This window comes from Miscanthus floridulus, chromosome 6 (assembly GCF_019320115.1).
Source record: "Miscanthus floridulus cultivar M001 chromosome 6, ASM1932011v1, whole genome shotgun sequence".
Taxonomy (NCBI): Eukaryota; Viridiplantae; Streptophyta; class Magnoliopsida; order Poales; family Poaceae; genus Miscanthus; species Miscanthus floridulus.
Window position 1 is genome coordinate 132,738,074 of NC_089585.1, and position 69,972 is coordinate 132,808,045.

At 48.1% G+C, this 69,972-nt stretch overlaps 5 protein-coding genes across 8 annotated transcripts; 1 reads left to right on the forward strand and 4 right to left on the reverse strand.

Moving 5' to 3' along the window:
* Positions 1–5,302: 5,302 nt before the first annotated feature.
* Positions 5,303–7,842, reverse strand: LOC136459688 (peptidyl-prolyl cis-trans isomerase FKBP15-1-like). The gene is made up of 6 exons (XM_066459528.1): positions 7,701–7,842; positions 7,542–7,591; positions 6,544–6,606; positions 6,147–6,237; positions 5,865–5,969; positions 5,303–5,678 (listed from the first exon to the last, which is right to left on the reverse strand). Exons 1-6 carry the CDS (start codon positions 7,765–7,767, stop codon positions 5,587–5,589), a joined length of 468 nt encoding a protein of 155 aa, XP_066315625.1. The 5' UTR covers positions 7,768–7,842; the 3' UTR covers positions 5,303–5,586.
* A 2,198-nt stretch (positions 7,843–10,040) lies between these two features.
* On the reverse strand, positions 10,041–11,176 carry LOC136459689 (uncharacterized). 3 transcript variants are annotated; one of them, XM_066459529.1, is made up of 2 exons: positions 11,135–11,176; positions 10,041–10,905 (listed from the first exon to the last, which is right to left on the reverse strand). In XM_066459529.1, exon 2 carries the CDS (start codon positions 10,893–10,895, stop codon positions 10,257–10,259), a length of 639 nt encoding a protein of 212 aa, XP_066315626.1. In that variant the 5' UTR covers positions 10,896–10,905; positions 11,135–11,176; the 3' UTR covers positions 10,041–10,256. The 3 variants fall into 3 exon arrangements, with proteins under 3 accessions (XP_066315626.1, XP_066315627.1, XP_066315628.1); XM_066459530.1 differs by having other exon boundaries at positions 11,066–11,159; XM_066459531.1 differs by having other exon boundaries at positions 11,122–11,156.
* A 10,413-nt stretch (positions 11,177–21,589) lies between these two features.
* On the reverse strand, positions 21,590–29,718 carry LOC136457020 (AP-4 complex subunit epsilon-like). Its single transcript, XM_066457059.1, has 11 exons — positions 28,923–29,718; positions 28,332–28,517; positions 27,981–28,196; positions 27,778–27,888; positions 27,282–27,479; positions 27,061–27,192; positions 26,375–26,431; positions 26,182–26,298; positions 25,031–25,108; positions 24,268–24,411; positions 21,590–22,989 (listed from the first exon to the last, which is right to left on the reverse strand). Exons 1-11 carry the CDS (start codon positions 29,523–29,525, stop codon positions 21,925–21,927), a joined length of 2,907 nt encoding a protein of 968 aa, XP_066313156.1. The 5' UTR covers positions 29,526–29,718; the 3' UTR covers positions 21,590–21,924.
* Positions 29,719–33,717: 3,999 nt separating this feature from the next.
* On the forward strand, positions 33,718–34,020 carry LOC136461269 (uncharacterized). The gene has a single exon (XM_066460633.1). It carries the CDS (start codon positions 33,718–33,720, stop codon positions 34,018–34,020), a length of 303 nt encoding a protein of 100 aa, XP_066316730.1.
* A 25,139-nt stretch (positions 34,021–59,159) lies between these two features.
* Positions 59,160–64,839, reverse strand: LOC136459690 (uncharacterized). 2 transcript variants are annotated; one of them, XM_066459532.1, is made up of 14 exons: positions 64,680–64,839; positions 64,128–64,390; positions 64,006–64,040; positions 63,850–63,928; positions 63,678–63,756; positions 62,940–63,020; positions 62,735–62,865; positions 62,171–62,224; positions 61,509–61,668; positions 61,030–61,249; positions 60,418–60,525; positions 60,167–60,292; positions 59,941–59,992; positions 59,160–59,661 (listed from the first exon to the last, which is right to left on the reverse strand). In XM_066459532.1, exons 2-14 carry the CDS (start codon positions 64,326–64,328, stop codon positions 59,512–59,514), a joined length of 1,476 nt encoding a protein of 491 aa, XP_066315629.1. In that variant the 5' UTR covers positions 64,329–64,390; positions 64,680–64,839; the 3' UTR covers positions 59,160–59,511. The 2 variants fall into 2 exon arrangements, with proteins under 2 accessions (XP_066315629.1, XP_066315630.1); XM_066459533.1 differs by having other exon boundaries at positions 64,128–64,410; positions 64,680–64,838.
* Positions 64,840–69,972: the final 5,133 nt, after the last annotated feature.

Below are 69,972 nucleotides of genomic sequence, written 5' to 3' on the forward strand. Positions count from 1 at the left end.
CAGTGCTAATTACACGAGCAACAGCAGCAAACTAGACGTAGGGACATTCTGCCCGAACCAGTATAAACCTTATGTCTTTTAGCACATCATCCAGACCTAACACGTAACAAATATAAATTTATTAGTTGGTGTTTACTCGAAACACCGACAGATCTGGAGCCCTTTTGTTTTTGTTTTCGTTTTCGTTTTTGCAAAAAGTATATAGCTAGCGGTCGTCACTGCCAGTATAATAAGTACTTGTATATTGCTTGCTTCAACCATTCCCTCGATTAGCTTTTGTTTAATTAAGCAGGCCAGGCAGCCGATCCAGTGGAAGCTTTTACATCACACGAGTTTGTGGAGGTGTGTGATGCTGATGATGCATCATGCATGCAGCTCATCGGGGCCTCTTCGGCTGGTATTAAAGTCGACTGATAAGCCGACTGAAGCGGTTTTGTTGTGAGAGAAAAATACTGTAAATTCTAGCTGATAAGCCGGCTGATAAGTTCAAGCGAACACATGCCCGTGTCGGCAACATCAGCACTAATTGCGGGGCTAATGAAGAGAAAACAAAGACAGACCACATAAAAAAACATGGAGGAAAAGGTACATTTCTAATTTTATTGTTTAGGCCGGGACTGGAATTCCGGAGGATTTTCGGAACAGTTACAGTACTATGGATGTAGTATCTGCAAGTGTTATTGCTATGACATGCTAGTCAGCCTGTTCGTTTGGCTGATTCGTATCGTTGCTGGTTCGTGAAGAAATACTGCTGGCTGCTTTGTATGAGAAAAAAATACTGTTCCGACTGAAAATTTACAATCGTTTATGATAAGCCATAGCCAAACGAACAGGCTAAGTATCCTTTAGTTGTAAAACTGGTAATACGATCAGATCACGGACGCTGTGATATAACGTGAGCGTGAATGTTTCAACTTGTACGTACAGTACGCGCTTCGTAGAGCAGACTAGCCGTTCATCAAAGGAAACTGCTACCAGGACCAGGAACTCCGAACAGATACCTGTAGACTGTAGTACTGTGGCACTGTGCATTGTCACGCAAGGCCAGGCTGCTTGCTTCCGATTCCTGACCTGACGGATTGCCGGCTGATGCGATGCGTTGCGTCGCGGCGCCTGGCAGAAGCAAGCAGTACAGTACACGCCCGCGCACGAACACGACAATGATTCCGTGCCATGGAGCAGACGAAGTCGCCCAGCATTTAGTTTAGCGATGCCAACGATAGGAATTACTGTAGGGGAAGTCCGAATCAGCGCTCCTCCAAAGCCGGCGGGCAGCCCGGCCTTGTTTAGATTACCCCAAAATTCCAAGTTTTTTCGCTCTCTCTCCATCACATCAATTTTTAGCCACTTGCATGGAGCATTAAATGTAGGTAAAAAAAAAAACTAATTGCACAGTTTAGTTGGAAATCACGAGATGAATCTTTTGAACTTAGTTGGTCCACGATTGGACAATATTTACCAAATAAGACGAAAGTGCTACTATTCATCGGGTTGAAATTTTTCTCAATCTAAACAAGGCCCCAGTAATAAAAACCGCGGGCCGCGTACGGACGGAATCACCGGAGCGCTTGGAGGCGCGCCTCTGAGCTCTGAGTGGCTGGCCGGGGCATCTAATCCCGTGTCAATGATTGCCTCGGCCTCCGCGCCGCGCCCATCAATCCGGCCATTGATGATTAGTTTAATTAATTAATTAAACAAACAACGCCCGGTCGCCCGCACCCGGCGTCTCGTCTCATCGCAGCCATGATCGCAGGCAGTCGCCGAACAAGGCAACGAGCCGAGCCGAGCAGGGGTAAGTGGGCGGGGGTTGGCTTAGTTTATCCCCGCCATGTGGGCCTGCGGCTAATATAATCGATCGCTCGCTCGCAAAAGATAAATAATCCGGCTGGCTGGCTGGCTGGCTCGACCTCTCCATCCATCGTGGTCGTGGCGCCCGGTCAAGATCTAACCACCGCTCGCTAGTCGCTAATCGCCATGGCCACCACCTTCCCCCGCGTCAGAATACTGCCTGCCTGCTAGTATTATGTACCCATTCCCGCCCATCGGATCGCAATTCGCGATCGACGTTCCCCGCCGCGTGGCCCCGGGGCCCCACCCGCTAATCTCCCAACGTACTAGTACTTCTACTACGCCTTCGTGATCGAATCGCCAGTTGATCCGTGGCGTTAGAGCTGCTGGACGCTGTCTTTTCGAGCGATCGCGTCGTCGATCGGTTGCTTACAACTCATCATGGCTGCATTAGTTTACGTAATTATTGGCATAGCCACAGCTATGAGTATATCCTGTTCGTTTGATCGTTTACGTGGTTTATAAACTGACTGATGCTGTTTTGTTGTGAAAAAAACATCATATCACGACTGAGAAGCATGACTGATACGATAAAACGAATAAGGTGTACGTGAACAGCGTGTACGTTTGTTGCTGGTAGTGCGACTCGCCGACTCCACACACACCGTACCGTGAGCGGAGCGCGCTGGACCGCTGGTGCAGTGCGTGTGCGTGTCCGTGCAGTCGTCGTCCTCCTCTCCTATTACTCCAACTCCACTGGTGATGATGTGGAGGGGGGACGAGAAAGCTGCCGCCTTTTTTACCGGTGCCTGCCTCTGCCTGTGGCAGGCATCTTTTTTCCCGCTCGCTGCCTGCTCCTCCTCGGTAACATGGCCTCCAATCATTGAGCTGACGAGGAGGGAGTGGGGAGAGAGAGAGTAGCGAGTACCGCACTCGTAAACACTGCAGCTGATGCTGTTGGCTGTTGCTCTTTGTATCTGTAGCCGTAGCAGTATGCCACAGAGAGAGTTTTAAAAAAATGCTGTCAAGTGACGGTGAGCGCGTGAGTAGGGGATGCGGTAAATTAGGGGCGGAATCACCGTACGGTTCCTCGAGACATGCCGCAGCGGCGAGGTGATGGCGTGATTACTGTACTAATTGGACAGGGATGCCATTGGGGACTTGTTTCGCTGCAGGAGGCAGCGCTGTGGCCGCTGTCGTAGACCGGTCGTAGTAGATAGTAGGGCAGGACCACAGGAGGAGTAACTGTGACTGTGACCCAGCCCCAATCAGTGACTGCTCCTGCTCGGTGCTCGCAGTCGCAGCCTTGCCCTTGGCATAGTCCCGTCCCAGTAAAAACTGAGCAGTGAGCGCAGAGCACTCGGCTCTCGAGCGCCGCTGTAAAAAGCAAAGCAAGCTGCCCTGGGGGCTGGGGCTGGCTGAGCTCCCGCTCCGGCGCTCCCGTCCGGGGTCTGTGAACGCCTGAGCAGCGGCACGACGCGGAGCAGACGCCCAGCAGAGATGCTGTGGCTGTACTGTGTTGCGTACTCCCACGCGGAGTACAGTTCAGTTGAGCAATGAACGCGCAGGGCTTGGACTGTCCTCGAGGGCCAAGGGAACGTCAGTCGGTGATCCTACGCAGCTACGCTAGCTGCAGGTATCGATGAGTAGCGCAACTGTTGCCGTCACTGTAGCGGAAATCCGAGGGGAATTCATGGACCATCCTCCCAGCGTGTAACCGAAGATTATGAACTGCGTTCCTTTCAGCATTTCCTCTGAATCTGGTACGAGTTGGCAATGCAGTGGCACTTACTGCTGCTTTGTAGTAATTTTGAGCGTACTAACAGTTACCAAGACCATCTTTGGCCCTGTTCGCTTGAGCTTATTAGCAGTACCGTTTCAGCAAAATAATAGTATTTTTCTCTCACAACAAATCAGCATCAGCATCGGCCGTTTTCCAGTCAGCCGAACATAGCGTTTTTTTCTTTTAGCTATTCGTTGTCCTGACATTGTAGATGACTCCCCAACAGTTGAGTTGAAATGCAGCGTAACAGCACACAGCAACGGCGAACAGTGCTCAAGTTATACTAGTTGTACCACTACCACCGTACCATATGCATGGCTCCAGAAAAGTGATGAATGAACACAAAAAACACGGAGCAGACATCAGCAGCCCATCAGGACGTAGGCACACAGTGCTGTGCTGCTGTGGTGTGGCGCCTCCCCTAGCGCGAGCTGTGACTCTGTGAGCACGCCACTGCCGCCGCCGTCGGCGGCGAGGCGTGCGTCGCGTCGCTTCCGCGCCATGCATGCAGCCGGCCAGCTGCAAAGCACAGCTCACGAACAGTGTCCGAGGCACGCGATGGGAAACGGCAGGCCTTGTCCGCTTGCCCCAGGTGGCGAAAGCCGAAAGGACGCGACGCCACGGCTAGGCGGACCGGACACCGGAGTCGCGCGGCGTGTTCTTCGTCCCAACCCGCGCCGCGCACTGCTCACCGCTTGCATGAATGCCAACAGTCTCGTCACCCGTGGTCGTGGACGCCAAAGCCATGGACGGAGGGTCGGAGGGAGAAACGTCTGTGCCCATGCGCGCAATAACGTCAAATCCGTGGAGTTCCGGACCCAGGGTGATGGCGCCAACAGCTACCAGCTTTGACTCCCATGTCGCCGTCGTGGACTCGTGACTCGTGTGAAAGCTAAAACGCAATCGCAAAGCGCAAGCAAAGCCTGCAGGTGTGAAGACAGAAGAGACGAGACGGCGGCGTCCGTGTATGCATGCATGACTCTCGGCGTCCTTCACGTAGAAAATTGGTCAAAGCGGATGCCAAAGAGGCAGCCTTTAGAGAACGAACCGACACGAGGCGTCTCGTATCGCGTCCAGACTTTTGTGCCCGTCCATTCAGGCTCGAAAACCTCAACACTTTTTACTTTTTCAGACGTTTCCGTTGTGCTCCATCGGCACGTCAGACGAACATCTCGTTCAGATGGCACTGGACACTGGTCCAGGCACTTGGCGGCACGGACTCCAATCTGCTGTGCATGCGTGCACGGGGCGGTGGCTAAGGTCAAAGATGGGTAGTGTAGCAAAACACCCCCATTTCAACATAGGAGTACGCGCATGATGCGTCAGGCACCCACTCAGACGACAGCAGCCATTGAGCCTTTTGAGTTTTAAAGCCTGTTATCCTCGTCATCGCGTCGGGCGAGAACTGTATCTGAGCGAACGAACAGGCGCGGCTCACGTCGCTGGAGGACGCAACAGAGCAGGGCCATGTTTTTTTTTTGAAGGAAAAGTGCAGGGCCATGTTGCAGCACCCAGCAGCAGACGCAGCAGTTATTCCTTTGCGCCGATGACAAACCGCATGGTATCCCAACACAAGTTGCTCGAGCCCTGCCCGCGCACAGTCAGCTGTTGCCTCTGATTCTGAACCAGTTCACGTCTCAGCTCATGTTTCTGGCTGAGCAGCACGCTGCGTGAGGTCGACACATTCTTCTGCGCACAGCAATCAGCAAAGGCAAAACTACAAATATCATAGAAGCAAAGGCTGGTCTCAACACTCATGACATTTGAAAATTTGCCGAGCCATGGATCGATGCAACAACAGTCCAAACTGGCTGTAATGTTGTAAGACCATGCGGATCAAAAGGAAACTTTTTTTCAGAGCACATAGGCAGCCGGTTACACAGACCATTGGGCAATGACTTGTTTCCGTGACATCTCTGAAACATAAATTGCCATGAAGGAAACAGCAACCCGTTCATCTAATGAACTATGTGACGCTGCTACACCCTGGAGCTGAAACTCTCTAATGCATTGTATTAGAGCTCACTATCAGTTTCTTCCTTTGCACCGCCAGATGTCTTTCCGTTGACGGCGATAAGCTCAGTGTCGAAGATAAGAGTTGCTCCACCTATTGAGTACAAAGGTTCCTGTTAGCTTTATCAAAATTCCTACACAGCTCTATAGTCCATGGGCGAGACTGTAAAATGCGCATCCAGGAGATGAGGTAAAATGGCCATGCTGAAAATGAGAGAATCTACACAAATAATTTCTTCACATGGAACCAGCAAGCAAGCAAACAAATTATCAGCCATACCTGGAATCTTCGGTGGGGAGCCTCGCTCACCATAACCCATCCTTGCAGGTATCTTTAGCTTCCGCTTTTCACCGACGCACATACCTAGCAATCCTTGGTCCCAACCTATAGATGAAAACAACAAAGTCGGTTGGCGGATTTAAGATTGCGTGTGATATAAATGGCATATGCCATTTCATCCATTTTTTGATGACATGTGCTTGTAGCCCAATACAGTTCTAGTATGGACACTGGGCCATAGATAAACATAGAAAGTTTATTGTTATAGGAAAGGACAATAACCTTTTATCACTTGGCCATTTCCAAGAGTAAATTCAAATGGGTCACCTCTGTCGTAGCTAGAATCAAAAACTGATCCATCAGTGAGTGCCCCCTGCAGCATATGAAGCCTTTCAGCTAAATAAATGAGCGAGAGAAAAAAAAGTGACGCTGTAGGTAAAGTACCAAAGAGTGCTTTAATCAAACATGAAAAGGCAAACCATATATGGGACAAGATATTGAATCTACAAAGAGCATACTGCCAAGCAATTAGCACAGTTCTTCTGCATAACTATATTAATTGTGTTAGCTAAGGGATATCGGTAGCACCCATGAGAAAATCCCTTACAGGGCAACATCACTGAAAGATCAATGTGGAAAATACAGCAAGGCTAAAAAGGTATATAGATCAGATACTTACACGATAATGAACTTTAATTTTGTCTCCTTTGTGTGCTTGCAGGGTACATGACTCAGGCTTGTGCTGAAAGGAACACGAGCAAGAGAAAATCAATGCCACACAGAATCAAAAGGGTACCTCTCCTTTCAAAATGTAACAAGAAAACTACAGCCTTTGCTCATTGATAAATCAAATATTTGATAATACTGTAATTTCATAAGAATAAGAAGAACTTGGCCACACGCAATTCTCCAATATCACACTACCTAACTGACTCGTCGGATTGTAACATTATATACTTATTATCACGACCCAGTGATTCTTAGTTTTCTGTTTGAACATTGAAGTGGCAGCCATAATCCAAAAGGACCAAAACAGAGGATATATCCTTTTGAATAAGACCCCAAACAGAGAACTTCAGCAGCATTACAATGGTTATCCCTTAAGAGGTCTGACTGTGAGTCCGTGACTGGAGGCCATAAGTCATCACCCAGCCTGGTCCAGAATCTTGATACAAGGTACTAGTCCAATAAAGTCCTTTTCCAAAGGTAGCAAATAGGGAGGGAAACCATCTTCAACACAGGCTAGCTGTTGAGGAAATTTTAGACTTCTTCTAGTTTGACTGTTTGAGCATCGACTACGAGAATTTAACGAGAAGTGAACAAGGAACAGTACCGCAATCTTCTCCAGTATTCATCTTTGAATGACACAAAATAAAATTCAAGTGAAAATAAGTGCATTCGATGACTCCACAATGTTGCGTTAAAGGGGAAGAAAAGGAACCGATTTTGCAGTTGCAGATCCGCGTAGCTCCTAGAATCATCCAAGCCGACCCCTTTCTGAACTCTGACAACCTTACTAACATATCTCAACTGACGCCCACGAAATCGGAGGCTGCAGACTTTTTATTGCTAAATGAACGAACCAGCTAATCCCAGATCCGCCAGAGTCCGCAAGGGTAACAAACAATTAAACGGGCAGAGAGAGTTGACCCGGTTAGCCGGTTACAGCGCACACACCTTGACGCCGATCTGAAGCTCTGTGACGTCGCCGGACTTCTTGGCCGACGCTGCAGACAAATCGCAAGCAATGATTTCAAAGCACATCAAGGCAAACGAAAAGGATGGCGGACGGCTCAAACGAGGCGATCGAGATTGGAGGTAAAGACACCTCGTTACCTGTCAGGAGGATGGCCGCGGCGGCGACGGCGGCCGCGAGGCAGATCAGCTGCCGCTTCTTCCCCATCTCGCTCCCTCCGGCAGTCCTTCTCCACAGTCGCTGGAACCTTCTTCCCCGTGCCCGTTCGGCTCTTTTGACTCTTTCTTGACTTCCTAGTGCCGTCGTCCGTACGTATTGGATTGGAATTGCTTCTCATTGGGCTCCTGGCCCAGACGCATTGTAAGGCCCATTTCTCCATGCGGGTGGAGTCGTCCACTTTCTTGCTGGGCCTGCCCACATTTCGAGTGGCCTGCAAACTTCTCCATGGCCTGCGAGGCTGCGACACTGGAATGGAATATGGATGGACGAGTGCCCACAGCTTCTACTTGGCCATTACCAGTGAGCTTCGCGAAGGTGCGCGGGGTCAACGGTGCCCACAGCTTCTACTTGGCCATTACCAGTGAGCTTCGCGAAGGGGTATATCAAATATAATCCGTCGTTATCGTAAATATTATGATTCATATTGGCGCACGTCATTTTTGTGATTTGAGAACCGGGTAAGCAAGCTACTAGGGTTCAACCGTTCAACTGGTTCAAGTAGACAATGCTAGCTGATTGTGCATCCACGTGGAGTCCAACTAAAATAAACCCATTTGGCCACTCGTTAGATCATCACTTGGGGAACAAAAAGCGCCATGTATTATTCATTCAAGGAACGATAGATGACAAAACACACCCCTGAAAACACACCACACACCATAAATGTCTTTGTTTTTTTCAGTCCCCATAAGAATTTTAGTCGGGAAGGTCCACCATCCGATGTGACAAGTTCAAAATTAACCATTTCATCGTGCACGTATCCACCCGAATCCAATCATTTTTACCAATGGTAATGGTGTCACTGCAGGGCAAGTTAGTTGAGTAAGTTAGCTTGGTCCAATACTTAGGGTTTGTTTGGTAGGGTTCCTCTCCAGCTTCGGCTTTGGCTTCTCCGGAGGAGCCCTACCAAACGTTTCGTAGGGTGAGCTATTTTTCAGTGAAAACAGAGAAACAGTATTATGTGTTTATTCCTTTGAATTTGGGTCCTCTTGAGGGAGCCCTACCAAACACCCCCCTTAAGGCATATTTGGTTTGAGAAACAGTATTATGTGTTTATTCCTTTGAATTTGGGTGGAATCACCACATTCTTTATGCCTATAATAATTACTGTTAAATTATGAGGGGTTGGGTGGTTCTAGATCAACCCATCCATTCCCTGAACAAAAAAAAAAAGGCAAGGATGGGTAAGAAGAGGATGGTCCACATCATTTCTCACCAAAACCTCCCCTTAAAGTATGTTTATCCACAGCGTTGTGGCAACAAGTTTTGCAGCAGCAAAAAATAGAATCATACACTTTACTTTTTTAGGACCAGTCATTTTAGTGGAAGCCTCAGAAAGGTATAGTTACACATATCGGAAGTATCCTGACTTTGAGAAGAGGACTTGGGTGAAGGGACCGTGTGGCAAGCGCGGAGAGCACCCTCTCTGCTTCTCAAACATAATTCAGAAACGAGTGGGTAGAAGGGTTGGTTTTGGTTCACTATTAAATTTGAGCTTTTGCAACAATTTCATCAATCTTGATATCTGCCAACTATTTTTTCGAAAGTGTTTATAGGAGTGAGGTGTGTATGCATGTATTTAAAGGGATGCGTATGCGTGCATATATTCAAAGGTGTTTGTACTGTGTTTCAAAGAAAAAACTCACGGTTATAACATCGGTTGTGGTTTTTTAATCCTCTAAAAATTAAAATTACCATATATGTGAGCAGTACCATGCAAGACGTTTATATATAAGTAGTACAATACATTTTTACACTATCTATAAAGAAAGTAGTATAGCGCACTTGTTGCCTTACACTATCTCATCTACAAGCACACAATCATACATACATATACATATACATATACATATACATATACATATACATATACATATACATATACATATACATATACATATACATATACATATACATATACCATATATGCATTCCGTAGACACGTTACACATGTATACATTAATAAATACATACGGGTTCATCACTTCATCTCCATCACAGCGGAAACCAAAATACGACACTGAATGGCACACTCGGAATATATATATACTAATTTATGATAAAGTCAATACATATTTACGATAGTTGGGTTACTAACACATGAGGATATTTATCGTAACATTATAATAAATCATATAGTAAGGAGTTACTATAATCTCATAAATTAGCATAGTAATTATCGTAACTCAAAGCAGCTACAAAAATAAGTTATTTTATAGCCAATTGTAGAACAATAGTGTATATATATATTAATGACACACTTTGATGCAACAAACTGCTCCAGGTGAGCTCTAGCTAATTATATTAATGGCACACTTATTAACAGGGTAGTATGTAGTACGCGGGTGAAGAAGGTGTAGTGTAATTGCACGCAGATAGAGATAGTAGACCTGTCGTCGAGGTCGAGAGAGATGCCCGCGAGCATAGATACATGCATGTTGCAAGCATGGCACGCCGGCCGTATGTGTATATGCGCTTCAGTCCCTGTCGTTGAAACCGAACTTGCGGTCGAAGAAGTGGCCGACGGCATGGAACGCCGGGCCGAAGAACCCGCCGCCTCTCCTCCTCTGCTGGTGGTCGTCGTTGTTGTTATCGTTGTCGTACCCACCACCAGGCACGCCGTACACGTGCACCTCCCTGGTGCTGATAAACATGGGCGACCTGGTGCCGTCCTGGGGAGCCCAGAAGGCGGCGGGAGCGTTGTTGTACGGTGCGTAGCCGCCGTTGCCGCCGTAGGGAGCGCCGTTGCCGTAGCCGCCACCGCCGTACGGAGAGCTGTTCCCGTAGCCGCCGCCGCCGGCGGCGCCATAGTAGGGCGTGCCGCCGCTGTAGTGGTTGCCGCCGCCGCCGCCGTTGTAGTTGCCGTTCCGCCTGTTGTAGCGGTTGTCGTCGGCCTCGTTGTTGTTGCCGGCGTACTTGGGGTAGTCGTCCTCGGCGTCGGCGTCGGCGTCGGCGTCCTTCTTGCTGCCGCTGCCCTTCTTCAGCCTCGAGGACCCGCGTTTCTTGCCGCCGGTTGCTTCATACTGCTGCCCGCCACCGTATCCGCCGTATGGCTGGTCGTCGTTGCCGTTGCCGTTGTCCTGCCCGCCGGCGAAGTATGATCTGCTGTTCGACATCCCTTCCGTTCTGGTACAGTACAAGAGAGTTGATCAAAAAAAGCGAGAGGATACCACGACACAGCAACTGAAACATGCAACACTGCTGCTTCTGCTTGCACGTTAATTTGATCGACATACAGCTATAGCTAAGCTAAAGATAGATATTTGGAGACTCGAGATATACACACAGTGAAAAGTGAAAATGGGAGAGAGGAAAAGAAGAGGCTTTGATTGGGGCACACACGCGGCGTTCGTACCGGCAGGTGGAGGCACACAATAGGACCGTGAGCAGCTAGCTGCCTTTGCAACGAGCAGCGAGAGCAAGCAGCCTTAATAAAGGACTCCAAGTCCACGTCTACTCAGTTCGGGTCAAGGGAAAAAACGCACCCTTTTTTCGCAGACATCCGTCAGCAGTGCATGCGTCCCCAGCTGTTTCGTCACCTGCATATATTAAACATTTTTTGCATAGCTATAAAGAAATGGTTCAAATTAATTTCTGATCCGGATAAGAGGAGTATCATCACAAGCAAGTTTATTCACAACACTCCTGAAGAGCGGAAATTTATGAGAGCTTAAACAAGTGGCCTACACCTAACACCTCGTGGCAGCCTACTGTCATCTGTCCCCGTACGCAATAAGTAGATACGTATCGAGGGGAACTCTGCAAGAAATTTCGCTCGTCGTAGTAACCAGGAGTGATCAGCCTTGACTAGCAGCTAGACAGAACCCGTCTTGACGAACTATTTACCAGAAGAAGCATGGGTGTGCCTGACCTAGCTACACCTTCCTCGCAATAGAGACATGCAAACTCAGTTTACATGCACTTGCACAACTGGTGTGCACATTTCCCAACACAGAGCACGTGGGCCCCCAACCTAAGACAAACGGCCTGTTCGCTGGTTGGTTTCTGGGCTGGTTTGGGCTGGCTGGTGCTAGTTTGTTGTGAGAGGAAAACACTGTTGACTGGCTGGTTTAGGCTGGCTGAAACCAACAAGCGAACAGGCTGAAAATGAAGACTAAAACCAAACGTAATGAAGACAGAATGCTCTATAGAAACTTTGCACCTTATGCAATCAAAGACATGTGTTGAATTGTTTTGATTAAATCCAAAACGAAACAAAAATCTAGACTCCTATCCGCGCTAAAAATACTCGGTAAAAAAAACACTCGACAAACAAGACGTTTTGCCGAGTGTCAAAACAAAAACACTCGGCAAAGAGGTTGTTTGTCGAGTGTTAAAAAAATACACTCGACAAACAAAAATAAAATCTTTTTCTGAAAAAGAAGAAGAAAAAATAAAAAAAACTTTGCCGAGTGCTCAGATCTAAAACACTCGGCAAAAAAGTAGAAGAAAAAAATTTAAAAAAACTTTGCCGAGTGCCCTATCTGGGACACTCGGCAAACAACAAAAATATCTACTTAACCTAACCGCGTCCACCACCCGACTCGCCCTCCCGTCCCCACCCCTTCTCTCTCCTCCCGCCCCCTCCTCCCTCTCGGCGCCGGTGCGGCCCCGCCCTCCCCTCCTCCCTCTCCGACGCCGACGCGGCTTGCCCTCCCCTCCTCCCTCGCCGGAGCGGCCCGCCCTCCCCTCCTCCCTCGCTGGCGCGGCCCGCCCTCCCCTCTCCCGGATCCATCTGCGTCGCCCCCCTCCCGGCCCTCCCTCTCCAGATCCGACGGCACCGCCCCCCTCTCGGCCCTCCCTCTCCAGATCCGACGGTGACGGGCGTGGTGGTGGTGGCGGAGGGAGGAGCGGCGGATCCGGTGACGTGCTTGTCGGCGTTCGCAGCTCCACGAGGAAGGAACGGACGACGCGCAACGCTGGCGAGGACGGGCTTGGGCGAGGCTCGTCGAGGTGGATGGCACGGCGGTGGAGGCTCGACACCGCGACTTCCTGGTGACGGCGAGCAGAGGTGGCCGCGGCGAGGGCGTCGCAGCTCAGCGGCGTGGCGGAGTAGGAGCCCGCGATGGTCGCGGATGGCGACGTCGCTGTGGCGAGCGGCTCGAGGAGGCGGCTTTGCTGGTAGCGCGGTGGTGGTGCGCGCGTGGTGGGGCCCTCCGTTCTTCTCCGGCGTGCTTTTTTTATTTTTTTTATTTTGAAAAAAAGTTTACCTAGTGTTTTTTGGGCACTCGGCAACTTCTTTGCCGAGTGCCCGACAGAAAACACTCGACAAACTAGTGTTTGCCATTAACAAGCTTGTCGAGTGTCGTTTGCCGAGTGTAACACTCGGCAAACCCTTTGCCTAGTGTTTTTGGGGCTTCGTCGAGTGTCTCTGGCACTCGACAAATATCCTGTATCCGGTAATGATGTCTTGGTCCACACGTATATCCAAACGAAATTATAGTAATTCGCCCATCCTCAACACGACCCATGTTTGTTTACGAAGATGGATAGGCATCGTCTATCTGTGTGTCCATCATCATCCCGGCAGCTATAGCATCAGTCTTGCTAGTGACATATATATGGTTTAGGGCATGTTCGCTTGGAGGAATTCTGGAGGAATTTGGATGGTTTGGAGGAATGCTGGAGGAATATGTGAGAGGAAAACACTGTTCTAAATGAAAAAAACGGATTAAGCCGGGTTTAAGGGCACGCGAACGGGGCCTTAAAGTTTAGCTAAAGCGCACTAGCACATAAGTTAGCATTGTGAATCAATCGATACTACATCTATCATCTAGTATGCTTTATCCACACACGCAAAAAAAAAAAAAAAACTACCATACCAAATGTATTCTGTCCTTATACAGGTCATCTGCCAAAATTAGCACTAGTCATTCTCAAGAGAGCTAGCTCGAATTTAAGCACCAATTAATATATCCCAAAGTTAAAACTAAACATACTTGTCTAACATACGATGCCGTCTTAGGATTATAAGATGGATCACCATGATGGATTGTATGCCAAATTATTACCCGGCCGGCCGATCGATAGCGGCAGGTAAGAGGATAAGATGATGAGTTGTTACGGCACCTGAGACTCAATTCCTCAATCTTGTGTCTGACTATTCACCCTCTCATCGATTGCAATGTGTTAATTAGAATAGTAGCGGTCGAAATAAAGCTACCACCCACGCGCGTTCATTTTTCAAATCTATGTACATATATCAACGTTATTATTGTTAACAGCGATGGATTTCACTGTCGCGGCTGATCCGATCTTCCCTGACATGCATGCATAGTATATTAGTAGAGTACTGAGCAGTCACCTGAGGGGTTTCCCCCCCCCCCCCCCCCCCCCCCCCCCCCCTCGATCGTCTTTCCAAACAACCACACCGTACCTTTAATTACTTTATTACGTTGAATATATGAATATACACTTCACCATGACTCCATGGCTCGCCATGCTTCGTCGATCGCGTAGACGCGTACGTAAGCATGCACGTCGTATGGGTTGAGTGACGAGTCGTCACTGAGAACGACGGCTCCGAAGATGAACGCGCACCTAGGTACTACTCACAACTTTGCGCTGAGTAGTATTTTCTAGAGTTGTCTTAGGTTAACTTTTTAAACTTTGATCAAATTTTTAGAAAAATTTATCAAAATTTATGACATTAAATTAGTATCATTAGATATGTCAAAGAATATATTTTTATAATGTGTGTTATAAATGTTGTTACTCTTTTTTACAGAGTTAGTTAAAATTAAGATAGTTTGACTTGTAAGGATTGAATTGATTTATCTGGGGGGGAGTAACAAATAAATAAGCAGCGTAGCCAACTTTATTTGTTTTGCAGAATAGATACGGTCAGTTGAACTGCGTGGCTGATCAATAAACAGCATATAGCCGGCAGGATACGGATCACGACGAAAGCCATACTAGCATAGCCGGCAGCATATAGACCAGTCAGCCAGTGACCGTGGATTCATTTTATTTGCTGAGCTACGATATACGTATATAATAATCTGACATGTCACCATACTAGCTTGAATTAATAACTAATTTTAATTTGCAGGCTAGACCTGTATATATATTGGTGCTGTTAAAATAAACTGGCTTCCAAATCGTTCACCTTCGCGTGGCACGTACTACATATCGTTCTCCGGATGCATGCTGGATGTGGTTGCTGCCAATCTATATACGAGCCCGGTTTGTATCTGCTGCATCTAAAAGTACACTAATTTACAATGGACAATAATCGATGAGACTTTCATTTGATTGGTCATGTTCGCTTCTCTTATAATTCGTCTTTTTTAGCTTGTTTTTTTAGTTGGAACAGTGTTTTTCTCTCAAAAAAATCAACCGAAACAGTATTTCAACTTGTTTTTTCAGTGAAGCGAACGAAGCCATTATAAGTCAGCATGGAAGTTTCGGTAGCCCAGTCAGCACCGAAGGGGTCTCTAGGTTTTGAGCCACAGCCCACAGACAAGTGGAGAAAGCACGGGTGATGCTGACAACCTGACGTGATGGTAATTAACCGCAACAAATACACGCTTAGCATTATATACTACTATACCACTACGCAGTGGCGGAGCTTGCATGAATGTGTAGGGGGGCTAATTCAAAGCTATGCTGCTACAGTAATTGCCAATAGTAGTATAGATAATTGGAATTCTGTGAAAAAACTTTGTTTTTTCAAGTTCTATCTATATAGACTGCAATGAACAATTGAAATTGTAACACCCTAGGTGTTTAGGCTTCCACTAAATTGCATGTCACTTCATAAACATGTGCATTATCCATGTCATCATGCCATTATCATTGAAACATACATATGCAACATTTTAAATTGTATGTGTTTCATGCTTGATTGCTTAGAGTGGTAGTGGTGCAACATATGAATGCAACATGAATTTCTCATATCTTGAAGCATGGCAACATGGTAGTAATGTGACAAGTATAGGATAACAACAAGGTCATGCAACATGTGAAACGTTGTACTGAAACATATGAATGAATTGCTTGTTTTTAATTTCTGTATCACATGTGATCATTAGAAGTGGTATAACAATTTTTGTAAAATGGTTGATCATGGTCTATTACACCTTAACTACACTTAGGTTACTTGTTGGGACATTGTTCATGTAGGTCAAAATGACAAAATTGCCCTTGCATGGAAGTTTGACTTGAAATGAACCCTAGAGTGCCACTGTTTGACTGATCCAAAAGTCCAACTTAGAGACTTTGCATGGCTGTGCACTCTTTACAAAAGTTGTAGCTAATTTATCAAGGAACAAAAGTTGTTTTATGACCAACTCATGAAAATAGCTAGAACATGCTCTAACATGGCCCACAAGTCAGAAATACATGCTGATTTCACACTTAGAAAAATATTCTAAGTCATGGTACATTTCAGTTGCATCGAGCCCACTTTGGCTTCATGTAACTTCGGATCCACGGCGTTTTAGGTGTTGGTCATTGAAAAGAATTTGTAGAGGGAAGGTAGGTCTACAACTTTGATGTTCAATTCCTCCACTAACTCGTCACGGATTAGGAGCAAATCATCGTCGAATACTCGCTGTCAGGCGGTTCAAGTCGACTGAATCGAAGCTACAGTACCACCGTTTTCAGAAAACGTCGGACGCGTGTGTGCCGCGCGTCGACGGCCGGCTGACCGCGCTGGCCACGCGCCGTGCGCATTCTGGCATCGCAGCCGCGTCTTAGCACCCCGCGCGCCTGTCCGACGCACTCGCCCGTCCCATTTCGCATTTCCTCGCCTCCCACCACACGCAGCGTCGAGAGCTCAGCCGTCCGCCATTGCCGACCGCGCATTGTCATCGTCGTGCGCGCTCGCCACCGCAAAAGTGCGTTGCCCAGTTCACCCAGAGCTGCGCCGTGATCTCCTCCACCTCCTCCACCTCTCAGTCGGGGAGATCGTGCCTTGGTAAGGGCGTATTCACCGTTCTCCCCACCGCAGCCATGGCGGGAGCTCGCCGGAGTTGGCGCTCCACGCGGCCAGCTGTCCTCGCGCCGTTCCCATCCCCTCCTCTGCCTCGCGCTAGGTCATAGGAACACCACCGAAGCTCGTAGAGTCACCGTTAGGGGCTGTGTCGCCGTCAGTTCGCCGGAGCCGGCCGTGCCGTGGCCGTGCGCCGCCGTGTCAGTCGCCAACCCCTCTAGCCGCTACCCTAGCACCGATTGAGGTCACCACTAGATGCGCATGGTCAAGGCGAACGTCGTAGCGTAGATGGTTTCGCCGGAGAAGCTACCGACGGCGAGTTGCGCCGTCGTCGTCCTCCGCTCCCCTGTCTGTCTCGCTGACAAGTGGGGCCCGTTCGTCAGTCTCCGACGCGGAGGCGGGAGCCAGCCTGGGCCGCGCCGAGTGTCTGGGCCGCTTGCGCCGCGTCTTGGGCCGCGCCTGGGTGCTCGCGGGCCGCCGTGATTCTTCGGGCTGGCCCAGTAGCTGTGTAGGATTTTCCTATTTTGTGTTGTTTTATTATTTCACAGATTTATGTACATATTCAAAAATATGTAGCTCCTAGATGGTAGATCCAAATGATGTGGTTCTAATTTTGTTGAGTTCCTAGTAATGTCTAGTATTTAATAAAAATATCATATGAACACATGTTTTAGAAATTTTTGATGAATTAAATAGGACTTTGAAATGTGTTTTTTTAGATGCATGCAAACTTGTTTGAATTTTATCTTGAGTTTCTGTGGTCCAAAAATTATGAAATTTTGTGAGTAATCTGTTATTGCTTATTAGAAGCTCTGGTTAAAATTTCAGAGCTAGTGCATGTGTAGTTTTTAAGTTATAGAATTTCCTTTTATTAATGGGTGGATCTTGTGTGAATTTTCATAATTTTTCTATAGATCCCGTGAAGGTAAAATTTAATGAGTGCTATTCTTATACTATAAGGATGCTAGGAAAAATGAGAAATCTGTTGCTTGACACTTTTTAATAAGGTTTCCTAATTATGCTAGAAATAGACATGTCATCTGTTATTTTAGATACAGCAAGTTTTACTTGCCCAATGACTTTGAAATTTTTATGGTAGTCTATGTGCAGCATGAAATAGCTACTGTAATTTTTGTAGATTTTTATGAATAGTTTTGCTATATATTGCTTAAATCACCTAATTAACTAAATAAATTAGAAAAGGATATTAAATAAATTATTTAGAAGTTGGCACTATACTTTCTGATGTTTCTTAGGTATGAAAAACAAGTTGGTAAACTTGGATTGATCAAATTATGCTTTTGCATCATCATTAAATAATTAAGTTAGCAACCCTGTCATTGCGGGACAGATTCTAGGTCTACTGGAATTTGATTTGGTTAACTTAAGAATCATGCTTTGATGTTTACAAATGAATTGTAGAGAATTTTATAATCTTTCCAGAATGTCCTCATGCAGGTCATTTGGATTTATAGAACTCTGGTTATGATTGAATTAAGTAACTACTTGTTTGCATATGAAGCTTTAACTGTTATTTTAAGTATGTCTTTACTATTTCTAAGTGTGGTAATGTTCCTAGGTGTTAGGCCTTTAACTGAAGATGAGCATCTTTATCTTAGGTTATGCAAGTTAGGTAAGTTGATCTTGTTCTTCAATTTAAGTTAAAACACATGTTTTAAAGTGATTTGAATAGAGCTACTCTTAATCGGTAAACGAGTGTCCAGTGATGTTTCTGTTAAACATTCACCGTGATTCATTCATCATAAGCATCATGTCATTCCTTATGCATCCATGATATTTATCTTGTGCATCGGCATGCAATAGGTGTATCGGAAGGAGTGACCCTGCTGGAATTCGAGGAACCGAGCGAGCAGCAACAGCCGACACCGGAGAATCAGGAGGAGCAGCCTTCAGGAGAAGTGCCAGACGAGGTCGCCGTTGAGTGCCCGGACCACCGTCCTTGCAACTTTGTGAAAGGCAAGCCCCGGAGCATATTAAGCCTCCTAATTTCCAAAATGCAGTTACAGTATTATTGTTACATATATATTGTTGCATTAAGTTTAGGTGTTGGATGCAAACCATTGCTGCATTGGTTACCCAATCCTTGTCTAGATATTGTTACCCTGAATCCTATGTAGCTCAGGCTCGAGTAGTGCTTAGCCCTGCTTAAACGCGGTAGAAGTCGGGTGATTTTCTGTCACCTGCGAGATATAGGAAGATACATGTGGCACGGTTGGCTATATTTGCTATCGTGGAAAAGAACCAGTCTTAATTTGAAATAAAGACCGGACGGAGGCTTGCCGGTTTGCAGTGACTCCGTCTGTGTCACTTAAGGACTGATTCTTGGAGCCTTTCCTGTTCATGTTGAACGCATGCCTCTCTCTTAGTTGGCCGGGTCTGGAGACCGACCACGAAGCCGAGTAGCTCACCTCAGGCCGGGAGTCGATAAGTATAAAGTGCGCCTCAGAAGGGAGCCGTAGGCGTGAGTCCAAGGGCAGGTGATTTAAAAGTCCTGATCGTCCTGGCAGAAGGGTAATCCCTGAGAGTGCTGGCGCTGATCGAACCCGCGAATTTGGTTCATGAGTTGTCCCAAAGGTGACCCACGGCTACCCTTGCTAAGTATGCCAGGGTGAGAGTTAGGAATACCCCCTCAGCTGAGTTGTAATTCGATTCGAGTCGCCGTCTCTCCCGGTTAGTGAGAACTTGACGGGCTTATCTCCAATGTAGATACACTTAATAACATAATGGTTCGGAAATGATGATACGATGATGATAGCCTTATTATACCTGCTATGGTTAATATTGTTTGCTCCTAATAAGTGAGTGCTTCTAGTACAGGTGCTAATCTAGTGGACAGGTAAATAATGATAAGCTTGATGCTAAGTTTAAATTGGTTACTATAATCATAAGCTCTTTTATGCAACTGTGTCAAGCTAGCCCACCTGAAAAGCCTCGCATGATCCTTGGTGTCTTTTATTGCTGGTTTTGACGGGTAAGTCTAGCTGAGTACCTTCTCGTACTCAGGGTTTATCTCCCACCTGTTGCAGATGACCAGTTCTACTTTGGTTGCTGTAAGTACTGCCTTCTCCCAGCTGGGGATGAAGACTAGACCGTTGGGCACGGTCTCTACTAGTTCTCGTACCTGATAATGCTTTTGTGGGACATGACTCAGGCTTGGCAATGTAATTGAAAACTATGATGTTTGTACCAAACTATGTTGCTTCCGCACACTCAAACTTGGTTTGTAATATTTTATTTGAACTCTGATGGATGTAATCCGAATGCTACTTGTGAAATGTTGTAACGGGTGATGTGTTGTGTTGAATCATTACGATCTTGGTTTGTATGTCGAGAGTTGGTTGAAATCCTTCGTGATTTCCGGACTACCGGGATTATGGGAGCTTAAGTATAGGAATTTGATCGCTTCGGTGATTGTTTTTGTACTTACGTTATTATGATTTGGTCGGTTCTGTTACAGAAATTCTGTCAAAGAAGAATGAACAATGTGTGGATTTACATATTTGTAAGCTGTGATCCATTCATCAGCAACATCAAGCATGGTACGAGAGAGGCATGAATTAATTACATGCATGCAGTGACATGCAAACCTCCGAGTGATACAGCCGGAACAAGAGAGGCCAGGACCCAGTTTGACCCCACATAGCTCTGTCCGTGCTTCTAACCGCGGGCTAACGGGCTATTTGACACGGCTCCGGTAGCAGAAGTGACGAGAAGCTGTAGCAAACACCACAAAAAGCTAAACTATTTTTTTTTGTACGGAAGAGGAGTGACCAATACCTGAGTAAGGGTACGTACGTACCTCAGCCAGAGGTATAACGACACATATTTCAAATCCCCGAAAGGTCACAAGAAACAAGGCGCACTAAATGGGCGGACACTAAGCCTTGGGGCGAGGACTCCATGTGCCACGAGTCTCCTAGAGTAACTCGATGGCAAGGACTCAGTTGTGCCCAAGTCACGCAAGCCATCGAGTCGCGAGGCATAACTAGGAAGTTTATTAGTCTATGTTTATTAGAATCCTACGCCTGACTACCCTTTAAAGGTTTGTCCATACTCTGATCCCATCCCACAGCATACATCCTCATTTTTTTTTAGCAGGCAAGGGAGGGCCGGAGCCCTCTATGGCCAATACATGGCTCCGCCGGTGCCACTACGGAGTACTATACTGGATCATACACACTACTTGACTGGGAATGGGATGCAAGTCAAGCAGGGTACGTCACGGGTGATTGCAGATACGGATTGCTTGGGGATTTGTTCTTGAAAGCCGGATTGCTGGGCCGGCCTGGGTGTCGGCCCATGGTAGCAGTGAGGCCCGTGACTGCGCGAGCAGGCTGTTCCTAAGGGCTTTTCAATCATGCAAGGAAATAGCGGTCACCGCCGGCTATCCGATGACGCAAGAAACGAGATGAAGTGATGCCGTTAGATCGCCACAGCAGACGCCCAAGAAAAAACAACGATCTCAAATAGCTAGGCTCTGCAATAAACAGAACCAGCAAAGAATAGATCACCTTTTCGGCTTTTTTATGAGCAAAATAATGGATACCCCATGGCCCTACTCAGCTGCAAACAGAAGAAGGTTTGAATGAATTCGAAAAGAGAAAACAATTGCTATGCTTCTCAACAGCTAAAAGTTGCAAACATCCGGCAACGGTTTTCATCAGCTAAAACAACAAGGCGACCAACAACCTTACACATTTACCATTTTATATTTTTATTCCACCCAGTTCCAGAGAATGACACCGATTATTATTATTATTATTATTCTACTTTCCAGTGCCCAGCTACTGTAGTGTATATCAATCATCAAATATGGGGCTCTCTAAAAGCACAGATGAGCAGGCCCATCCCAGCTGAACAAAAAAGCGCCAGCACACGCTTCTGGACCACGATCTCATGTACAAATTACACATCATGTAAACACATGTACACCAGTCTCAGCACAAAATTACAAGTGGTTAAAGGAAAAATACCCGCAACCATCCACTCTCAACAGCGCAGCCCCCTCCCAATTGGAAGGAGATAGGTCGTGTCCTGTGACTCTCAAACAAATATAGCCCTTGTGACCCTTTTCCTGCGCTGATCAAACAGAGAGATCATCGCTGTTTCATTGATGGAACCATGTCGGAGATGAACTCCATTTACCCAAAGAGGCCACACAGAGCATATGGTGTGTCCTACTGTCCTCTTTAGCCTAGAAGGTCCTTGAAAAGATTGGGATTGTTCCCTGTTGGTGTCACGCCTACTTGCCGTGCAGTCGCATTCTTTTGCAAGGCATCTTGAAGGCTTGGACTCTTCTTTGAAGCCACTGCAGTTGCTCCTTTGTGGGAGCTTGAATTAACATCGCCTAGAGTGGGATCGATGGATCCACTAGCCACTCCAGTTGGTACATCATCTGAGAAGATTGACATAAGATTTGGTGCTTTGGAAGTGCTGGTAGCCGGAGTTCCAGAAAGCACCGGAGCAGCCGATGCTGGTCCAAGAAGCCCCTCTAACTGTGAGAAAGGATCAGCTGATGGAGGATTTGATGAAACTGGCTCATCACCCAGATCCAGCAGATCAGGCGGTGGTGCAGCAGGGATTACTTGCTCCTTAACTGGCTGGGCAGTCACATGAGTGGTAGCTACTTTCTCAGTTGAGGGACTGTCCTTTGCTGTCTTTCTAGAAGCTTGTGCTTTCCTATCAGCTTTAGCTGCTGCCGAGCCAAAAAGTGAAGCAGCCAGCCGTTGCTTTTCTGCTGAAACTTTCATGCCCTGCTGTCTCTTAGAACCATATGAGGACTCCCGTGGCTGCGAACTTGACCCTCCCCCATCAGAATGAGAGGCCCCATTGGTTGTTTGTTGACTAGACGTCGAGCTTGAGGGTGTAGAAGAGGAATATGTTGGCCTTCCCCATTTCTTTTGGACCCCATCAAGGCGAAGTTTGACACCAAACTCACCAGAAACCGCATCACCTGGTGGTTGAGACTTTGATGTTTGATGGTCTTCCTTATAGTAGCCTGGCTCTGTAGCTGGAACTAGGTCAGTAATTGGTGCGGACATGCTACTTTGTGAAGTTGCTAGTGGCAACGAAGGTTTAGGCATCTCATAGGCCTCAAATCTAAGAGTATGGGCAGATGTTTCCTGTTGTTCTTGGCTTCTGTAGCTGCCAATACTTATAACACCAGAGCGTTCACTCTCTGGAATGTAAGGGGACGCACCATTTTCCAAGGCTTGCTGCACATAACTGTTTAGAAATGAGAGGTTTCTGTCGACCTGCAATACAAACATAAATTTACAAGATTGTTACTCTTTATTATAAAAAATAGAAGGGAAGATCCACGTGATGAAAACTCACAATAACCACATTTGGTCACTTGGAATCTCAACCTTTTAACCTTGCAATTAAGGATTTTAGGGATATATGAGGACCGGGCTGTGACGTTGGGAAAAGATAAGAGGACTTGAATGTGGACTGGTTAGGACTAACCTCACCACTCATATCCCTAAGTCCAAACACCCCCCTCAATTGAAAAAGAAACTGTGACAATAGCTTAAGGGAGGTCTTAGGAGAAAGATGGGACCATGGAATGGGGCCATAGAACATTGAGCTAGAAAACAATATTTCGTTTTTGGAAAATGCATCAGTGGTTCTTAGGGCCTGTTTGGTGGTGTGGCAGAGCTCCAGCTTCAAGGAATCCAAGTATTTGTTGCTCCAAGAAATCTTGGGTCTGGAGGAGGTACATCGAGCGCATTTAATTTATATGAATCATTTTTCTACATTTAGGCTAAATATAATATAAATATTTAAACCACTTTATCTTAGTCAACAAACTACAAATCCAACCTGGATCTTGGAGCTAGAGCTGTGCCAAACAGGACTTGTAGGAGTGTCACGTAGGCCCCCAAATGAATAATTCGCATTTCTAGGTCCCCACATTAGCTAATTGGTTCATTCAAGGTCCAAACCACTCTAGTCAGTGATTGTGGCTGGCCTACTTGACATTCATGTCACCCTTTTTTTTTGTCATCTAGTGTGGAACCTACATGCTAGATCCCTAGCATCATCTTCCTAATTGTATAATGCATGCCAAATAGGAACACATATGTTGATTAATGACATTTGGAGGTTGAGCGACACAATTAATAAGTATAGTGATGTAAATCTGCAAATTAAGATTTAAGACCCCCCCCCCCCCCCCCCCCCCCCCCCCGACACACACACGCACACAAGTTTGAGGATCACCGGTGCACTTTACCCTTTTGTTTCTCTCCCCTAACTGAAAAAAGAACAATTATAAAGCTCTCCTAACAGATTAGATTTAGCAATAACCAATTCAACTCTACCTCTCTAGCCAAAAACAAAATCCCTTAAGTGCCATAAAATGGTCACACACTTAGAAATGTAGGTCCGTACCACGCGTGTGAGAAATGTGTAAAATGAAATTCCTGCTCTAGGCGGAACATGAAAAGATATGCCCCAACATTCACATCTCGAAGTAAGCCTAGATAGTAGAAAAATCAGGTTCATTTAGAAGGATGACATAACACTACCTCAATATCTTCACAGCTTGCATCTGCAGGCATAACACTTTCAACAGCATTTTTGTCCAAGCCTAATAAAGCCTGTAGCTCGTATGCCCGTTGCTGCAAGTCTGTTGAATGTGAAGCTGACAATTCATCTACCAATGTTTGACACTGCAAGAACAGAGAATATTTATAGATATTTAAAGTAGAAACTAAAAAACGCTACCAAATCCACAATAAGTTCTGCTTTTGTGACTTCATAGTACAATTATGCTTGAAGAAAGTTTATTAATGATTTCCTCAGTGGGGCCTCCTTGCCATGGAAATTATATTTACATCATATACGTGTGATTCCTATCATATACATTTTACATATATGCACGTGGTTCCCTGACAGAATATAATGATATAAATAAATTATTTTAGTAAACATTGTCATGAAATCATATGTGATGCAAGCATCCGAGGATATATAAAGAGCTGAATTCTCGTGATTGCTTTATATAGTCGGCCATCCAACTTTGCAATGCTTGATATTACTGCCCGTTTTTAACCAAAATAGCAGTGTTTGCAAAAGCTATGAACCAAACAGGAGACTAGAATAAGAAAATGGCAGTCCATGAGAACAGAACTAATCTTATTTATAATTTCATGAGAAACATGATGCTCTTTCTGTGAATGTGAAGACACATGTAATGAAACAGCGTGGCTTGAAACAGACTAAAGCTCATTAAATTGATAAGGATAGTGACCGAACTATGAAAAAAGAAAGTCGCAGATGTTCATTTACCTCAGGCAGCAAATCAATCTTCCTTCCAAGAGCGATTTCAAACGCAAATATCTTCAGAATTGCTGAGATTGCATACGCCTTAAATAAGCAAAATCAAATAAACAATAACACCGCACATCAATAATGGCATACAAAGAGGCATATCAACAACAGAACATAAACTTCCAGAAAAAACAATCAGTAATAGCCAGTGTCCAATGCATAATATAAAACATTTCCACTTCTCTGGTATAAAGACACTAGATGATTTTTTCACATGTGAAGGAAAAACATTCAGTCATGTACAGTGTGGTCGGTAACATCAATATATGCTTGTATGTAGGGAAAAAACATATACTGCCCCGGTCACAAAAAAAATGCAATTCTAGCTCTGGTTAGAAAACTATCTTAAGTTTGACTAAGTTTATAGAAAATAGTATCGGCATGAATGACTTCAAACAGGTATACTATGAAAATATATTTCATGACGAATCTAATGGTACTTATATAAATTTGGTCAAACTTGAGATACTCTGACTTAGCACTATTCTAGAATTGCATCCTTTTTGGAACCGATTATATGTTAAATTGGGCAGAGTTTCGACTTGGCATTGGTGATACCAAAGTCCACACAGTCCCACTAAATAGTTGATCGATAGATTGAACTCCATACCAAGTTTCAGATTATCCAACAATGTGTCATGTGCTGTACTGTACTCTTCAAATTGCAGAAAAAGAGAGCATCTCCACCAAATATCCTATCTCAACTCCCATACCTATAATTTGTAAGTCCTAAAAACCCTTTCTCCTAATTCCTAAATAAAGGAGACAACACCCCCTCCCCTGTCCCTAAATAAATATAGGAGACAAGTTTTAGATAATCTACTACAACAGTATTCTCTTATATCCTAAATTGATCTTAAGGTGCTCTCCTAAAACAACTTATAGGAGATGTAATATAAGAGATCTGGTGGAGTAACCAAAAAAATCTCCAGGGACAATTACAGATTATCAAACCAAACACAAGTTTTATAACAACCCCAGAACTGAATGGCAGAGTACCTTAACTAGAACCTATTGACTATTGTCATATTTCAGCATAGAGCATGCAAGATATAAGGAGGCCAAGTCAAGTGATCAATGAAACATGAGCTACGCTACAAAAAGCATACCTTGACAGTGTCATCAGTGAGGTGGGCCTCTGCCACATCACACAACTTCCCAATAATATAAGAAGCAGAATATTTTCCATCTGCTGTTCCATATTCCCCCAAAACCCAGCATATTATCTGAACATAAAATGAACCAACATAAAATATCGCAGAAACTACAATTTAGAATAGAAAGGACAAGGAAAATAACTACCTGCAGGAACGAAGAAGGAAGCTTTGGCTCTCCGACAATGCGGAGATAGGAATCTACCTGTTTAAGCACAAAAGAAGTGTTTTCTTTAGTAGTAAAAAAAAATGTTATTGGCACTGGCAGATCAAGCAGAGAAGACATGGAAAAAAGAGGTTCAATTGTGGCTATATAAAACATTGTTTACATACTCTAGAATAGAGTTGAACAATAGCATGAATTGAAGCATGAAAAAAGGCGTACCCAGTGCAGAGAGCTCCCGCTCTGTGCGGGGTCTGGGGAAGGGTGTTAGTGGCAAGCCTTACCCTCGCCTGTGCAATGCGAGGAGACCGCGACTCGAACCCGGGACCTTCCAGTCACAGGCGGTAAGACTCTACCGCTTGCACCAGGCCCGCCCTTCGAAGCATGAAAGATTGGAAATTTCCCTCAACAGTCAAGTTAGAAATCAGGAGCTATCCACTTTGGGCCAGCTTTACATAAGTTTCCCAATTCAACCTATCTCCGTACGGTCATTGGTCAACTAAAGTGAATTTATCAAGCTAAATCGAGGTAAGTCCTTTTGTTTTCGAAATTTCAAGAGAAATTGACCAACTGGGGGATAAAATTATGATTGAAGGTGTATTTATCCACAGTAATCATGTCTGGCGTTAAGAAAGTGGCTACAATGAAAGTTTGGTGCTGAGAGTACATACAGCCGACGATCTTAGCTGACTGTCAGCACCTTCATCCTCCTCTCCAAAGCCTTCAGCAATTAGCCGCATCAAATTGTGCGCCACTCTGATGTTGACAAGATCTCCAGCATGCTCAAAGACTTTGTTCATGGTCTGTAAGAAAATAGAGGAAGAAAAGGTTCAGCTCTCAAGAAGCAACAAAAGATGCTTGACAACATTTAGGCCAGTACTCATGTAATTACCTGGATGAACCACTGATTGCTAGGCGCAAATTGCTCTGCAAGTTCAACACAACGTGATGCAATTTCTGTCTTGTAATGATGATCAGTTATGTTGATCATGTACTCAATCATCCTATCAACAATCACTTCAACATTTGTTGAGTTTGTCATCTTATAAAGAAGCTCAAAGGTCTTGCGCTTCAAAGTATCATCTGGGTCCTATTCACAGGATTACACAGTGAGAAATCAAGAGTGGTACTGACAAAACACAGTAACAAAAAAATGTTAAATCACTGATACAAAGAAATATGTATACTAAGGTTGGACATAATAAACTGAAAAAAAAACATTCCTTGTGTTAAGTTCTGAAACTAGAACATGACTACAATAAAATGGCTGTCTTCTTCTCTTGCATTGAAGAACATGTTACAGGGATGAACGCTATGGATGGCAGCAACATATCACAGAATCAATGTTTATCATACATTTTTAGTGCTTCACATGGCACATCCCTCACCTCTAAGCAATCAATGACAGCCAGCTGGTGCTCTTCTGCAATATCTGGATTTATTTTTATTAGCCGGCCAAGAGCATCAATGCCCATGTACTTAAGATTATGACTATCACTCTGCAATCAACGAAAGGGATGAATAAGTTGGTTAGCCTCCAAAAAACACAACATGCCATTTGTTTTTCCCATAACAAAGATCATGTGCAAACCTTCAGAAACTTTGATGTTGTTTCAGCTGCAGCCTCTAGCATCTTAGGGTTTGGGAAAATGGATGAAATACAGCATATGCATTCATACAGTATAGCATTGCCAATGTTGCTCGCAGTGTCACCCTTCCTGAATATGTCACCCAATACAGTGTACATATGCCCACTTGCTTGTTTATCACCACTACCAAGCACAGCAAGTATCTTCAGTAGTTTTATCTGCAGATGACAGAAACGAAATCTAAGGCAGATAGCTTGGTGACAACTGAAGGCTTAAACCCATAGAAGAAGCATAACTCGCACTGGCAACCTAGCAACCTAACAAATAAATAATGTTTAATTTAACTCACATACCTGAATAAACGGTGCGGGCATTTGGTGATAATCATAGGAAGTCGGAAGCCTCCTCTCCGCAACTTGTTTGAGGATGTTAACAAAACTAACAACTAAATCCTTGTACGAATTTGGTTCCCCCAAAATCAGGTCATAGAGGGGGCATAGAGTTGCACCCATCACCCCTGGATCATTATCACAGAGCCTCTGTATAGCAACAAATAAATTTAGAACCTCATTGCTCCGTGCAGAGATTAAAATAAGAAAAGTTATTCTTTTTTTTGAAGATAAGAAAAGTTATTCTATCTTGCAAGAATTTAAGAACATAAGTAAATGTACTGCACATGCAAAAATTTCATTTTGGGAAGTCCATGCATATTCGGTCCAAATTTGCAACCTGTGAGTGACATCCTAAACATCAAGGAATGTGAAAAGGGACATTTCTAAATGCATACTAACATTCATCTTGAACAGAATTGGCAGTAGGGTGCCTTTGAGACAAAATTGTAGCTTATGCATGATCATTATGAGCTATTCAATATCGGTTTCGGTCAGTTATTATATTAAAATATGGACTTAGCACCATAAAAATGAAGGGGAAAAGTGCCGGACCTTGCGGAAGTTGGAGACAAGGTGGGAGACGGAGGAGGGGGATCGCTGGTAGAACCGGTGCAGTGCCATGACGGCCTTCTTCCTCACAGCCTCCTTCGGGTGCGCGAGCAGCTCTACGACCTGGGGCAGCACGGCAGGGATGGCCTCCTCACCGATGAGGCGGCACGCGGCGGTGAGCGCTGCGCAGACGACGAGGTAGTTGTCCGACCTGAGGTCCTTCTGGATGGTGTTGACCACGAGGATGACAAGGTCGTGGCGCTCGTCGAGGAAGAGCGCGACGGCGAGGTAGCCGGTTCGCTTGAGCGGGAGCGACTCGTCGTGGGTCATCTTGACGGCATGGATGTGGCCGAAGGAGGCATCGTGGCCGAGCATCTCGGCGTAGACGAGGCGGAGGAGGAGCTCCTTCATCTTGCGGCGTGGCACGTCGGGGTCCGCGAGGCGGCGCTTGAGGTGCTCGAGCTCGCGCGCGATGATGCGGTCCTCCTCCGCCTTGGAGCGCGCCTCGCCGATGGACTTGACGAGGTCGAGGAACTCCTTGGACTGCCCCCACCCGCCCTGCGACCCCATCGCCAGCTCCCGGCCGATCGTCCGCAGCTGCTCCATTGCCGGCGCCCGCTCCGGGTTCCTCGGCAGTGCGCGCGTGTGGCTCGACCGCCGCCGGCGACGACAGAGGCGTCCGGTTGGAGTGGGAGAGTGGAGAGGTGGAGGAGATCTGGATCGGCGAGTGGGGGACAGGCGGGGAGGTGGGTTTGCTTGGAGATCGGGATCGGGATTAGCGACGGACGGGAGGGCCTTCTTTTTTCCTCTCTTTTTTCCCGTCGTTTTACTGAAATCTGTTCTGATTTGCAAGGGCACAAAAACCTTGTTGTCTTTCACTCCTCGATCAGAATCTGCACGAAATATTTAAACCGTGTACTAAACTCTGTTTCAAAATGATTCAACAGTTTGGTTTTTATTGTTCACACTCTCACTGATGATATTTACTTACTTTATATTAATTAAGTGGAAAGTATCCTTAGATTTGGTATCCAAAATACTATAGTGCGTGGCATTATATTTGTGCAAACAAAGTTCTTAGTAATATTGTAAATTGGGTGTCAATAGTAATGCACTAGTATACTAATTTGATTTTTTATAATATATGATAATTTTAGCATATTAATGTAATTACTGGCTTAGTTACTGAAAGGGGGGAAATGAGACGGAGCTTAGAGAGGATGGTTTTGAGAGGAGGGAAGACTAGTGGCAGCGGGGACTCAACGATGGGAGACAACGGATCTAATATAATAGCGTCACTAAAATGTCTACGTGTGACATTCATTCGGTGTAAATGAAATAATTTTTATCCGTTCGTTGTTACATAGGCCTCTTCTCCATGTTATTCTTGTTAAATAGCCAATGGATTATATACCTAAACGATACATTAGTCAATAAGCTCTGTGTTTAAACTTGTGTAAAAGGTAGGTTTTAACCTATTTTTTTAATTGCAGTATAGACGCAGACACTCTTACATGTACGCACACTCATCGGTCACCAGTCACCCTCGTGAACGCACGCATACACAACCTATCTGTCGGGTACCATAGAAAGGGGTCCCCTAAGCAAGAACCGAAAAAATCGCTTAGATCTTGTAAAAATCGAAGCCAAGAGACGACTACCGGCAAACCCCCCACCTTATCTGAGGCCCGGCTGGACCACCCGGCCCACCTCGAACAATATCCGGGCTCACCCGAAGCGGGCTCGGCCCAGAACGAAACCACGAGGCCTCGGACGAGGTACCGATTCTCCGCCTCACCCGAGGCCCCGCGCGCAAGGCCTCGGACGAGGTACCGATTCTCCGACTCGCCCGAGGCCCCGCGCGCAAGGCCTCGGACGAGGTACCGATTCTCCGCCTCGCCCGAGGCCCCGCACGCAATGCCTCGGACGAGGTGTCGATTCTCCGACTCGCCCGAGGCCCCGCGCCACAAGGCCTCAGACGAGGTACCGATTCTCCGCCTCACCCGAGGCCCCACGCACAAGGCCTCGGACGAGGTACCGATTCTCCGACTCGCCCGAGCCCCGCGCCGCAAGGCCTCGGACGAGGTACCGATTCTCCGACTCGCCCGAGCCCCGCGCCGCAAGGCCTCGGACGAGGTACCAATTCTCCGACTCGCCCGAGGCCCCGCGCCACAAGGCCTCGGACGAGGTACCGATTCTCCGACTTGCCCGAGGCCCCGCGCGCAAGGCCTCGGACGAGGTACCGATTCTCCAACTCGCCCGAGGCCCCACACCACGAGGCCTCGGACGAGCACCCAGTTACCGACTCGCTCGAGGCCGGCTTGGTATCAACCCCGTCACTACCGCCTTGACCGACTTCTCTGACGGGACGTCACATCCAACTAACACGTCCAACCACTCCCGCGACGTCAGCCAAACGACGGCACGATACAGCGAAGCGGCCGACGAGACGGGAGTCACATCGACCGGACTTGACTTTCCATGCCACGTTGTCCTTGGAGCAGGGGTTAGGCAGCACGGGCGTCAGCCGTGGGCACAGTGCCGAGCACAGCGGCCAGTAACCCCTGCCCCGCCGAGGATTCGGCGCTTTCGGGAAAATGGAATGCCTATTTTCTATTGCGCCGGATGCAAATTCTTGGTGGTTGGCACATTTGAGCAAGGTTGAAGAAGTTAGAATTGAAATGGAGTTGGTCGAAATGATGCTGGCGTCGGTCTACTGACCGGACACTGGGTCACGCAGTGACCGGACGCTAAAAGGCTGCGTCCGGTCAAACTGACGGGTCTGCACAGTACCGAGGGTATTGCACCGAACGCTGGTCTGTGTCCGGTCAAGGTGGACCGGACGTGTCCGGTCGAAAAATATGCCTCGGGGAGCTTACTGGAAACGACCGGACGCTGGGGCTTCAGCGTCCGGTCAGTTTTACCGGAGCGTCCGGTCAGCTTCGTAGCCGTTGAAATTTGACGAACAACGTTTGAAGCTGGTGACGCGTGGCGTCCATCGGGCGACCGGACGCTGAGGGCCAGCGTCCGGTCAGTATGACCGGAGCGTCCGGTCAGAGCGCGTTTTGCCCAGTGAAGGGGTATAGCGGCTCTATTTGATGGGGGCTCTATTTATAGCCCCATGGCCGGCTCAAGGGATCTCTCTTGCACATTTTCATTGACATAACAACCTTGTGAGCTTAGCCAAAGTCCTCTCACTCATCTCCATCATTGATTCATCATCTTTGTGAGATTGGGAAAGAATCCAAGTGCATTGCTTGAGTGATTGCATCTAGAGGCACTTGGTATTCGTGTTGCGCTGCTGATTTCTCTTGTTACTCTTGGTGGTTGCCACCACCTAGATGGCTCGGTGCAGCGGTGGAGGATCGGCACGAGTTGGTGATTGTTCGTGGCCGTCTCCGGTGATTGTGAGGGGAGTTGTACCTTCCCCGGCGGAGCGCCGAAAGGTAACTCTAGTAAATTGCTCGTGTCATTGAGTTACCTCACTTGTGGGTCGGTTCTTGCGGTGTCCAATCGTGTGGACGAGGTTTGTGAAACACCTCTTAGCCGCCGAACCACCAAGTGTTGGTCGACACAACGGGGACGTAGCGTGTTGGCAAGCACGTGAACCTCGGGAGAAAATCGATTGTCTCTCTTCTTTGGCATTCTCCCGGTGATTGGCTATATATTCATCTTGTGATTGGTTCATCCCCTACACGTCGGTATAATCACTCTACTCACTCATTTACATTCTTGCAAACTAGTTGATACAAGCTCTTTAGTGTAATTAGAATTGAGAGCTTGCTTTATTATTTACATTTATCTAGTTGAGCTCTTTAGAGTAGCAAGGTTGAGAGCTCTTAGTGAGTAATTATATAGCAAGTTTATGTGCCTAAGTATTCATAGCAACTAGAATTGTTGGATAGGTGGCTTGCAACCCTTGTAGAGCTAGAGCAAGTTTGCATTACGTTATTTGTCATACTAATCAAATTGCTCTAGTTGATTTATAGATTTTTAAATAGGCTATTCACCCCCTCTCTAGCCATATTAGGACCTTTCACCAGGGGAAGCAGGAGGTCCTCGAGGCTGATCTAGTCATGGCCACAGATCGCAAGAATCCTCGAGGCCCCGCCAGAGGTCCTGGGCTCTTCGACGACATGCTTAAGAAGCCCTGCCCTTACCACCAGGGCCCGGTGAAGCACACCCTCGAAGAGTGCACCATGCTCCGGCATTACTACGCCAAGCCCGGGCTCCCCAACGACGATGCCAAGAAGAAGGGCGCCGGCGATAGGGACAACAACAAGGACGACGGGTTCCCCGAGGTGCACAACGCCTTCATGATCTTTGGCGGGCCTTCAGAGTGTCTCATGGCACGACAGTGAAAGAAGGAGCGTCAGGAGGTCTTCTCGGTTAAGTGGCCACTCCCTAGTACCTCGACTGGTCTCGAGAGGCGATCACCTTTGATCGAGATGACCACCCCGATTATGTCCCAAACCCCAAGAAGTACCCACTCGTCGTCGACCTGATCATCGGCAACACCCGGCTCACCAAGGTGTTGATGGACGGATGCAGCGGTCTCAACATCCTCTACGTCAACACCCTGGAGCTCTTAGAGCTCGACCAGTCATAGCTCTGAGGCAATGTCACGCCCTTCCACGGCATCATGCCAGGGAAACGCACGTGACCCCTTGGGCGCATCGACTTGCCCGTCTGCTTCGGCACTCCCTCCAACTACCGCAAGGAGGTCCTCACCTTTGAGGTGGTTGGGTTCAAGGGGTCCTATCACGCCATCCTAGGGCACCCGTGCTACGCCAAGTTCATGGCGATCCCCAACTACACCTATCTCAAGCTCAAGATGCTGGGCCCCAATGGCGTTATCACTGTCGAGTCCACGTACGAGCATGCATACAACTGTGACATTGAATGCATCGAGTACGCTGAGGCTCTCGTGGAGGCCGAGACCCTCATCGTCAACCTCGACCAACTTGGTAGTGAGGCGCTCGACTCCAAGCATCGTGCCGGGACTTTCGAACCCACAGAGGCCATCAAGCTTGTCCTGGTCGACCCCACCTGCCCCAACAACCGAGCGCTGAGGATCAGCGCCACCCTCAACAGCAAATAGGAAGTCGTGCTCGTTGACTTTCTCCGTGCGAATGCCGATGTATTCGCGTGGAGTCCCTCAGACATGCTGGGCATACCGAGGGAGGTCGCCAAGCGCGCCTTAGACATCCGGGCCGGGTCCAGATCGGTGAAGCAGCGCCTACGCTGATTCGACGAGGAAAAGCGCAAGGCCGTCGGTGAGGAGGTGCAGAAGCTTTTGGCGATCGGATTCATCAAGGATGTGTCCCATCCAAAGTGGTTAGCTAATCCTATATTAGTTAAGAAGAAAAATGGGAAGTGGAGGATGTGTGTAGACTACACCGGTTTGAATAAAGCATGTCTAAAAGTCCCATTCCTATTACCTCAAATTGACCAAATCATTGACTCCACTGCAGGATGCAAAACCCTTACTTTCCTTGATGCGTATTCTGGTTACCATAAAATCAAGATGAAAGAATCTGACCAGCTCGCGACTTCTTTCATCACCCCATTTGGCATGTACTACTATGTGACTATGCCATTCGGCCTCAGAAATGCAGGGGCCTCATACCAGCGGTGCATGACCCAGGTCTTTGGTGAGCACATCGAGCGAACCGTCGAGGCCTATGTGGACGACATCGTGGTCAAGTCCAGGAAGGCCAGTGATCTCATCGATGACTTGGAGATAGCCTTCAAATGCCTCAGGGAGAAGGGCATCAAGCTCAACCCCGAGAAATGTGTCTTCGGGGTCCCCCCAGGCATGCTCTTAGGATTCATAGTCTCGGAGCGCGGCATCGAGGCCAACCCAGAGAAGGTTTTGGCCGTGACCAACATGGGACCAATCTAAGATCTCAAGGGAGTGCACAGGGTTATAGGATGCCTTGCGGCCCTAAGCCGCTTCATCTCGCCCCTTGGCGAAAAAGGCTTGCCTCTGTACCGCCTCTTGAGAAAATCCAAACGCTTTTCTTGGACCCCCGAGGCCGAAGAAGCCCTCACTAAGCTCAAGGCACTGCTCACCAATCCTCCCGTCCTGGTATCGCCGACCAAGGGTGAGGCCCTCCTACTCTACGTCGCCGCAACGACCCAAGTGGTCAGTGTGGCCATAGTGGCCGAGAGGCAGGAAGAGGGGCATGCTCTACCCGTCCAACGACCTATTTACTTCATCAGCAAGGTGCTCTCCAAGACTAAGACACACTACCCCCATATCTAGAAGCTGATCTACGCCATAGTCTTGGCTCAACGCAAGCTGCGTCACTACTTTGAGTCCCACCCGGTGACCGTGGTGTCGTCTTTCCCTCTGGGAGAGATAATCCAAAACCAGGAGGCCTCGGGTAGAATAGCCAAGTGGGCCGTCGAACTCATGGGGGAAGCCCTGTCTTTTGCGCCTTGAAAAGCAATTAAATCCTAGGTCTTGGCCGATTTTGTGGCTGAGTGGACCAACACCCAGCTGCCACCTGCTCAAATCCAGGCGGAATGCTGGACCATGTACTTTGACGGGTCCCTGATGAAGACTGGGGTAGGCACGGGATTGCTCTTCATCTCGCCCCTCGGAGTACACATGCACTACATGGTGCGGCTCCACTTCGCTGCCTCGAACAACGTGGCCGAGTACGAGGCCCTCATCAACGGCTTACAAGTCACCATCGAACTTGGAGTACGACGTCTCGACATACGGGGCGATTCATAGCTCATCGTCAATCAAGTGATGAAGGAGTTGAACTGCCATGACCCCAAAATGGAGGCGTACTGTAAGCTGGTACATCACCTAGAAGACAAGTTCGACGGCCTTAAACTCAACCACATTACGCGAAAGTTCAATGAGGTCGCGGATGAACTGGCAAAGATGGCGTCAGCATGGGCCCCGGTCCCCCCAAACATCTTCGCCAGAGACCTCCACAAGCCTTCCATCGACTACGCCTCGGCGGCAGAAGAGGGCCCACCGCAGGGCCCGAGGCCCCCTCTGTCACCGAGACCCCTATGACCGAGCCCGAGGCCATGGAAATCAACACGAAGCCTCCCGAGGCCGACCAGGGCATGGACTGGCGAGTCCCGTTCCTTGATTGCCTCGTTCGAGGAGAGCTTCCTACAGACAGGACCGAATCCCGATGGCTTACGCGATGAGCCAAAACTTACGTCCTCAGCAACGGCGAGTTGTATAGGCGAAGCCCATCTGGCATCCTCCAATGGTGCATCACCACCGAGGCAGGCCAAGCCCTACTTTGGGACTTGCATGCGGGAGCCTATGAGCACCATGCAGCGCCTCGGACGCTTGTCGGAAATGCCTTCCGCCAAGGGTTCTACTGGCCAACGGTAGTTGCTGACGCCACCAAGCTGGTACGCTCCTACGAGGGATGCCAGTACTACGCACGGTAGACGCACCTCCTGGCCCAAGCCCTCCAAACCATCCCCATTACATGGCCATTCGCCGTGTGGGGGCTAGACATGGTTGGGCCTATGCAGAAGGCCCTCGGGGGCTATACCCATTTGCTGGTAGCGATCGACAAGTTCTCCAAGTGGATCGAGGCTCGTCCGATCACTCGAATCAAATCCAAGCAAGCGGTGCTGTTCTTCACTGATATCATCCACAGGTTCGGGGTTCCAAACACCATCATCACCGACAATGGGACACAATTCACCAGCCACAAGTTCCTGAAGTTCTACGACGACCACCACATCCATGTGGCTTGGTCGGCCGTAGGACACCCTAGGACAAACGGCCAAGTAGAATATGCCAATGGCATGATCCTACAAGGTCTCAAGCCAAGAATATACAACCGGTTGAAGAAATTTGGTAAGAAATGGCTTGCCGAACTCCCATCAGTCATCTGGAGCCTGAGGAACACTCTAAGCCGAGCCACAGGGTTCACACCGTTCTTCCTAGTCTGTGGAGCCGAGGCCATCCTGAAAGGATCAAGATGCCCAAGAGGGGGGGTGAATTGGGCTAATTCTAAATTTTCTTGCAATAATCAAATCCTACGGATAGCCCAATTAACCCCTTGTGCCTAGAAAAGTGTTTATATCAAACTAATGCACAACAACCTCGCAACCTATGTTCCAAACTTACTCTAGCAAGCAATTCTATGGATGTAAAACAAGTATTGAATTGCTCAAAGTAAATACTCAAAGTAAGTGCTCAAAGTAAATAGAGAGAGAAAGGAACGCGGCGATGTTTTGCCGAGGTATCGGAGAGTCGCCACTCCCCACTAGTCCTCGTTGGAGCACCCGCGCAAGGGTGTAGCTCCCCCTTGATCCTCGCAAGGATCAAGTGCTCTCTACGGGTTGATTCTTCGACACTCCATCGCGGCGAATCACCCAAAGCCGCTCACAACTTGAGTTGGGTCACCCACAAGCTCCGCCGGGTGATCACCAAACTCCCAATCACCACCAAGCCATCTAGGTGATGGCGATCACCAAGAGTAACAAGCACGAACTCTCACTTGACCACGCGAAGCCTAATGAGAAGATGGATGCACACTTGTCTACTCTTGATTCACTAATGAGGTTTCACTCTTGGATTCTCAAATCACAAACACTTCACTAGGACCTTGCTCTTCTTGGCACTCACAAACGTGTTTCTCAGCTGTTGGAATGAGCAAAAGTAACTCCACTCACGAGTGGAGCTTCTATTTATAAGGCAGCCTGAAAAACGAACCGTTATGAGCTTCTGCGGGGTGACCGGACGCTCCGATCGTTTTGACCGAACGCTCCGGTCAGTTCAACCCGCGCTACAGTTTTCACGTGATGACCAGACGCAGTCAGCGTCCGGTCAGTACCGACCGGACGTGTCCGGTCACTCTTGGATGCTTACTGTAAACGACCAGACGCTGGATACTCAGGGTCCGGTCACCACTGACCGGACGCGTCCGGTCGTACTTCCTCAAGTCTGGACCCTTACTGGAGTCGACCGGACGCTGGCCCTCAGCGTCCGGTCACACGACCTTCCAGCGTCCGGTCAGTCTAGACTTGTTCTCCTCAGTCAAATGAACTGACCGGACCCTGCGGCCAGCGTCCGGTCGCACCGGAGCCAGCGTCCGGTCAGTATTTGACCCTCCATTCACTTCCAACTTTCGATCATATGTGAATGAAGTTTGCTCCAAAGGATCTTAGGCATTCATAGGAGCTACCTAGAGCTAGTTTTTAACAAGTGTGCACCACACCTAACTCACTAGCCTGAACTAGGTCAAGCTACCCGTCCATACCCCCCTTAATAGTATGGCCAAAGGAAAAACAAAGTCCTAAACTTACTCTAAGTGTCACTCCAACTTCAATTGACACTTACACCTAGTTATCCTTAACCTTGTCGTCCATCCTTTGAAAACCGAAACGATTTCCATCGTAGGGGCATGACAACCTCGATTGCCCAATCGATCTCCATTACCATGACCTAACTTAATTGCCTCTGCAAAACACACGTTAGTCATAGTAATCTTGTATTGACATTAATCACCGAAATCCACTTAGGGGCCTAGATGCTTTCACATCCTCCCCACTGACTTAGAGTATGGTTCCCCGAGGCTACAGGCCTACAACGAGCAAAGCAACCGCACTACCCGCGAGGATGCCCTCGACCAACTAGAGGAAGCCCGAGACATTGCACTGCTGCACTCGGCCAAGTACCAGCAAGCCCTACAACGCTATCAAGCACGGCGCGTTCGAAGCCGAGACCTGAAAGTGGGCGACCTGGTGCTGAGACTGAGGCAGAGCAATAAGGGCCACCACAAGTTGACCCTGCCATGGGAAGGGCTGTACATCGTCGCCCAAGTGCTAAAGCCTGGGACCTACAAGCTAGCCAACGAGAAGGGTGAAATCCTCACCAACGCTTGGAACATAGAACAGCTACGTCGCTTCTACCCTTAAATTCCCAAGCATTCTATACATTGTTTCTCAAAATACAATAAAGAAGCATTCTTTAGTTGTTCTAATTTTTCGAGAAACCCCCCATGGGGGATCGGCGTCACGATAACGCTATAAGGGAGACTCGACTCTGCCTCTATAGAGGTGCCCACCGTGGGGCTCGAATAAGACTCAGCTCTACCTCTGCAGAACTGAGCCTCCCTCGGGGGCTAGAAGGGGGGACCCCCCTAAGTCCCACACACCGTTTTTAGTCATTTTTTGAAAAAAAAATTCTACGCCAAACTCTCTCGCATACTCAGACAAATCGATTGTAAAAAAACTAAGGACCGAAAGTCTGCCTCAGGGCCAAAAGGTGAAGCAAACTGACGTCTGTCGTAGGATCGGACGAGGCGACAGACGAGGGGAGCCTCTGAGTAGTCACTGCGACTGGAGCTGCTGTAGATGGACCGGCGGTATGCATATGAGGTGGAGTAGGCATGCCGGTCAACTCGCTGAAGGATGCTCCAAGACTCCTGGAGACTGATGTCTCAGGCACGAATAGCGAGGAGGACTGCTCTGGTGTGAAGCCCGTCTGAAATGGAGTGAACTACGGGGCTACCACGGGTGAGGCTAACCACTGGGACACCTGTATAGGAGGTGAAGCAAACTGAGCTGGAGGTTGTCCCTTACTCTGGAGCCCACTGGGCTGTACTGCTAGAGTCGTCGAAGTGGTAGGAGGCTGTGCAAGCTGGGGTGAAGGCTGTGGCAGTGGGACCCCAATGGCTGTCACTACATGCTGCATGAATCCCATGAGCTGCTGCTGCATAAGTAACTGCTGGTGCTGAAGGAGCTGCTGCTGCCGCTGGAACTCGTCCTGACGAGCCTGAAACTGTGCGAAGTTGGCAGCTGTCTCCTGTGCCTATCGTGTCTGATCCTGCTGCATCCGCTCAAGAATAGCAATGAGAGTGGGGTCTGTCTGCGGAGCAGGTGGAGCAAAACTAGAGCTACCAGCCTCTGCATCATGTCTGCGTGGAGGCATCTGAGGAATAGGCAGGTAGTCATCGTCAGAACTATCACTGTACTCGCTCACCTCCTGCTGTGCCTCTAGCTCCTCCTCCTCAGTGGCTACAATCCCTCTGATGATCTCATCCTGCTGAGCTGCGGACTCTGGCATGTCGGGACGATAGCTAGGCTGTCTGGGTGCCTGAGGAGTGGTGTGTCTGATCCTCTGTGACAGGTTGTAAGCTGGGAACTCTGTGGTGGCACCTATATACTCATCCATCATACCAGGGGGCTTATCAAGCACTACTCTGCGGATAAGAAACGTGATCCAGTGAGCATAGGGAAGCTGCCTGCGACCCTTGAATCCCTCAGCTATAGTATCCTCTATCTCTGAAAGAAGGAGGTCCCAAATATCAAATACTGTCTGCTGCATCAGGGCATTAAGAAGCCAGAGCTGTAAGCGAGTCAGGCCCTCTCTATATCCCAACCTAGGAAGCAGTGTCCTCCTGATAATGGCCCCTAGCACTCTCGCTGTAGGAGTCAAGTCACTGGGGTTCCTGCTCGACCCCTCTCCAAAAGGCTCCTTGAAGCAATGTCGCACTAAATCTGTAGGAGGCACCAACCCTCCATGAGGACGCCTGGGAGGCTCCTACTGTCCATAACAGACCTCATGCATCTTTACAGGCTACTCCTGTAGCCTCAGTATCTCTCTGACCCTGCCACTCGTCACTCTGTAGTCTTTGCCCCTGAAAGCAAAGTGAATAAACCTGTGATGTGGATCGATGTAGAGTGAAGCATAAAACTGATGGACCCAAGATGGTACATATATGCCCGTCCGTCCAATCAAATCTGTTAGTCCTGGCAAATATGATAAGTATGGCCGAATGCTCTCTCCGGCTGCTGCCACAATAGACTCTATCTGATAGACTCTCTGAGATCTGAACACTGCCCCACTGTTGAGATAAGCATTGTAGAAATCCTCCTGCAGTGGCGTGTAGAAACCCTTAGCTGCCCTCTCATCCCTCCTCGGAGGAAACCAAACCTCAAACTCAACAAATCGCAGCTGCTGAACCTGCCTGGCGGTAGCGGCCCTCAAGTCAAGGTGTACCACTGGAGGTGGACCCTGTGGTCTAGGTGGAGGACGAGATCCCCTCCGCTGTGTCGGCGGCCTCGGCGAGACTGGTACACGGGTCCGTCCAGAGCGGCGAAGCTGGGGTGCCGGCTCTGTCTCCTCGGCCTCCTGGGTCTGCTGAGCCTGCTCACTCTCCTGAGTCTGCTGAACTGGCTCCTGTGCTGCTGATGGACCCTCCTCAATGGCAACTCGTCATCCTGCAAACGTGGCAGTCCTAGCTGGACTCCCGTGACGACGCTCAACATCCTCAATCGCAGCTCTCAGTGCTGGTGAAACCAGCTGATCTGCAATGACAACTCCGCTGCGGGCACCACCTCTCTCGGCACGCTCTGCAGCCTCTACAACAGCCGCTGCTCTCGCTGTCTCTGTGTTGGGGTACTTCCGCTTCTTGGATGTCACCTGCTTGGTTGACTTGCCCTTCGATCCGGCTGGCTGGTGAGGCGGGGGCCTCCGATCATCATCACCTAGGCCACCACCAACATTCTTGGTGCAGGCCATCTGAACTGATAAGATGGTGAACTGACGCTAATGAGGATCAACAGACAAACTGAGCCTCTCGAGGCTTGGCCTCGATCCTTACTCGTGAGCTTGGCTCCGAGTTGACTGCCAACTGCCACAAGAACCACAACGGAACCGACCCACTGCACGACAGAATAGATGGATATACAAATAAATACCATATTGCTAATAGATGCGAAACCCTAATAGAGAAAGCAATGTAGATGCGAAATTGAATCGAATGGCTTTCTACCTGACGATCAGCGATCCGTGAAAAGATGAGATGTCACGCGGGGGAACCACGGAACCGGCAGGGGCTAGGGTTACACAGAGCAATGATGAACTGGTGGCCCTAGTATTTGTGAAATTAGTGCATTGTATTGCAAATTGATCTACGCAATTTGAAATTGAAACAAAAGGGCTAGCCTTACCGAGAGGAGATGGGGCTAGGGCACACGGCACTTTGTGGTGAAGAGAGGGCTGATCGCACGGTGGCACACGAGGAGGCACGACGGTGCTACGAGATGTGCTAGCGCGGGTGAGCAATGGCGCGAGGTGGCCGGCGCGGCGAGGCAGTAGCACGACGGTGCGGTCGCAAGGAGGCCGGCACAGGGTCGCGGTGGCGCGGCGAGGTAGGGGCACGGCGGCGCTCGGCTGGCGAGCTGAGGAGGCGCAAGAGGCAGCGGCGCTGGCTAGGGCAAAATGGGATGAGGGCGAACAAAGGTACGGCTTGCGGTTAAATAGTTCCCCAAACGCGATAGAAAAGGAAACGGAAAAGAGTCCTGAAAACGCGCGAGATCCACTAACCGGACGCTCCGGTGGTAGCGACCAGACGCTACCACCCAGCATCTGGTCGATTCCAGAGAGGTCCAAATCCTCTAGAATCAGGACCGGACGCGTCCGGTGGTCCATGCCCGGACGCAGGCAGGGTCCGGTCAGTACAGCTTGGTCGTCCTTCGATCGACCGGACGCTGAACCCTTCCTGACTGGACGCACAGACGCAGCGTCCGGTCACTCCTTCACCAGCAGTTCACCTCCTGTGAACTGACCGGACGCTGGACAGCAGCGTCCGGTGCAGCGTCCGGTGCACCTTTTCCAGCAAATCTTCAAACTTCCTTCGCGCTGCCTGTTCCCAATCAAGTCCCAACTTGAATAAGATCCAAATAAACACCAATTGGGACTGATGTGAGTGACCTCTCTCAAACCCTCATATTTTTCAAAATATTTTGCCTTAGGCTATAATTCTTTTTAAGAAAATAGGCAACAAGAGGGCAAATGGAACAAAACGACAAAGACAATCATTCATGCATATGTAATACTTGTAAGTAAATCTAGTTGCTTATCAAGTTTGATCCAAGGTTAAGCTTCTTCACACGCTTTTGGGCGGTTATCTTAACCATGTTAGACAAGCCCTATATGCATTGCCACAAATTTAAACATGTTGTATATGACAATGAATGCAAGGGACAACACAAGCTCAATTTTTTAGTGAAGTTACTAAAATCAAGTACATTGAGCTCATTCCGCAATCTACAAAATGTAGCCTCATCTAGCGGTTTTGTGAAGATATCCGCTAATTGATCTTCGGATCTTACACCTTCTAGTGATATATCATTTTTAGCCACATGATCTCTTAGAAAGTGATGGCGGATATCTATATGCTTGGTGCGAGAGTGTTGAACCGGATTATTTGCAAGTTTTACCGCACTTTCATTGTCGCACAAAAGAGGTACTTTCTCTAGAACTACTCCATAGTCTAGCAGAGTTTGTTTCATGTATAATATTTGTGCGCAACAAGCACCCGCGGTAATGTATTCCGCTTCGGCGGTGGACAAAGCCACACTATTTTGTTTCTTAGAGGACCAAGACACAAGTGATCTAACAAGCAAATGGCACCCTCCGGATGTGCTTTTTCTATCAACTTTGCATCCGGTGTAATCCGAATCGGAATAGCCAATTAATTCAAATAAAGCTCCTTTGGGATACCAAAGACCAATGCTTGGTGTGTGCTTAAGATACCTAAGGATTCTTTTTACGGCAATTAAATGTGTTTCCTTAGGACTAGCTTGAAATCTAGCACACATACACACACTAAACATGATGTCGGGCCTAGATGCGGTTAAATATAACAAGCTACCAATCATAGAACGGTAGAGAGTTTGATCAACCGGGTTACCTCCCTCATCTAGGTCGAGATGTCCATTTGTAGGCATTGGTGTCTTGATTGGCTTACATTCATCAATCTTAAATCTCTTGAGAAGATCTTTTGTGTATTTCTCTTGAGAGATGAAGATGCCTTCTTTCATTTGCTTGACTTGAAAACCAAGAAAGAATGTAAGCTCACCAATCATTGACATCTCGAACTCCTTCGACATCAATTCACCAAATTCTTTGCATGAGTCTTCATTTGATGATCCAAAGATGATATCATCAATATATACTTGACAAATGAAGATATGCCCATCAAGCTTCTTGGTGAATAGTGTGGTATCGACCTTCCCAATGGTGAAGCCCTTCTCAATGAGGAAGTCCCAAAGGCGCTCATACCAAGCTCTTGGGGCTTGCTTAAGCCCATATAATGCCTTGGACAACCTATAAACATGATTAGGATATCTAGGGTCTTCAAACCCAGGAGGTTGATCAACATAGACTAGTTTATTTATAAAGCCATTTAAAAATGCACTTTTCACATCCATTTGATATAGTTTCATTTCATAATGTGATGCATATGCAAGAAGGATACGGATGGCTTCTAATCTTGCAACCGGTGCAAAGGTCTCTCCAAAATCTAAACCTTCAACTTGAGAGAACCCCTTTGCAACTAGTCTTGCCTTGTTCCTCACAACAACACCTTGATCATCTTGCTTGTTGTGGAACACCCACTTCGTTCCAATGACTCTTGCACCTTTTGGTCGCTCTTTAAGATTCCAAACTTCATTGCGAGTGAAGTTGTTCAACTCTTCATGCATGGCATTGATCCAATCCGGATCTTTAAGAGCTTCTTCTACCTTGGTAGGCTCATAGCAAGAGACAAAAGAGTGATGAGCAATAAATGAAGTAAGTTTTTGAGATCGAGTCATTACACCCTTTGATGGACTCCCTACGATGAGATCTTGTGGATAATCTTGTAGGAGAGGTGTGTTTCTTCTATTGACCACTTGAGGAGGAGGTTGTGGAGCATCAACATCTTATGCTTGTACCACCATTTGCTCATGAGAGATATGAGTATCTTCATTTTCCACTCTCTCATCTTTTTCACCATCTTGTGGTACATTTGATGAGGAAGGTTGGTTAATGACTTGTACATCATCTTCATCATCTTTTGGCTTGATGTCTCCCACTGGAATATTCTTCATAACCTCCCTTAATGGTTCATCACCTACATCATCAAGATTCTCATGTGCTCCTTGGGAGCCGTTAGATTCATCAAATTCCACATCATATGTTTCTTCAACCAAGCCGGTGGCATGATTAAATACTCTATATGCTTTGGACTTCAATGAGTAACCAACAAGAAAACCTATATCACAACGTCTTTGAAACTTCCCTAGGTGTTGCCGCTTCTTGTAGATGTAGCACTTGCAACCAAACACCCTAAAGAAGGAGACGTCCGGCTTCTTCCCATTGAGCAACTCATACGGTGTCTTGACAAGGAACTTTTGAAGAAATAGGCGGTTGGATGCATAACATGCGGTGTTGATTGCTTCCGCCCATAGAGCTTTGGGGGTGTTGTACTCATCTAGCATTGTCCTTGCAAGGGTGATCAAAGTCCGGTTCTTCCTCTCAACTACACCATTTTGTTGAGGAGTATAGGTTGCGGAGACTTCATGTTTGATTCCAACTTCATCACAATAAGCTTCTATGTTTGTGTTGTCAAATTCTTTGCCATTGTCACTTCTTATCTTCTTGAGCTTCACTTCAAATTCATTTTGAGCTCTCTTGGCAAACTTCTTGAAACAAGATGCAACTTCGGATTTGTCATGAAGGAAGAACACCCATGTATACCTTGAATAGTCATCCACAATCACAAGACAATAGAGATTTCCTCCCAAACTCTTGTATGTTGTTGGTCCAAATAAATCCATGTGTAGGAGTTCTAGCACTCTTGTGGTTGACATGAAAGCTTTGGTTGGATGAGTGTTTGCAACTTGCTTGCCGGCTTGACATGCACTACAAAGCTTGTCCTTCTCAAACTTCACATCCTTCAACCCTCTCACCAAATCATTCTTCATAAGCTTCTTGAGTGAGCTCATCCCAACATGAGCAAGTCTTCTATGCCAAAGCCACCCAAGTGTTGTTTTGGTGAATAGGCAAGTCTTCAAGTTTGCATCTTCGGAGGTGAAGTCAACTAGGTATAAATTGTTGTATCTAAATCCATTGAATATCACCTGTTTGTCATCTACTTTGGATACAACAACTTCCTTCTCGGTGAATAAGCATTGGAAGCCAAGATCACACAATTGCCCAACGGATAGCAAGTTGAAACTCAATGAGGCAACATAAAGCACATTGGAGATGGAATGATCATTTGATATTGCCACTTTGCCCAATCCTTTAACCTTGCCCTTTGAATTATCTCCAAATGTTATTTTCTCTTGTCCATCTACCTCTTCATCTAGTGAGGTGAACATACGAGGATCACCGGTCATATGTTGAGTGCAACCACTATCAATAACCCAATGACTTCCACCGGTCTTGTAGTTCACCTACACACAAGAGATTCAAGCTTTAGGGATCCAAACTTGTTGAGGGCCCTTCACCTTCTCAACAAGTGACTTAGCCACCCAAATCTTCTTCGGCCTACTCTTATTGGGGGGTCCTAAGAACATGACTTTCATCTTTCCACTAGAATCTTTTCTAAGCATGTAGTGAGCATTGAAAGCAAAAGGTCTAGCATGCTTGGGCAAGGGTTGTGGTGGTGGGGTTTGACACTCATGAGCAAAGTGGCCTTCTTGTCCACACTCAAAACATCTCTCTGGCTTTAGCTTTGGCTTTGATAGTTGGTGTTGAGCTTGAGCCTTCTTCTTCTCTACACTTGCCATATATCCAATGCCACTTCTATCCATCTTCATGACGGTATTCATGAGTAGCTCACTTTGGAGATGCTTGCCTCTAGCAAACTTGCTCAATCCCACCTTGAGATGCTCTTTCTCCATCTTGAGCTTCTTGTTTTCTTCCGTGAGAATGTCATTGTTCTTCTCTTCCTTGAGTTTCTTATTTTCTTCTTTGAGCTTCTCATTCTCAAGGATCAACTTTTTGTCATGATCAAGAGTTTCTAGCACAATGGTGTTGTGACTTTTCATCTCTTCAAGATCTTTCATGAGCTTCTCATGGTCACTCTTGAGCTTGACATACTCATCATAGTCATTGCACTCAACCACTTGCTTGCCTTTGCTACTAGATCCATGCTCAATGCTCTCATTAATTAAATCATCACATGAGGTAGCTATATCAATCTTAACAACATGGTTAGTAGCAACATGTGGCTCATTTGGTAAGAATTCTTGTGCAATAACAAGGGTATCATAATTGATCTTTAGAGTTGTATATTCATCTTTTAGCTTGTTGTGACTAATGATAAGCTCATTGTGCACCCACTCAAGTTTATCATGTTTATCTTTAAGCTCTTTCTTGGAGGATTTGAGCTCCTTGAGTTTGGATGATATAGAATCATTTGTTTCTTTGAGCTCATCATTTGCCTTTTCTAATGTATCACACTTAGCTAAGAGTGAATCATTTTTAGCATCAAGTTTTTCATTTGTAGCTCTACTCTTTCTAATGATCTTAGTGTATTTTCTCAATATTTTGACAAGATCATCATATGTGGGTGAATCATCATCGCTATCACTATCATCATCACTAGCTTGCTCATCATCACTACTATCATCACTCTTAGTTACCTTGCGTTCACCCTTGGCCATAAGGCATAGGTGTGTAGAGGATGATGGCGATGGTGGCGGTGAGGATGCAAGATCAATAGCAATGGCGGCCATCTTCTCATTGTCACTCTCATCATCGGATGATCCACTTGATGAATCAATGTCCGTGAGCCAATCACTGACAATATAGGCCTTGCCACTCTTCTTCTTCTTGTAGAAGTCTCTCTTTTTGCCATCTCTTTTCTTGTATGGCTTGTTCTTTTTCTTTTCATCTTCATCACTTGAATCATCTTTCTTGCCCTTGTTCTTGAACTTGTCTTTCTTGGGCTTTGTGCATTGATGAGCTAGGTGGCCAAGTTCACCACAATTGTAGCAATCCATCTCGGAGATTGGCTTTCTTCTTGAGCTAGTGAAGAACTTCTTCTTCTTGCCGTCAAACTTGATGCCACTCTTGATTAGCTTCTTTAGCATCTTGGCGGTCTTTTTCACCATGAGAGCAAGACTTTCTTCATCATCTTCATCACTTGAGCTCTCATACTCAAGTCTTGCCTTGCCCTTATCTTAGCTAGCTTTGAATGCTAAGTCCTTCTCTTTCTTCTTTGTAGAGGATGAGCCATCTTGTGGCGTGATGTGCATGTACATCTCATGAGCATTGATCTTTCCCAAGATTTGTGTCGGTGTAGCGGCGGAAAGATCACCTTGATGTAGCACGGTCACAATGTGCCCATATTTTTCAATGGGGAGGACACTCAAGATCTTTCTCACAACGTTGGATGGTGACATTTGAGTAAGTCCAAGCCCATTGACTTCCTCTACAAGAACATTCAAACGAGAATACATTTCATTAGCACTTTCTTTGGGAAGCATCTCAAAAGAATTTAGCTTTTTAATCACAAGATGATAGCGTTCCTCACGCTCACTCTTGGTTCCCTCATGGAGCGCACAAACGTCCGACCATAGTGCATGGGCGTCTTTGTGGTTCCTTACACGATTGAACACATCTTTGCAAAGGCCTCTAAAGATGGTGTTGCGAGCCTTTGCATTCCATTTTTCATAGTTTATTTCATCGCCTTGAAGTTGTGCGGCATTCTTAGGTGTTGGGAACCCTTGAGAGGCGGCTCTAAGAATTCCAACATCTAGAGCTTCTAGGTAAGCCTCCATGCGAATTTTCCAATATGGAAAATCATCCCCCTCGAAGATAGGAGGAGGTCCATCCCCGTGAGACATCTTGCTCTAAGCGGTTAGGCTTAAAAACGTGAGCACGAGGCTCTGATACCAATTGAAAGGATCAAGATGCCCAAGAGGGGGGGGTGAATTGGGCTAATTCTAAATTTTCTTGCAATAATCAAATCCTATGGATAGCCCAATTAACCCCTTGTGCCTAGAAAAGTGTTTATATCAAACTAATGCACAATAACCTCGCAACCTATGTTCCAAACTTACTCTAGCAAGCAATTCTATGGATGTAAAACAAGTATTGAATTGCTCAAAGTAAATACTCAAAGTAAGTGCTCAAAGTAAATAGAGAGAGAAAGGAACGCGGCGATGTTTTGCCGAGGTATCGGAGAGTCGCCACTCCCCACTAGTCCTCGTTGGAGCACCCGCGCAAGGGTGTAGCTCCCCCTTGATCCTCGCAAGGATCAAGTGCTCTCTACGGGTTGATTCTTCGACACTCCGTCACGGCGAATCACCCAAAGCCGCTCACAACTTGAGTTGGGTCACCCACAAGCTCCGCCAGGTGATCACCAAACTCCCAATCACCACCAAGCCGTCTAGGTGATGGCGATCACCAAGAGTAACAAGCACGAACTCTCACTTGACCACGCGAAGCCTAATGAGAAGATGGATGCACACTTGTCTACTCTTGATTCACTAATGAGGTTTCACTCTTGGATTCTCAAATCACAAACACCTCACTAGGACCTTGCTCTTCTTGGCACTCACAAACGTGTTTCTCAGCTGTTGGAATGAGCAAAAGTAACTCCACTCACGAGTGGAGCTTCTATTTATAAGGCAGCCTGAAAAACGAACCGTTATGAGCTTCTGCGGGGTGACCGGACGCTCCGATCGTTTTGACCGGACACTCCGGTCAGTTCAACCCGCGCAACAATTTTCACGTGATGACCAGACGCAGTCAGCGTTCGGTCAGTACCGATCGGACGCGTCCGGTCGCTCTTGGATGCTTACTGTAAACGACCGGACGCTGGATACTCAGGGTCCGGTCACCACTGACCGGACACGTCCGGTCGTACTTCCTCAAGTCTAGACCCTTACTGGAGTCGACCGGACGCTGGCCCTCAGCGTCCGGTCACATGACCTTCCAGTGTCCGGTCAATCCAGACTTGTTCTCCTCAGTCAAATGAACTGACCGGACCCTGCGGCCAGCGTCCGGTCGCACCAGAGCCAGCGTCCGGTCAGTATTTGACCCTCCATTCACTTCCAACTTTCGATCATATGTGAATGAAGTTTGCTCCAAAGGATCTTAGGCATTCATAGGAGCTACCTAGAGCTAGTTTTTAACAAGTGTGCACCACACCTAACTCACTAGCCTGAACTAGGTCAAGCTACCCGTCCATACCCCCCTTAATAGTATGGCCAAAGGAAAAACAAAGTCCTAAACTTACTCTAAGTGTCACTCCAACTTCAATTGACACTTACACCTAGTTATCCTTAACCTTGTCGTCCATCCTTTGAAAACCGAAACGATTTCCATCGTAGGGGCATGACAACCTCGATTGCCCAATCGATCTCCATTACCATGACCTAACTTAATTGCCTCTGCAAAACACACGTTAGTCATAGTAATCTTGTATTGACATTAATCACCGAAATCCACTTAGGGGCCTAGATGCTTTCACATCCTCCCCACTGACTTAGAGTATGGTTCCCCGAGGCTACAGGCCTACAACGAGCAAAGCAACCGCACTACCCGCGAGGATGCCCTCGACCAACTAGAGGAAGCCCGAGACATTGCACTGCTGCACTCGGCCAAGTACCAGCAAGCCCTACAACGCTATCAAGCACGGCGCGTTCGAAGCCGAGACCTGAAAGTGGGCGACCTGGTGCTGAGACTGAGGCAGAGCAATAAGGGCCACCACAAGTTGACCCTGCCATGGGAAGGGCTGTACATCGTCGCCCAAGTGCTAAAGCCTGGGACCTACAAGCTAGCCAACGAGAAGGGCGAAATCCTCACCAATGCTTGGAACATAGAACAGCTACGTCGCTTCTACCCTTAAATTCCCAAGCATTCTATACATTGTTTCTCAAAATACAATAAAGAAGCATTCTTTAGTTGTTCTAATTTTTCGAGAAACCCCCCATGGGGGATCGGCGTCACGATAACGCTATAAGGGAGACTCGACTCTGCCTCTATAGAGGTGCCCACCGTGGGGCTCGAATAAGACTCAGCTCTGCCTCTGCAGAACTGAGCCTCCCTCGGGGGCTAGAAGGGGGGACCCCCCTAAGTCCCACACACCATTTTTAGTCATTTTTTGAAAAAAATTTCTACACCAAACTCTCTCGCGTACTCAGACAAATCGATTGTAAAAAAACTAAGGACCGAAAGTCTGCCTCAGGGCCGTGAGATGGCCTACGCCTCTAGGCTACGGCAACTCCCTCACCACCTTTTGCCCGAAGGGCAGCTTAGGCTCCGAGGAAGTTTTTTGCAAGAGATATGTTCAAAGACGAGACAGAGGGCAGAGGCTCGGAAATACAATAAAAACGATTAAAAAGCATATACACACAAGCACTTTAAAAGGCCTCGACGGCCACAAGCATCATGGCACAATGATGTAAGTCCTAATCTATTTACATGGCCCCTTTGGCCTAGGTCAAAACTCAGGGTCACCAGCGTCGGCGGTTGGCGTAGGAGGAACCACCTCCTCTTCGAACAACCTAGCCAGTGCCGTGCCAGGGGCCTCAGCCGCCTCCACCAGCTTCATGACCTCCTCCTCGGCCTTCTCGTCATCATCAGCCATGACGTAACCGTCGCTGATGGCCTCGAGGTCAATGTCGGTGTAGTGCGAGGAGACGACGACCAGGGCACGATTGACGCCCGTATGCAGCGCCCCTCGGAGCCGCTCGTGGACTCGGCCACTCAACGCGATCAAGCGGCTCCCGAGGGAGCTGCCCGACTCACCCCTCCGACCTCCAGGGCCTCGCAGGTAGTATGGATGGCGCTCTACAGCGCGTTGTGCTCCCGGATCTCGGCCTCGAGCACCGCCTGCACTGCGACGGAGGCCTCAGCTGCCCGGGAGGCCTCCTTCTTCAACCCTACGCCAAGACAAGCGGGATAGGGTTAAGCACGAAAGAAAACAAGCTAAATAGGGGTGCAAGTCTATGAGACTCACCCTCGGCTTTCTCCCTCCAGTTTTGGACCTTGACCCGAGAGGCCTCGGCCGCCCTGGAAGCCTCCCTCTCTAGCTCTGCGTCACATCGGGGAGTTAGGGGTTGAACGCAAGAAGAACAAATAAAATAAGGGGTGCGGCTCAACAGGACTCACCCTTGGCCTTTTCCTTCCAGGCTAAGGCCTCGACCCGGGAGGCCTCGGCCACCTTGACACCCTCTGCTAGAGCACCTTTCGTTAGTAGGTGCGCACCCTGCTCTGCCTCCAACTGCTCGGCGATGGCCTTGGCAGAGGCCGCCTCTTGTTAGGCCCGGGACCTAAAGGTGTCCCGCTCGCCGGCCACCCGGGTCAGCTCCTCCTCTAGCTCCTTGATCTGCACTACCAAAGGGGCAGCCTGCTCCTGAGCCATGGCCGCCTCGGCCTTCATGTCAGCATAGTGAAGGCAGAGGTCCTCCACCTCCGCGCTCCATGCCGATAGAAGCTCATTAGCATTGGCGAGCAGGTCCTTCTGCTGCCGGAGCTAGTCCCAGGCGTCTCTCTCCCGCCGGAGGAACATCGACTTCCCGAGGGACCGGGCCTCGAGCTCTAGGATAGGTAGAACAAACGTCAAGCGCTACGAGAAAACTCAGGAAAAAGACGACACGGCACGAGAAAAGAAAGCACGTACCTAGGCAACACCGGGCAGGTCGTCAGCCACGACGGACAGCGCTGTCCGCAGCGACTGCTCTGCCAGATGGTGGAATTGCTCGAAGGAGCCCTAGTGCCCCCCCTCGGCCGCGTCCTCGAGGGCGAACAGAGGCTCCCCCTCAGGGTCGTCCCGGCTCCGCCACAAGACACACGGGCTATCCTACCCGCGGGGCTCGGGTCATACCCGGACGAGGGCCGAGCTCCCCTCGCCAGAAGTTAGAGCTGGCTGCTCCGCGGTGCTGGCCGCCTCGGCGTCCGCCACCTCCTTCCCCCGGGAAGTATCGTCGGAGGAGATTGAATGAACCTCCACCTCCTGGGCGCTCTCCTACGACGGCGGTACCGAAGCTTGCCCCGCCTCCGTCTCTGCATCCTAGGCCGCCGGCTCTGCCACGCCCAAGCCGGCCTCCACCACCTCGGCCTCGGTGGTCCTAGGAGCTCTAGCCTCTGCCACCTCAGCCTTGGTGGTCCTAGGAGCCCCGTTGTCTACCACCTTGGCTTCGGAAGCCCTGGAAGCCCCGGCCTCTGCCACCTCAACCTCAGAGGTCCTAGGGGCCTCAGCCTCATGGGGCATAGGCGCCTCCTCCCTCGCCTGCTTCGTAGCCACCTCAGTAGCCTCTCCTTAGGCGACTGGCTCCTTCGGGTCGGCCCTGGCCGATGCCACGCCACGTTGTATGGCAGCCTGCGCGTCCACCACCCATCGGGCGGTGGAGCTAGTGCTCACCTTGAGCACCTTATGTGGCGCCAGGGCGGGCGCCTCCGCCTGACGCTTCTGGCTGAAGACAAAACACTCACGAGGTCAGCGTACGACCAAAGAACGAGTAGGAGATGCTGCAAACTCCACTGACAAAACACTTACCTCGAACGGGGAAGCAATAGCTTCCACACCACGTCCCTCGTCCTCGACAATGGCGGCGGCGGCGGCGATGGCACGGCCCCCGTGTCCGCTAGTACCGGCTGGCCCTCGCCGAGCTCCAACACCCCCTCGACCCTCTGCGGAGGTGGTTGAGTCGCCCTCGCCGACACCCGCTCCACCTCCACCGCCGAGCCCATCGGGCTGACGGCGCGCTTCCCCAACACCCGTATCTCGGGCGTGTCGGCCTCGGCCCTGGGGCGGGCGATCGCTAGCCTCAAGGCGCCCTCTCCTCCTCCTCCTGGAGATGCCAGGACGGTCACCGACGCCCTAGGCGCCGTCTCCCTGACGTCAGGGAGGTGGTCCAGGGGACCCCACCCCGCCTCGCTCTCGTCGTCGTCGCTCAAAAAATCCATCGATGACGATGACGAAGATGGCTCCTCCGGGAGACTGTCGTGCCTCTGTTGTCGGCGACGTTTCTCTAGTTCATCGCGCTCGAGGCTCTTCCTCTTGCGCCTTGCCTCCTCGGCGTCCTTTCACTCCTTGTACGCCTTGGCACGCGCCCTGTTCTCCGCTCGTCACTCTGCGTCCTCGGAAACGGGTGGCAGGGAGGCTCGCACATCCCTCATCCCCTGTAGGAACGACAAACACAAATAAGGGAACAAATTAAAAACATAAGGAGCAAGGAGGCCTCGAGGGCCACAGCGACGTGTGACTCACCAGAGAGATGTACCCCCGCGACGGGCGTATTGGGAACGGGGTCAGATCACTGCTCCTCTGCCGCCCCTCCACCGTCTCTCTCACCCGACGCAGAATCTCCTCGTCGGAAAGGGCGACGGCGGACAACCGGATGCCGTCGATCGGCTCATCCGGTTCATCTCGGATAGGCGTTGCTACCGAGCCATTAGCGGCAGCACCCTCCGGCGGTGGAAGGCCACCACGACCATGACCGTCGTAAGGCTGTGGCTGCGCAGCCTCTCCAGCGCCTTTAGGAGCGGCTGTAGCTTGGGCTGATCAGCCAACGGGACGTCGTACCTCCACCTCTCCGGCTGGCTCTCCACAACCCACCTGGTATAGGGGGAAGCCCACCGTCATCATTGCAGAGGTAGAACCAGCTGTTGTACCAGCGGTGATTGGACGACGAGAGCTGGGCCAGGATGTAGAAGGGCTGCCGGTCCTGGCGCACTTGGAGAGTGCAGCCACCGGCCCTCAACGCCTTCCGCGTGCCCGTCGTGCCCGCCGGCTTGGTGTTGAGCCCCGCCCGAAAGAAGTTGAGCCACAGCTCCTAGTGGGGGGCGATGCCCAGGTACCCCTCGCAGACGGTGACAAAGATGGCCGCCTACGCGATAGAGATTGGGATTGAAGTTGTGGAGCTCCACGCCGTAGTAATGCGGGAGCGCCCGCATAAACCGTTCTGCCGACAAGCCGAGGCCGCGCTCGTGGAAGGCCATGAAGCTCACAATGTAGCCATCACGTGGCCTCGGCTCCGGCTCCCCCCCGGAGCAATCCACTCTGGTCTGTTGGGGTCGGTGACCGGGCAGAGGAGACCGTCGTCGACGAGTGACTGCAACGTCGCCATAGACACGTTAGACGAACCCCAAGGATCTGCCTGGAGGACAACAGCGCCGCCGGCCATGGGTGCGGTGGAGAATGTGGCTACGGCGATAAGGCATGCTCTCGCTATCTCTCTCTCTCTCTCTCTCTCTCTCTCCTTTTCTCCCCCTTCTCCCTTCTTCTCCCCGGTGCTCTCTTCCTCTGTTCTTAGCAACCGCTCGAGGGTAGAAAGGGCGAACATAGGCAAGGTAAGGAGGGGTGTGCGCGGCTCGTCATGTATTTATGAGGGAAGGAAGAGGGCAAAATGGATGGGCGACAAAACCGGGGAAGTTTCCCTCAGATCTAGCGTAGTTAATCCGGATCTGACCAAACCACCCACGCGTCCACCTTATTCTTATTAACCGCGCACACATAGTAACGTCCCATCCGCAGACGTCACGTCGCATTCGACCACAGAACGGCAGGCGCCGTTCCGTCTCCCCGAGGAACCGCCTCAAAAGGCGCACCTACCGTCGTCAGCCGATGGGAAGGGAATATCCCCCACCCAATTCCTTTCAGACTAAGGAACTAGGCACCGAGCCCGTTACGGTCTAGGGGTTCGAAGGCTAGGCCCCCGAGAGTCTCGATAGCCGCCCCAGGACAAACAGAGTTAGGAATGACTATGAGCGAGCCCATACATGGCCGAGGCCCAAGCAAGCAATTACTTGGGATGCCCTAAGTCGTGTCCGAGACCGGCAGGGAGGTCTCTGAATGGGATCCCACCGTAGAGAGGCACCGAGCCCCTAGGGCCAATCAAACGGCCCTGGGACCCACTAGAGAAGCCCTCTGGTACTTTTGGAGTGCGTCTCTGAACCACTAGCCAACCCTATCGAATAGGGCACGGGCCTCCACTCGGACTTACCCGATAACAGCTCATCGGAGGTGTTAGTGCTCACCCACCGAGGGTAGCCTGGCATACTCCACCCCTCCTTCTGAACGAAAAGGATGCGCGAGGGCCACACAAAAAAGATAGGGAAACTCCTGATCGCCCTCTTGCTCCGAGCAGAGGCTTGGGGGCTCTTCCTGCAACCAAGTCGAGACCCAGCGACCCGAACTCGCACTCGGGGGCTCGGTAAACGCGATAAAACCCCTCCTTCCGAACAAAAAGGATGCGCGAGGGCCGCACAAAAAAAGATAGGGAAACTCCTGATCACCCTCTTGCTCCGAGCAGAGGCTCGGGGGCTCTTCCTGCAACCAAGCCGAGGCCCAGCGACCCGAACTCACACTCGGGGGCTCGGCAAACGTGATAAAACCCCTCACTCAACATGAAAAAGCCCCTAGAGGAATAAATCCACTCCTCCAGGGCCTCAGGGGCTACACCCGGTGGGTGCGCTCGCGCGCACCCACCAAAGCCTCGAGTATGAAACACCATCCCGACAGGAGCTGCCACGAGCCAAGTCTCATCAAAACCTCAGGAAGAGCGCTCACACTCTCCCTGAGGGTCGGGGGCTACTGTCGAGTACCATAGAAAGGGGTCCCCTAAGCAAGAACCAAAAAATCACTTAGACCTTGTAAAAATCGAAGCCAAGAGACGACCACCGGCAAACCCCCCCACCTTATCCGAGGCTCGGCTGGACCACCCGGCCCACCTCGAACAATATCCGGGCTCACCCGAAGCGGGCTTGGCCCAGAACGAAACAACGAGGCCTCGGACGAGGTACTGATTCTCCGCCTCACCCGAGGCCCCGCGCACAAGGCCTTGGATGAGGTACCGATTCTCCGCCTCACCCGAGGCCCCACGCGCAAGGCCTTGGACGAGGTACCGATTCTCCGACTCGCCTGAGGCCCCACGCGCAAGGCCTCGTACGAGGTACCAATTCTCCGCCTCGTCCGAGGCCCCGCGCGCAAGACCTCGAACGAGGTACCAATTCTCTGACTCGCCCGAGGCCCCGCGCCACAAGGCCTCGAACGAGGTACCGATTCTCCAATTCGCCCGAGGCCCCGCGCCACAAGGCCTCGGACGAGGTACCGATTCTCCGACTCGCTCGAGGCCCCGTGTCACAAGGCCTCGGACGAGGTACCAATTCTCCGACTCGCCCGAGGCCCCGCGCGTAAGGCCTCGGACGAGGTATCGATTCTCCGACTCGCCCGAGGCCCCGCACCACGAGGCCTCGGACGAGCACCCAGTTACCGACTCGCTCGAGGCCGGCTCGGCATCAACCCCGTCACCGCCGCCTTGACCGACTTCTCTGACGGGATGTCACATCCAACTAACACGTCCAACCACTCCCGCGACGTTAGCCGAACGACGGCATGATACAGTGGAGCAGCCGACGAGACAGGATTCACATCGACGCCATGCCATCCGGGACAGGACGGGGCAGGGGTTACCGACCGCTGTGCTCGGCACTGTGCCCACGGCTGACGCCCGTGCTGCACTGTGCTGCCTAACCCCTGCTCCAAGGATAACGCGGCGTGAAAAGTCAAGTCTGGGTCCCTGTAGCCTCGGAATCGACGTACAAGACCAACTGCACCCTCCGAGCCTCGGCTATCCGCTTCCGGGCTCCTGTAGCCTCGGGACCCGCACCCGCCGAGCCCCCCACAATGGTTCGCCCTCTGCACCGACTGGGCCTCGGCTCTCTACGTTGTCAGCACTTTGGGACCGGCACGTCGTCCGCAGTACGCGCCATGCCCTACGTCAGGCTGCAGGAGCTCCCATGTCGTGCACAGGGCCAAGCTCCTGTAGCCTCGGAATCAGTGCACCCGCGCCGTCGCATCTACCCAGCCTCGGCCCTCCGCGCCGGTCAAACATACAGTGACCGGCACGCCTCCAACAGAAGAAGGCGTGCATGCCACCACAGGAGCTCCCACGTCGCTCAGGATCAGGCGTGACCGACACGTCGCTCCAGTGCACCGAGGACAAGGCCGCTCCACCGACCATGCCGCCACAGTGAAGAACTGCAGGGCTCGGACATATCGCCTCTGCTCACAAAACGCCACGTAGCAAATACATGTACCGCCCTTGTGCATCCCTTCGACTATAAAAGGGAGTAACCAGGGCCGCTTCTGAAAGGGACTCACACGGGCAAGCAACGCACAACACTCTGTAACACACACGCTCCCTCACTGCAAGAGATCAACATCTCAAGCAACCCATGCCACTCTACGCAGAGACCTGGGACTAGCTCCCTCTCTCGCCCAGCTTGTAATCCCCTACTACAAGCACCTCGGTGCAAGGAATACAAGATCGCTCTCTCAGACTGGACATAGGGCACCTATTGTCTGAACCAGTATAAACCTTGTGTCTCTTTGCATCACCATCCGGGATTAGGGGCACGCAGTACACTTTCACTAGTCGGTTGAGGACCCGTCGGACCCAAAACACCGACACTATCCTTTTGAGCACATCTGAAGAACTGAGACTGAGACGGTAGATCAAGAGATTGACGAAGGTAGGTTTTATCCTAAATTTGCATTACATTTTTTTTTCCAAATGCTGAGACATCATATTCTCCAAGAATAGATTGTTTTATTGTTCCAACAAGTTTTTCCTTTGTGCTAATTGCAACATATTTTTTCAAATATTGTGACATCAGGTTCTCCAACAGTAGATTGTTTTATTACCCCATCAAGTTTTTTTTTCATTGGTGGCAATAATGTATTGTTTTTCTTAGAGTGGAATCTACAATAGTATATTGTTTTATTACTCCCAAGTTTTTTTTTGGTGGTAACAAGTATTACTTTTCTTGGAGTGGTTTCGATTAAACTAGTTTCTTTTTGTTACATTTCACCCTTTGTGAATAGAAGTGCAGACGCAAATGCTTACCAGTATGTATGCAAATGTGGAGTCTCTAAAATATTGAGCTGGTATGTCTCAAGATTAAAAAAAAAGTTATCCTAAACACCTTGCTATTGACGAACACTTTAAGCTGGGGCTGGGGATTTTTGCATGCTCAAAAGGTTGTTATCATGTTAACTGAGACAACGGCTATGAAGAATACAACCATAGTCAAGCATGTAATAATGTCTTTCTTGCTTCCAAAGTCCCCAAGCTACTTCACTGCAAGTCAATTGACTGAGGTGAACCTCTCTCTCTTCTAAATTGTAAGTCATGTTAGCATTATCATAAATCAAACTTATCTAACCTTAATCAAGTTTATAGAAAAGTATATTAATATCTACAATATCAAATATATACACGGTCAAAATATATGTTATAGATGGTATAAATGTTTATACATTTTTTATAAACTTGATTAATAAATTTATAAGGCTTAACTTAGAACAAATCTAAAACTGACTACAGTCTGATTTGGAACAAAGAGAGTAGTAGCGTTTCATTGAGACAATGAGCCCACCGAGATGTTTCGTCAACATGCTCAATGTTTTTCTGGCTACGTGCATCGCTAGAATGATTCATCACTACACAAAAGTTAATTCTTTACATTGAAATCACTCTTTCCAATTACAAATTACAGGTTAATATAAAATTTACACCAAGGGCACAGTGAATGTCATCAGCAAATCGCGCCGAGCTCAGTAAATGTGTCAGCAGCAAGCTGCAGACACATCACTCTAGCCTCTAGGCCCAGCGAGTACACGATAGCTTTAATCTAGCTACAAAACCTCGTTAACTGTAGTGAGTTTCCTCGTTTCAAATCTGGCAGCCAAACATTTTTCCGATTTTCTTCAGGAGTGCAATGATAGTTTAGCAGCTCCTGAAACAAAACCACCGAGGATATTCTGATTGCACAACATTTCAGTTCACCAAAAGACTAATCTGCCTCCCCAAGTCCGTCGCTGCCATCTCCTCTTTTTGTTATCGGAGCCATACCACCACGTTTCTTGCCATGGGTTGCTACCTCTGCATTTTTTCTCAACACAGCACCCGGTGAGGGATATGGTCTTTGTTGGAACAAAGGTCCCTGAAATTAAAACATTAAAAATGAGGCCTCATTATTCCGAGTATAAAACAATCAGAATTTGGTGTCTGGATGAATAATACTACATTTCATGTTTGTATAGAAATCCCATTATTAGTGGCCAAGTGACCTCCACATAATCCTGAGTCCCCCTATAACATATCCATATGAATTACAAAGAGAAAACACAACTTCATGACAGGATACAAAGTTCTTAATGTTATTAATATCCACTACAGGCTAGGAGAACACAAAATAAATCTTGCAAATCAAAGAACATACAGCTGCAGTAGTATCTGCTGCTCGTGGTTGAACACCCTTCAAACCAACAACCCTGCAAAAACAAGAGTGCCGCACCATTAATACAGGGGCACACATAATTTATTATGCATATACATTCTTTCTTGGTTGCACAAAGCTAAAATAAGAATACATTAACAGCAAACACCATGAAAGCTTGCAAAAGTCAACTGGATAATCATTGAGAAGGAAGAGAGATGTCATGTACCAGCCACCACGTGGAGCATCTGAGTAAGAACTCGGGTCCATTGGGTCAAGCTCATCGTCCTCGGGGCGATTTCTTTTGCGGTGATCTTTTCTGTTTGTTTTCCCTAAGGGTGGTTTTGAGCTTGATCTGCATGTAAAGGAAACAAATGACACTTTTCTGCTTAAGTAGCTGAGGCCAGACATAAAGTAGTGCATAGAGCACATGGAAGAAGCACAGCCATGGAGCAAACCAAAATGCTTGTATTATTATACCTGTCCTTAGCTGAAACATTCCCCTGAGTTTTGGGAGCATTGTTACCACTGGCGTGCATTGTATTATTTGCATAAGATGGATACTGTTGAAAAGGAAGATTTTGAACCCTGCCATGAGTATTTACCAGCAAACAGTTTAGCTATGTTTCTCAATGTTTGTTCATTTGGATTTGGTGTTACCAATGGTTCATAAATCATAACATAATAAAGACAAAACATGCAAGATTAGATCTGGTGCTATATTGGCAGCACATAGGTCAATGACAAAATCATGAATGTGGGTTAGATCACAGAGATCCATTCAAAGTATACTTATATAACAATATCATGTCATCTATACGAGATTCGAGATAGATAAAATCATAGTCACAAAGTTCCCGGGCCAACGGAGTCACGAAACATGGTACGCTACTTGGAGAGGTTTTTACATGGTGGGGTCGAAGATGACCCTGCTTGTTTGACCCCATGTACCCAGGTCAGGGACGTCGTTCCCGAGTCGAGGGTCAATGCCTTCGACCCCATTTTATGTGAGTACGCATAAAATTAATATATAGATCAAGCTTCACAATAAAACATTTGATCAACTTAAATGGGTGAGATTAAACAGATTACCTTGTGCAGTGATTGCAGTATCCCCAGGGTTGGACAAGACCAACTCCCCATCCGCCACAGCCCAAACATCTCTGCATTTGAGAGTTCCAAATATCTGCAGTTTGAGCGACTGGCTCAACTGCAGTGTTGGTGGAAGCTGGAGGTGTAACACTGGTGTTCACAGAAGTAGGAGGTTCCCACCGTGTTGTCTGTGTCTTCGTGTTATAATAGTATTTGTGGCCTAATATTAATGCACATGACACATTAGACTGAGGATGGTAATGCCACACACGCACACTATCAGCAAGCAATTAAAAAACGTAACAAAGGTCATGAAAAGGTCTCATGTAATTTTATTAAATGTTCTAAAGGATGGCTTGTCCAACTCAGCTTCCTATTTATAGCTTAATGTCTGGCCAGTTTCTGGTCTTGCATCTGGAGTTCAGGGCTAATGTATATGAGCCAAGTCTGAGATAAATTAGAATTTTTTGCTCTTCTACCTGTTGATTTGTCAATTGCCTCCTCCCAGTTCTCTGGCAAGGATGGAGGAACTTGATGTTGCATGGTATTCAAAACATTGACAGGGCGATCCCATTGACTCACTCCGGTGCTTTGATTGTAGAAGTAAGGTGCACCAGTTGTCGGGTCCTTTGCTTCAACCTGAATCCAAACAAGCCAGCCTTAGTGCAGAATAGCCAGCTCTTGTGCATCTATACTACCTCCCTTCTCTGTTACCTATCCTTTTGGACATGAAAACAATCTCCAGCACACACACACCCTGAACAATACTTTTTCCAATTATATGTTCACAAAATTACTGAAAGATAATGAAGTGGAAGTAATTTTTGTAACAAATCTATTAATATCATTGCAATGTGGCAGATCTAATTATCTCAGTATATATTCATGGTCAAATCCATAAAAAAAGGATGGCTGCATTCATCCTATGATTGGACAAAGGTAGTAATTATTATCCTCTTATCCTATAAACCACAGTGAAAACAAATAGAAAATTGTTATCAGTTGATGGTACCCCTTGTACTGGTGCACTGTGAACTGGCCAAGAAAACATATAATGGCTATTGGCTAAACATTTCAACTGATAACCACATGACAAAGCAGAAAAATAACCAAAAAAGAAAGTACTTGGGCACAAACTCACCCAACCAGGAGGAAACTTTTGAGCAGATTTGTTCTGGCTTTCTTGAGAATCCACCTGTAATTCAGTGGCACAAAACGAATGACATATCAATTAACACAAAAAATGTGCTAGATAAAAATATCAATTGCACATCAAATTTGTCATGTGTGCAAGCTAATGATAAAGACAAAAGGCATCTTTTCTAACGTTTTTCAGTATCATCAAATTTCCCACTGTTCTTTTGGATTTATGTAGGTAAGTCCACTTTTAATCAACCATACAGTTTTCATTAGTTCATATGCTAGATAATATCTTTTTCCATGCCCATGTGGCATTTTTTCCTTTTCGAACCAAGGATAAATGCAGAAGTTTGTAAAGAACAGAGCCAGAGAACAAACAAAGAAGACTACACCTGCGGACTAAGACCAAAGACCTGACTCAGGCACTCAGACACAACTGCGGGGTAATGATACTTGCCTACTGCTGAATAATAAGATTGTGCTGGCACTAGATCAACGTTATCCCAACTACCAGTACTTAGTTTCCACCTTCCCACTTTAGTTTCCAAAGAAATTAGCAACTTACAGTGTGTGTACCCGTGTTGTTCTTATTTGCTGTCTCATCTTTGAGAATTCCCCTTGCCCTTAACCTCTGCTTCAAAAAATCAGGGAGATCGTTTGCACATTTTGCTTTATCAGTTTCATCTCTAGGTTTATCTGAAGAAAAAGGCAAATAGTTAGCCCTTATGTATAATACTGGAAGCAGCAAGTAATTTAGAGATGTGACATACTCATTTGAGCACTTGGCAAGTTTGCAGCATAGTAAGCACCGCCTCCTGGTACACCATAGCCATTGCCAATTTCACAGTTGCCTGTAAGCATGTTCAATCATCAGGTTCGGGAAAGAGATACCCCGTTATGTACTTGAAGAAAACTAGCAAGTAAACAACAACTTCATAGCTACAGACTGTGTAACAGAAAAAATATATTAAATTAAATGATAACTAAAATTACTACAGTTAGCAGAAATATACATAAGTCGTGAGACCGAATTACCAATCTCCATGACTAATGCTCAGTACAGATGCAAAATGAAGATCATCATAGTTGCTTATTGTTATGTGGCCAGTTGGGATGGAGATGAGAGGGCGAGCTGAGGAAAGTGGCGGCGACGTGCGAGCTACAGTACCCGCAGAGCTACAGTACCCACGGGTACTGTTCACTTGTTGGTGGCGGTGGCTAGGGCTAGGGGCGCTGGGGGAGGCCGGCCGCGGGGCTTCGCCCACGGCCGGCAAGAGAGAAGGGATTTCCTTCTGATCTCTTCCTTCCTTATAGATTGATACATCTCCTCTCATTATATAGAGAGGTCTGACTTGGCCCCTAAGCAAGGGGCTAATTAACCCTAATGGGCTAAGGCCCAATAGGACCTTGACTCCTCTAACACTTATACACTCTACAAGTGGACAACTGAAAATGGAGGAACTAATTAAAAATAGGTAAATACAGCATTATCATGGAAAGACAATGACCATTGTTTGGATGAAGTGGCTTCCCCCGTTTGCTTGCCATCTCTGCACGATGATCAGCTGTCATCTTTAATAAGTGCTCCTAAAAAACCAAGACAAAAAATGATTAAACTAATGAAATACATACAGAAAAACACATAAAGAAGAAAAAAGACTCGCGATCAAGATCAATCACCTTCAATGCACTAGGGTCACGGCGGTTCGAAAGTAAGTCTTCCCCATATGTTGTAGATTCACTTGTTGTGTTTGCATATCTGATTGAAAAAATATGCAACAGCAACATCAAGCAGCTGCTAATAACTAGTACAGAATGAAATGGGACAAAACACACCTTTGATTCTGTATTACTTGCTGGGTCTCAATGTCCTAGTTATCATAAACAACTACCAGAGATCAATTAAACAGAAGCATAACTGCAACTCTGAGAACATAATCTGGGGGATATATGAATACCTGCGCGTGAAGAACAGCCTCTTGGACAGCTGACTCAATGTTTGCTGCACTACCACTACTATTGGCACTAGCATTGTCAGGTCTAGCATCAAGTGGATGATAAGACTGCAGATCAGCATGGCATTGTGGCTGGTGACTGGGAGGTGCCTGCGGCCATGTTCCAACACCAGGTGGTAGTGGTTGATTCTGAGTGTTGTCCATGATTAAGCAACAGGTAAACAAGATGCACTCCTAGCTGAACTTCTGGCGTCTGATCTCACAATCTGCAACACAAGGCAGTCACCTAGCAACATCAGCAAATAATTAGGTTAAAAATACAGTTTTTTTTGCCCTAAAATCAAATACAGATATCGTCGCGGGCGGACCAAGTAAAGAACATTGGCGTACACATGTACACCCAATGACTTTCGCAAAAAATTATAAGTTAGTAGACGTAATACATATATAAACTTGTAATTAGATCAGACCCCAATACAAATACCCAAATAGATTAAGTTAGGGTTCGGGTGCTCAGTTCGCACGGCAGAGAGGGGAGAGAAGGAGTGCGCATACCGGGTGGGTGGTCGTCGCCGGCAAAGGACCGACAAGGCTAGACCTGGGCACCTGGCGTAGAGCGGCGGCGGCGGCGGCGGCGGTCGCCGAGTTGCGCCACGAGAGCGAGCACGCGCGCGCACGCGGGGAACTGGAGAAGAGAAGGCAAGGCGGTGAACGGAGCCCGGTGCTGTCTGTACTCTAGGAGTGAAGAATGTCTGGGCCCACCTGCCAGGCCCAGTTTGGCAGGGCACATTGGAACGGGCTCCTGCAGAAGCCTGCCGAAGTGCCAAACGGCCTGTTTAGGATTGTTGTGCTCCATTTTTTTTTTCAGCTGTGGCCTTCGGAGGCAATTCTGGTGGGGAAGGGGAGTAAGGAGGGAAAGAGGAAGATATGCTGGGTGGTATGGGATGATATGATTATGTCAAAGTTTTTTGAGGGAATATGCTTTTAAGATATAGAGCTATTCAATCTTGTTGTGCTTGCAAAGCAGGTCTGGCGGATCCTCGAAGAACCGGCATCTTTGAGCGTCCAGATTTTAATGGCGGTTTATTTTCCACAAGGTGATCTTGTAGAGGCTAATCTTGGCTCCACTCCCTCTAAAATCTGGCGATCAATTTTGGATGGCAGGGAAGTGCTTCAACTCGGACTGATTAGGAGAATCGGCACATGTTCGACTACATCAGTTTGACATCGACAAAGATTTGTCTGATCAGACTCTCATTCCAAACCTTACTCGGCGTTATCAGATCGGAAACCATGCGGACCTGTGGATTATCCGGCACGGCGATCGGTCGTCCGCCAAAGTGGTTTGGTAGCCATCGGTCCCACCAAATTGTTGTGCTGCCATCTCCAATTCTCCGCAGCAAACATTTCTTCAAGACCTCCCTCCCCTCCAGAATTGCACGCTAAGTGTGGCTAGCGTGTTTCTTCCGGGTTGTTGTTAAGAAATCCGCATCATGAAAATAACGTCCTTTCAGAACCTTCACACGGAGAGAGTCTGGATTCTCAATTAATCTCCATCCCTGCTTCCCCAGCATAGCAAGGTTAAACAACCTGAGATCTTGGAAACCCATACCTCCCTCCACCATGGGTCTCGTTAGACGTTCCCAACGCTGCCAATGCATATGTCTGCTATCAGCCGAGCTGCCCCACCAGTAGTTTGAGATCACCGTTTTCATTTTCCGACAGGTGTCTTTCGGGATTAGGAAGCAGCTCATTGGATAGGTAGGAACTGTCAGAGCCACTGATTTCAGTAGGACCTCTCTACCGGCACAGCTCGCCTCTCGCCCACTCCAGCCCCCCACTTTACGAGCTTGTTTAGCACTGAAATTTAGGTTCGAGAAGGATTAGCCTAACAAGTTTCTGGGTTTTAAAAATTTATAACGCACGTGAGGCGAAAAACAATTTCCAGGAACAAGGATCAAACATAACTTGTATTTAGTACTTAAATAAAAATTGAAGTACAAGTTTAGCAGATGAAAATGTGATTTTAACTTTTGGAAAATAGATGTTGTTAACTAGTGTTTTGGGAGCTCAAAAAATCAAATTTAACGTTAAGATAAGCTATTTTCGTTAAGTCGGCAAACACTTGAACTATTGTTAAAATACCATTTTTGGCGAATTATATTGAGCAAAATAGTTAAATAGTGTTTAAATATTTTGCTCCTATGGGTTAGTATAAGGTATGGACTATTGCATGAAGTATATGCTGGTTGAAGTTAACCAGGTTTAAATCTATTAAAAATTACGATAAAAGAGTTAATGAGTACTTAGCCTCAATTGAAATCCTTAACTTCAACCAATATGAAAAAATAGTAAGACAATGCTATCTTGACATTTAAATTCTAGCTAAAATGTTTAAACACATGTTGCATGTTTTGGTATTGTTGATTGTATCAAAGTGAGTGCTTAAGCATGGCATGGGTCGAAATTGTGTTGGATGTCACGTTGTCCGCTCAAAAAATTGCCCTAACTTCACTAGAACGGGCTGTGAACCCTGATTCGGTGCTTGGTTCGCGAAGTGGTGTTCAGCACGACGAGCTCCTGTTGGCACCTCTCTATCTCCCTCGATGCTCACTCTCCGGCCATGCCCGTTGCTCGGACGAGAAGCACTTAGTGGCTACTAGAATCTTGAATTCTTGTTTTAATCTCAACTGGGCTCTAAGCGGTTGGTTTTGATGCTTTAAAATTCGTGGTTCGCACGTGGTTTGGCCGTTCGGGCCCGGGAACATGGTCATTGCGTCCGATATCGTGCCATCGCGGGCTACCTGCACCGCTGTCGGCCGCTGCTACCACGCGCTGTGCCACGCGTTGGTTGGCGTACTATGTGGCCGTGGCCACTGTCCCACTGACCAGCCAAGTGGCGTCGTCTGCTCGCTGGGCCAGGCGTGGCCGTAGCCGCGCTCCGCCGTGCGCGGGACGCTACCGACGTGACGCTGTCCAAGCGCACCTATAGGGCTACTTCTTGTCCTCTTGTTGTTTTGGTTACTGCAGCGCTCGCCCTCAGCCACACAACCCACCTACCGAATCCGAGCTCGACGTCGTACGTAGTTATTGCATCGCGACGCCGTGCTGCTGCGTGCGCGTGGCTGCACGCGGGCACACCTTTTGGCTCCGTCTAGCGCTAACCGACGCGCCGCCTATCCTTCGCTCGAGCGGTCATATTCTCGTGCTGCCGTGTCTCGTCGGGTTGTGGGCAGCCTTCTCTGCCGGGGCCGCTTTCCGCGATGTGACGGTGGCAGTGCACCGCTCTCCCTCTCCCTTTCTTAATCACCAGTCCAAGGCTTCCCAGTCTAATTCCTCACACCGGTGGGTAGCTTAGCAAGTTAGCTAGGTGTCGCATTCTCATCGAGCCCAGCCGTGGTCTGTCAATGATTAATTTCAGTTTCTCCTCACCGTCGGTCATGTGCGCCGCCGTGACCCGAGGGTTGGGGGTAAGGCAGGTAGAAGTGGTAGCAGTTCAATTGCTCATAACTCTGTGTCGATGTTTTACCACCGGCAACCCGTCACGGGGTACCCGGGACGGTGATTTGTTCGGAGGGGTATCGGCGTTTGCAGGAACTCGGTGGTAAACGCAGGGAGACAACGATTTATACTGGTTCGGCACGCCGGAAAATCACGGCGCCCTACGTCCAGTCTGGTGTGGATAGTGTATTGCGCCCTGCGCTATTTGTTGTGGTTGCGAGGTATGTTGTGGTTGTGTCTGTCGCTGCCGATCTAGGGACCCCTGCCCTCCTTTATATAGTCCAGGAGAGGCGGGAGTCCTAGTCGGTTACAAAGTAGAGATCCTAGTAGGATTATGTGTAACTAGTTCTAGTAGGATTACATGTAGGGAATCCTAGTTGGACTAGGTCTTCTTCTCTCTTCTCCGTGGGAAACCCCATGGGTCCCGTATCGACAAGCCCCCGAGCATCTCATGGATGAGCTTCGGAAGCCTTCTTGTTCTTCTTGGTCTTCGTTGAGTTGTTGTAAATCCGTTCCAGGTTCTTCTTGAAGTGAAACCTTGAGATGGTCTTCTTTGTCTTTTCTTCGGCTGATGTGCACTTTTGGATAAAAGTGCACTCAGTGAGTGTAGCCCCCGAGCCTCTTGCTTGTTGGGACAAGAAGCCAGAGGGTCCCTTTAGTCTTGGTTGCTCTGAGTTCTTTTTCGATGGGTGCAATTTTTCATAAAAATTGCACTCACTGAGTGTAGACCCCGAGCCTCTTGCTTTTGCTTGCAAAAGTTGGAGGGTCCAGATTCTTGTCTTCAAAAAAATTTTGGGGTTATGTATCCCGCAGCCCCCGAGCCTTCTCCGAGTACTTTTCTTTAGAATAGAAATCGGATGAAGGGTCTTGATGTGTTGTCTTTGTTGTAGTCTTGAGTACTTGTATTCTTGGTCTTTCATCCTTGAATTCGAGCCCCCTAGCGTAGTTGAAGCGAATGCCGAACCCCCGAGCTTAGTGTTTGACTAAGCCGTGATGCTCTTCCGAGTTGTTTTTATTCATCCAGGTCATTTCTAGACTTCTCTGGTTCTTGATGTACCTCTTCCAGGTTGTTTGCACTTCGTCCAGGTTCTTTCTGAACTTATATGTACCTTATCTGGGTTATTTTTTGATTTGACTAAGTCGTGATGCTCTTCCGAGTTGTTTTTATTCATCCAGGTCATTTTCTAGACTTCTCTGGTTCTTGATGTACCTCTTCCAGGTTGTTTGCACTTCGTCTAGGTTCTTTCTGAACTTGTATGTACCTTATCCGGGTTGTTTTCTGATCAATCCGGGTTCTTCCTGAATTTGTCTTGGTACTTGCAGCACCTCTTCGGGGTTGTTTTATGATCGATCCGGGTTCTTTCTGGATTTGTCTTGGTACTTGCCGTACCTTGTCGGGGTTCTTTTTTGATCAATCTGGGTTCTTTCTGAGCTTGTCTTGGTTCTTGCCGTACCTCATCGGCGTTCTTTTTGATCAAACCAGGTTGTTTCTGGACTTGTCTGAGTAAAATAGCTCTCAAGAGCGTGTTTTTCCCGATCTCATGGTATAGATGTAGCTCCCTTGGTTCGTGGCCGCGTTGTTGATCGCCGCAGCCGAGTTGCTGGGTATTTCAGACGAGTAGTTGGATACCATGTCCAAGCAGTTGGTTGTAGACACGTCGAGCATCCGGAACTCGACACCGACTAGTTTGTTGGTTCTGAGTAGTAGTCGAGGTAGTCATTGAGCATCGCGGCAGAGTCAGCGGGTTGTTGTAGTGGCCTGCTTGCTTCCAGTCGGATGGCTTGCTTGTTGGCCAGCTAGAACAGCTTGTCGACAGGAATGTACGCATCATGTACGAGCCTTGATATGTACGTGCATGCACATACATAAATAGTGCACAAACGCCTTGGCCTTGCCTGCTTCTTTGGTCGTTCGTCTTGCTTCATGGTCAGTCCTCCGTATCTGAGTTGATCTTGATTTTGTACCATTCATGCTGAGGTCTTCGTATCCGAGTTCTTCTTAACTTTTTGCGTTCGTGCAGACTCGGTGTACTTTTGTCTAGCCTACAGCTTTGGGTTTTCTTGTGTGCCTTCCTCTTTTTGGCTTGGCTTCCGTATCCGAGTTGTTATGTAGATCGCGTGTTCTTCTTGCTTAAATCATATCCGAGTACTCGGACTCCTCGGCCGAGTAGTCAGTCTTGGCTTGCTTGTTATCTGTCTTGATGCACGGTTGGACATCTCGTGTGTTCAAAGTAGTCGAACATTCGAACGGATAGGTTGCTATCTTTGGTCTCGGACGGCTTGCTGCTCGTGGCTTGGTTCTGATTTGGCTTTGATATTTCGGAGTTGTAGATGTGATGACAGCCTG

What these genes read in the sequence shown, in the direction of transcription:
- LOC136459688 (XM_066459528.1), bottom strand. Translation starts at nt 7,767, where the DNA reads ATGGGGAAGAAGCGGCAGCTGATCTGCCTCGCGGCCGCCGTCGCCGCC. An exon ending in CGCGGCCATCCTCCTGACAG is followed by an intron (nt 7,592 to 7,700) that starts GTAACGAGGTGT and finishes ATTTGTCTGCAG; the next exon opens with CGTCGGCCAAGAAGTCCGGC. An exon ending in AAATGGCCAAGTGATAAAAG is followed by an intron (nt 5,970 to 6,146) that starts GTTATTGTCCTT and finishes TTTCATCTATAG; the next exon opens with GTTGGGACCAAGGATTGCTA.
- LOC136459689 (XM_066459529.1), bottom strand. Translation starts at nt 10,895, where the DNA reads ATGTCGAACAGCAGATCATACTTCGCCGGCGGGCAGGACAACGGCAAC.
- LOC136457020 (XM_066457059.1), bottom strand. Translation starts at nt 29,525, where the DNA reads ATGGAGCAGCTGCGGACGATCGGCCGGGAGCTGGCGATGGGGTCGCAG. An exon ending in TTCCTTCTTCGTTCCTGCAG is followed by an intron (nt 26,299 to 26,374) that starts GTAGTTATTTTC and finishes TTTTATGTTCAG; the next exon opens with ATAATATGCTGGGTTTTGGG. An exon ending in AGATTGATTTGCTGCCTGAG is followed by an intron (nt 24,412 to 25,030) that starts GTAAATGAACAT and finishes CTGTTCTTGCAG; the next exon opens with TGTCAAACATTGGTAGATGA.
- LOC136461269 (XM_066460633.1), top strand. Translation starts at nt 33,718, where the DNA reads ATGGCGATCCCCAACTACACCTATCTCAAGCTCAAGATGCTGGGCCCC.
- LOC136459690 (XM_066459532.1), bottom strand. Translation starts at nt 64,328, where the DNA reads ATGGACAACACTCAGAATCAACCACTACCACCTGGTGTTGGAACATGG. An exon ending in CAAGTAATACAGAATCAAAG is followed by an intron (nt 63,929 to 64,005) that starts GTGTGTTTTGTC and finishes TTTTTCAATCAG; the next exon opens with ATATGCAAACACAACAAGTG. An exon ending in GATGCTCCACGTGGTGGCTG is followed by an intron (nt 59,993 to 60,166) that starts GTACATGACATC and finishes TTGTTTTTGCAG; the next exon opens with GGTTGTTGGTTTGAAGGGTG.